The 72,089-nt window shown below is 39.9% G+C and overlaps 3 protein-coding genes across 10 annotated transcripts; 1 reads left to right on the top strand and 2 right to left on the bottom strand.

Annotated features, from left to right (window-relative positions):
• Nucleotides 1–38,545: 38,545 nt before the first annotated feature.
• On the top strand, nucleotides 38,546–42,500 carry LOC107783723 (protein trichome berefringence-like 7). Its single transcript, XM_016604738.2, has 4 exons — nucleotides 38,546–40,194; nucleotides 40,934–41,092; nucleotides 41,323–41,631; nucleotides 42,222–42,500. The coding sequence occupies exons 1-4, from the start codon at nucleotides 39,365–39,367 to the stop codon at nucleotides 42,238–42,240; spliced, it is 1,317 nt and encodes a 438-aa protein (XP_016460224.1). The 5' UTR covers nucleotides 38,546–39,364; the 3' UTR covers nucleotides 42,241–42,500.
• Nucleotides 42,501–43,059: 559 nt separating this feature from the next.
• Nucleotides 43,060–51,808, bottom strand: LOC107783724 (chromatin assembly factor 1 subunit FAS2-like). The gene is made up of 12 exons (XM_075224953.1): nucleotides 51,567–51,808; nucleotides 47,533–47,644; nucleotides 46,408–46,434; nucleotides 46,200–46,272; nucleotides 45,701–45,804; nucleotides 45,402–45,613; nucleotides 45,216–45,312; nucleotides 44,308–44,380; nucleotides 44,097–44,185; nucleotides 43,787–43,925; nucleotides 43,543–43,643; nucleotides 43,060–43,446 (listed from the first exon to the last, which is right to left on the bottom strand). The coding sequence occupies exons 1-12, from the start codon at nucleotides 51,678–51,680 to the stop codon at nucleotides 43,241–43,243; spliced, it is 1,347 nt and encodes a 448-aa protein (XP_075081054.1). The 5' UTR covers nucleotides 51,681–51,808; the 3' UTR covers nucleotides 43,060–43,240.
• Nucleotides 51,809–52,390: 582 nt separating this feature from the next.
• LOC107776508 (uncharacterized) lies at nucleotides 52,391–57,886 on the bottom strand. 8 transcript variants are annotated; one of them, XM_016596422.2, is made up of 6 exons: nucleotides 57,484–57,886; nucleotides 56,386–56,464; nucleotides 54,932–55,140; nucleotides 54,156–54,392; nucleotides 53,969–54,073; nucleotides 52,391–53,460 (listed from the first exon to the last, which is right to left on the bottom strand). In XM_016596422.2, exons 4-6 carry the CDS (start codon nucleotides 54,337–54,339, stop codon nucleotides 52,712–52,714), a joined length of 1,038 nt encoding a protein of 345 aa, XP_016451908.1. In that variant the 5' UTR covers nucleotides 54,340–54,392; nucleotides 54,932–55,140; nucleotides 56,386–56,464; nucleotides 57,484–57,886; the 3' UTR covers nucleotides 52,391–52,711. The 8 variants fall into 8 exon arrangements, with proteins under 8 accessions (XP_016451908.1, XP_016451905.1, XP_016451903.1 ...); XM_016596419.2 differs by lacking the exon at nucleotides 56,386–56,464 and having other exon boundaries at nucleotides 54,156–54,355; nucleotides 55,056–55,140; nucleotides 57,484–57,718; XM_016596417.2 differs by lacking the exon at nucleotides 56,386–56,464 and having other exon boundaries at nucleotides 55,056–55,140; nucleotides 57,484–57,630.
• Between the last annotated feature and the right edge of the window lie 14,203 nt (nucleotides 57,887–72,089).

Below are 72,089 nucleotides of genomic sequence, written 5' to 3'. Positions count from 1 at the left end.
GGGATTTTCCCGATGTGTTTCCTACAGACCTGCCAGGCATACCGCCAGATAGGGATGTTGATTTTGGTATTGACTTGGTGCCGGGCATGTAGCCCATTTCTATTCGTCGTATCGTATGGCACCAGCGGAGTTGAAGGAATTGAAATAACATCTTTAGGAACTCCTTGATAAAGGGTTCATTCGGCCTAGTGTGTCACCTTGGGATGCGCCGGTTCTGTTTGTGAAGAAGAAGGATGTCACAATGAGAATGTGCATTGATTATAGGCAATTGAACAAGGTAACAATTAAGAACAAGTATCCTTTTCCCCGCATTGATGATTTATTTGACCAGCTTCAGGGAGCGAGCGTGTTCTCCAAGATTGATCTCCGTTCGGGTTATCACCAGTTGAGGATCAGGGATTTAGATATTCTTAAGACTACTTTCAGGACCAGATATGGTCATTATAAGCACCTTGTGATGTCTTTCGGGCTAACCAATGCCCTAGCAGCGTTCATGCATTTGATAAACAATGTGTTCCGGCCTTATCTCGATTCGTTTGTCATAGTATTCATTGATGATATTCTGGTGTAATCGCGTAGTCAGGAGGAGCACGCGGAGCATTTAAGATTTGTATTACAGGGATTGATGGAGGAGAAGCTTTATGCAAAATTCTCCAAGTGTGAGTTTTGGCTCGGTTCAGTGGCTTTTTTGGGGCACGTGGTGTCCAGCAAGGGTATTTAGGTTGATCTGAAGAAGATAGTGGCGGTTCAGAGTTGGCCCAGTCATCCTCAGCCACGGAGATTCACAGATTTCTTGGTTTGGTAGGCTATTATCGCCAGTTTGTTCAGGGATTCTCATCTATCACATCGCACTTGACCAAGTTGACTCAGAAGGGTGCTACATTTGTATGGTCGGACGAGTGTGAGGAGAGCTTTCAGAAGCTTAAGACAGCTTTGACCACAGCTCCAGTGTTGGTTTTTCCATCAGCTTCGGGTTCATATACCATGTATTGTGATGCTTTGAGAGTTGGGATTGGTTGTGTGTTGATGCAGGAGGGTAGAGTTATAGCTTATGCTTCTCATCAGCTGAAGCCCTATGAGAAGAACTACCTCGTTCATGATTTGGAGTTGGCTGCCATAGTTCATGCATTGAAGATTTGGAGGCATTACTTGTATGGCGTATCTTGTGAGGTATTCACGGATCATCGCAGTCTTCAGCACCTGTTCAAACAGAAGGATCTCAATTTGAGGCAGCGAAGATGGTTGGAGTTGCTTAAGGATTATGATATCACTATATTGTACCATTCGGGAAAGGCCAATGTGGTGGCCGATGCGTTGAGCTGAAAGGTAGTGAGTATGGGGAGTTTGGCATATATTCCAGTTGAGGAGAGACCTCTTTCAGTTGATGTTTAGGCCTTGGCCAATCGGTTTGTGAGATTAGATATTTCGGAGCCCAGTTGGGTATTGGCGTGTGTGGTTTCTCGGTCTTCATTATATGATCGCATCAGAGAGCGCCAGTATGATGATCCGCATTTGCTTGTCCTTAAGGACAGAGTTCAACATGATGATGCCAGAGATGTGACCATCGATGATGATGGGGTGTTGAGGATGCAGGGCCGGATTTGCGTGCCCAATGTGGATGGGCTTTGGGAGTTGATTATGGAGGAGGCACATAGCTCGCGGTATTCCATTCATCTGGGTGCCGCGAAGATGTATCAGAATTTGAGGCAGCACTATTGGTGGAGAAGAATGAAGAAAGATATTGTGGGATTTGTAGCACGGTGTCTCAATTGTCAGCAGGTGAAATATGAGCATCAGAGACCGGGTGGCTTGCTACAACAGATGGATATTCCTGAGTGGAAGTGGGAGAGAATCACTGTGGACTTTGTTGTTGGACTTCCACAGACTTTAAGGAAGTTCGATGCTATTTGGGTGATTGTGGATCGGCTGACCATGTCCGCGCACTTCATTCGTGTATGTAATACCTATTCTTCAGGAGATTGTTTGTTTGCATGGTGCTCCGGTTTCCATCATTTCAAATAGAGGTACTCAGTTTACTTTGCAGTTTTGGAGAGCCGTGCAGAGAGAGTTGGGTACTCAGGTGGAGCTGAGCACAGCTTTTCATCCTCAGACGGACGGGCAGTCCGAGCGTACTATTCAGATACTGGAGGACATGTTGCGTGCTTATGTCATTGATTTCGGAGGATCATGGTCTGAATTTCTACCGTTTGCAGAGTTTGCCTACAACAATAGTTACCAGTCGAGTATTCAAATGGCTACATATAAGGCTTTGTATGGGAGGCGGTGTAGATCTCCAGTTGGTTGGTTCGAGCCCGGTAAGGCTAGGCTATTGGGGACTGATTTGGTACAAGATGCTTTGGAGAAGGTGAAGGTGATTCAGGAGAGGCTTCGTACGGCGCAGTCAAGGCAAAAGATTTATGTTGATAGGAAGGTTCGAGATGTGTCCTACATGGTTGACGAGAAGGTTCTGTTGAAGGTCTCACCCATGAAGGGTGTTATGAGATTTGGGAAGAAAGGGAAATTGAGTCCTCGGTTCATTGGGCCTTTTGAGGTGCTTCGGAGGATTGGGGAGGTGGCTTATGAGCTTGTTTTCCACCCAGCTTGTCGAGTGTGCATTCGGTATTTCATGTTTCTATGCTCCGAAAGTATATTGGGGATCCGTCTCATGTTTTGGACTTCATCACGGTTCAGTTGGATGATGATTGACCTTTGATGTGGAGCCAGTAGCTATTTTGGGTCGTCAGGTTCGGAAGTTGAGTTCAAAGGATATAGCTTCAGTGAAAGTTCAGTGGAGAGGTCGGCATGTGGAGGAGGCTACCTAGGAGACCGAGCGGGAGATACGGAGCAGATATCCTCACCTATTTGAGACTTCAGGTATGTTTCTTGACTCGTTCGAGGACGAATGTTTGTTTAAGTTGTGGAGGATGTGACGACCCGACCAGTCGTCTCATGAGCTACCACTCCGTTTCCCCCATTTCTGCTTCTTTATGCTTCGTTATCCGTGTTTTATGTGATCGGATTGATCAGTTTGAGTTCGGAGAGGATTTGGTAAGAAATGAGACACTTAGTCTCTTTTAAGACGGCTTAAATTGGAAAATTCAACCGGATGTTGACTTATGTGTTAGAAGGCTTGGAAGTGAGTTCTGATGGTTCGGTTAGCTTCGGGAGGTGATTTGTTACTTAGGAGTGCGATCGAAATGGGTTTTGGAGTTGTAGAGAAGATTTAGGCTTAAATTGGCGAAGTTGATATGTTGGCGATTTCCAATTGATAGGCGAGATTTTGATATAGGGGTCGGAAAGGAATTCTGAGAGTTGCATTAGCTTCGTAGTGTCATTTGGGATGTGTCTGCAAAATTTCAGGTCATTTGGACGAGATTTGATAGACTTTTTGATCGAAAGCATAATTTAAGAGTTCTTGGAGTTCTTAGGCTTGAATCCTATGTTAAATTGCTGATTTGATGTTGTTGTGAGCATTCCGAAGTGTTGAACAAGTTTGAACGATGTCATGGGATGTGTTGGTACAATTGGTTTGAAGTTCCGGGGGTTCCGGGTAAGTTCCGGGATGTTTTAGGTCGAAAATCATAGCTGTAGCAGGTCCAGAAGGGTTGCAGGCCTCGGAACACACTAGCTCGGTCCGCACAAAATGAAGTGCGGCCGCGGTAGGTGTTGTGCGGACCGCACAAAATGTAGTGCGGCTGCGGTGGGGAGCATTTCACTAGTCCTATTTCGGAAGCTCATATCTTTTGATCTACAAGGAATTTGAGATGATTTAAAACAGAAAGTTGTAGCCCTTCGTGTCTAGTTTCCAGAAAGGTAAAGATGTCACAATTTGGACATCTGTAGTGAAAGTTATGGCCAAAATACTAAAGCTTGTCACTGCAGAGAAAAGCCTGTGCGGCCGTGGTCGTTTTTGTGCGGACCGCACTGGTTTTGTGCGGACCGCGGTCGATTTTGTGTGGTCTGTGGAGGTGGAAATCTGTGGGGTACTCTATAAATACGAGGTTTTGGGTTTTATTTGATATTTTGACCTAGAGAGCTTGGATTTTGGCAATTTTTCGAAGGTTTTTCAAGAAATTCATCGGGGTAAGTGATTCTAACTCAGATTTGGCTAGAGTACATGAATCTATCATTGAATTCAACATTTAATTCGCGATTTGGGATGGAATTTGGGAAGAAAATTGTGAAATCTTTCAAAATATAAAATGATGATTTGAAGGACCAAATAGTATCGGAATTGGATACTTTTCGTATGGTTAGACTCATGAGAGTATAAGAATTCTAGTTTTGTGAATTTGTCAAATTTCGAGATGTGGTCCCGGGGCTCTGGAATTTTGTGGTAATTTGATTGTTTTCGCTTGGGCTTTGTTCCATTAGCATATTGTGACATATTCGTTCTAATTTTGGATAGATTTGACATGTGTGGAGGCAGATTCGAGGGGCAAAGGCATCGCGAGTTAGAGATTTAGCCTGTTCGAGGTGAGTAATGATTGTAAATGATGCCCTGAGGGTTTGCAACCCCGGATTTGCACATCGTAGTGCTATATTGAGGTGAGACACGCATTTAATGATGAGCGTGGGGTTGTATACTATTGGGGATTGTGACTTGGTCCGTCCCGATTGATGATTTTACCACGTATTTGACTGAAACTTATTTGCTATCATCATGATTTGGGTTGATTGCCATATTTGGGCTTCGTGCCAACTATTTGAACCCTTCGGGGATGTTTATTACTATTTCCTCACTATTTTGACTTATTACTTAAACCCAGTCCTGTTATTTTCCACTGTTTTACTACTCATCCATTTTTACTCAGTTTTGAGACTTAAATGATATTTTAAATGATGTTTTGGGCTGAGAAATACTGTTTTACTATTGCCCGAGGAGCTTGTGATAATTTTTGGACTGAGTAAGTCCGAGGGCCTAGTGGTGAGGATACACTGATACTGATATGAGGCCGAGGGCCTGAGATGCATATATATGCCACGAGGTGGCTTGATTGATATGAGGCCGAGGGCCTAGATTTGATGCCACGAGATGGATTGATATTGTGCTTTGGCCGTAAGGGGCCCCTCCCGGAGTCTGCACACCCCCAGTGAGCGCGGGTACCAATTGTGATGTGAGATTTAGCCCGAGGGGCAGAAATTGTTGATATTGTGCCCGAGGGGCGAACTTCTATGTGTTTACTTTATCATAATTGTCTGTCAATTACCTGTTTATTTGTTGTATAAGTACTTTATTTTGCTTTTCATTGGTTTACTGCTTACAAATTATCTATTTAATTGCTTCATTATAGAATACCCGTGTATACATGTTTTCTTACTTTCAGTCATTATTTATCTTTATTACTCACTGGGTTGGAGTACTCACATTACTCCCTGCACCTTGCGTGCTAATCCAGGTGCCCCAGAGGCTGAGTGAGAGCTTTCCAGTCGTTCAGCAATTGTCGGGGATTTCAAGGTAGCTGCATGGAGTCCGCAACCCTGATTTCTCCATTCTATCTTATTACTTTTGTGTATTCCTAGACTATCTATGTAGTAGGTTGTTCAGACTTGTATTAGAGGCTCTAGACTTGTGACACCAGATCAGTGTGGGCTGTGTAGTTTCTATGTCTTGTTGACTTCCGCATATCTATCTTGTTGTTTTAAACACTTATTATAATAATTGGTAATTAAACCGTGTTAGCAAATGATTTATTTAAAATGAAAATGGGTTGTGGTTTATAATTGATCCGGCTTGCCTAGTAATGTGATAAGCGCCATCATTGGCTGCATCCTAGAAAGAAATTTTGCTCCATGTCTCCTTAGCCAACTGCAATCTGATAGGCTGAGCAAGTCCCTCAATAAACCTCTTCACCCTCTCTCTCTCTCTCTCTCTCTCTCTCTCTCTCTCTCTCTCTCTCTCTATGGGAAGTAGAATAAGAGCATGATGGGCCAAATCAACAAACCTAGTCTCGTACTGAGTGACAGTCATAGAACCCTGCTGAAGATGCTCGAACCGCCTGCGATAGTCTTCTCTCTGAGTAACAGGAAGGAATTTCTCGAGAAATAGCTGAGAGAACTGGTCCAAGTCAAGGCAGGCGACCCAGCTGGTCTAGTCAACACAAAATCATTCCACCATCTCTTGGCGGACCCTATCATTTAGAATACAGCAGAGTCGACCCCATTAGTCTCTACTATCCCTATGTTCCACAACACCTCATGGCAGCGGTCAAGATAATCCTGTGGGTCCTCAGAAGCTGCCCCACTATAATGAATCAGAAAAAACTTGGTGAATTTATCCAACCTCAACAAAGACTCAGAAGACATAGATGATCCACCAGCGACCTGAGCCGCAACAATTGGTTGAGCTACTCCCACTAGCTGAACTGTTGGAGTCTGAAACTGAGGAGCCATCTGCTCCGGAGTGTGGGTAGTGGGAGTCCGGGCTCCTCCCCCAGCTTGAGAGATGGCGGGTGCTACAGGAAATATGTCAGTCTAAGCTACGCTCTCCATAAGGCCCACTAGACGGACCAAAGCATCCTGAAGTACTTGGGTAGCGATGAACCCCTCGGGAACCTGAGCTGGCCCTATCAGAACGATCTAAGCCGGAACCTCATCATCAAACTCCACCTGAGGCTCCGCTGTTGGCGTTGCTGCTCGAGCTCTAGGCTGAGCCCTGCCCCTGCCTCGGCCTCTAGGCACGGCCTCGGTCTTGTCCTCTACCCTTCGTAGGAGCTGCCACTGGGGGCTCAGGCTGCTAATCAGTTGATGAAGCGGTACGTGTTCTCGCCATCTGCGAAATAACAAGAGTAGAAGTTCATGTTATGCCCTACAATATTAAGTCGATATTACGTCCCGCAGTGTTATAATGTTACGCCTTGCAGCACTACATTACGATGATGTTATGCTTCACAGTATTAAATTACGACGATGTTGCACCCTATAGTATTGTACGTTGAATTTGTCTTAAGGTAATTAACATCAGTCTAAGGAAAAGATTATTTGAAAATTATAAGGATTATACTATTTCAAACAGGTGATGAGAAAATTTGTGAAGGTGAGAGGGGAAGCAAGTCAAAGAAAATGAATTTTCGTCCAAGTTTGGCATGTTGGGATATAATTCAGGCCGAGCGTTAATACCCGATATTTATGAACTAGTACCATACAAGCTACCATATGACCATGATAGTAAGGTGTATAAAGTTTGTTAAAAGTGAGTAGTATTTTAAGTAATTTGAGATAATTCTTAATTATGTGGATAATTGGTTAATTATGGAATAGTGGGAGATTAATTAAGATCTTGGGATAATTTTAAGGACCCCCAAACGTGGCAGCAATATTGAGTCTTAATCAAGCCAAAATTGTGACTCTTTGGTTTAGATTGCAAGGTGGAAAAACATGAAAAAGTCTTTGGCCAACTAAGAAGCAAAATGGGGCCTACAAGCTTACAAATTCAAGAGATCTTTTATCTTATCAAGGTTGGATACTAAAATTTATAAAGTAACAGATGAGGGCTCAAATAGGTGGTTTGAAACTTCATAGCATGATAAGAACGAGAGATTTGGCATTCTTTTGACATATATCCATAACAGAGAGATTTGGCATTCTTAAGACATGTATCCATTAAAGAGAGATTTGAAATCTTAAGAGAGATACATATATCAATTTCAAAAAAAAATTCTTGGCATCGTAAGAACGTGAGATTTTTCAATTATAAGGGAATTCGATGTAATCTTTCTCAAGAATTTCATACGGATTATTCCCAATTTTGATCACGCCGTCACGTGTTTCGTCGCGATTGACGTGTGTTAGAGGGATTGTCAAGAGAATTGGTCCAGGTATGTTAAGGCTATTCCTTCTTTCTTTTGGCATGATCTATACGACACAAACGACACGAGTAAATGCACAATTTCCATAAATGACTCTATTCCTAGAAATACTAGAGATGCTTATGTTCTTGATTCCCCATGTGTCATATTATTATATCATCTGTTCATGGGTCTCAAAAATACGTAAGTTGGTAAAGTTTATTTCATGATATTAATTAGAGGCAGAATGGTCTTATAACATACCGTGAGATTTTAGTAATGTATTCTATATGCATTTCATGCATTTATACATGCACATTGACCCATGACCAGATGGCATTATATACGCATATATATATATGTATATATATGTATATGGGATATGGAAAAGGTTACGGCATTATACACGCACAACCACCTGATCAGCTGGTATATGTTGATGATTTTTCCCACAGTGGCGGAGATGATATGATGCCCTCAGAGACCTAATGATGTTATGAAATATGTACCTATGCACGACATGACATTCATACGCATATGCATGACACTATAAATATTTCATGATTTACGGAATTATCAAGACTTACAGGTTGAGTCAGTTACTCAATATTCCTTACATGCCTGTTATGTACTTATTTATGTGCCTTACATACTCGGTACATTATTCGTACTGACGTCCCTTTTGCTTGGGGACGCTGCATTCATGCCCACAGGTCTCGATAGACAAGTCGAGAGTCCTCCAAGTAGGCAATCAGCTCAGCGGATTATGTTGGTGCTTTCCATTTTCTCTAAAGTTGCTCATTTGGTCAGTATGATTTAGATGTGCATTGTTTGGTATGGCGGGGCTCTATGCCGGCCTTTATGACAATTATGTATCCTTAGAGGCTTGTAGACAGATGTCATGTACGTAAACGATTGTATGGCCTTGTCAGCCTATGTTCAGTATACGAGTGGTTATTTTGGCCTTATAGGCTCGTACGTCATATATATAAGTTTGGATTACATGTTGGATCGTCCAATGTCGAGTATTTCTCCATATTTTATTGTACTTATCTCATGACAGCCTCTCTGACTCATTTACCTATGATAGTATGAAACGAAAGATAAGTTACGTAGGTACTCGGTTGAGTAAGGTACCGGGTGCCCATTGCGGCCCATCGGTTTGGGTCGTCACAAAAGTGGTACCAAAGCAGTTCTGTCCTAGGGATGTCTACAAGCTGTGTCTAGTAGAATCTTGTTTATGGGTGTGTCGTGCACCACACTTATAAGCAGGAGGCTACTGGGCATTTAGGATTGTCACTCTTTCTTGTTGCTCTAGATCGTGTGGTAGAGCTCAATTGTAAGAACTCAATTTCCTAAACTCTATCATATTCATAATATGATGGTTTCTACATACAGAAAGATAGGTGGTAAGAGATTGAATGTGACTATGGAAGAGTTGAGTCGGAAGAACTCAATTTTTCATAATACTTATGATAAGTAAATGTAAGGTCTTTAGTAGATCATGTGTGTACTGAGACGTATAAGCCTCTTGATAAGGAGCCTTAAGGCAAGAATATCTATACACCTTTATAGGGAAAGACAATGAGAGATTCATAAGATAAATACAAGTTTCAACAAGCAAAAGAAGTAAGATGAAGGAGGGTACGAGGCGCCCAGTTAATGAAGGTTAACAGTATTTACAACTCAAGTAGAAGAATATAAGCCTTTTGAGTTACCTTCAACAATAATAGAGGTATGTACAATTGGCCACACCAATCTCATTTATGCCCTATAGGAGCAAATATATATGGTTTAAGAGAAGGACGGGATATCAAAATCCGGCTGGGGTAAGAGTAACCTAAAATGGTGGATGGATTGTTTGTATTAGTTGATGTTTCCGAAGGATATTGCAAAAATGCTAATAAAAATCCTTGTGAGACATCCAGATGGTGCACTCTAAAATAGTACAGTTAGATATGAGCACTACAAATATAGGCACTGGAAGCCTTGAAGGGATAAATATTACCTAAGTGTGGCTCATGTCCCTTGTAAAGCGAGATCGTTAAGCAATCCGAAGAGCCAGTGGATGGAGAAAGGGGGGCAAAAAGCAAAAGAACGTCTTGTTAAAGTTTTCAGAATAAAGTGATAGACAGAAATGTTAGTAGGGTAATGAGAAGAGAGATAAGGAATAATTATGAGTAAGATATGATACATGTATGACAACGGTAGATCAAAAAGATGATGGTATTACCAGGTCCATAATCAGGTGAAAAAAAATAAAAGGTGACAGGCCTTGAGACAACAAAAGAATATAGGCTATAAAGTCATATCCTCATTTCGAGAAATAAGTTCGTGACTCTAACGTAATTGCCAATAAGAAGAAGCTAGACCCCAGAACAATGGAAATCAGTACGGGCTGGTGAGCAAAATAAACTAAACACCAATTAGGGATTTAGTGATTTGATAATAGCCGGTATCATGACAATTTCAGATTTTGTTCTGGCGGTAGTAGAATGACAGTGTGATTGTGATAGATAAAGGATGACGTTTGGCCCTTCGAGTGAGTAATGACTTAAAGAGGATTTCATGAATTGTAAGGAACTAAAATACTCATATAAGGTGAGTCACATTGGGATGCTATAAAGTATAATTATGGAAGTACTATATCACCCCTAGGTGTATCAATCTAATTACTTCAGATGTCCCTGATGAGACGCAAGCCCTAGCGGCGGTGTTACATAAAAGATCAAGTTATCAATGGTAGAAGATAGATCAACATTAAGGTAAATCAACAATAGATGGATAAAAGTTCAACAGTATGAGATGATAATAGACCATCAGTCTTAAGGATAAGCAACGAGAGTAACCTGGAGTTGGTTGCAGACCTCAGTAACAATAAATCAAAGTAAGAGTTATGGTATAGTATGACCTACGTAGATGCAGTAAAGTCATACGAATAGATAACCAGGTCTATAAGATATAGCAATATTCGTAAGTTCTACAAAGTATCGAGCGAAGAACTCCAGTACACCTATAGATGCCCAAAGAGGCATCCTATTAAGCCTTATATATGTTGACAAAGTAAGGCCTAGAAATTGGCTAAAAGTTGGAGGAAAAGGGAGAGGACAGTCGCATAGGTACACTTACAAGATCAGCATCATAGAGGCTGCATGATAGAAGGTAGCAACAGTTACAAGATTGAAAGAAATTCGATCACAAGTCATGGCATGGGAAAGAGGCCTAAATGGGGGAATGCCCTGGCCTTTGAATTTATTCATAGAACAACTGCCTAAATGGCAAGGAGAGTATTAAGGTATTCGCAAGAGCTATAAGTTATGAAAATGATAAGAGCATCAGTCAATATTCGAGGACGAATGTTCCAAAGGGGGGAATGATGTTATGCCCTGCAATATTATGTCGATATTACGTCTCACAATGTTATAATGTTACGCCTTGTGGTAGTACATTACGATGATGTTACGCTTCACAGTATTAAATTACGACGATGTTGCACCCTGTAGTATTGTACGTTGAATTTGTCGTGCGGTAATTGACATCAGTCTAAGGAAAAGATTATTTGGAGATTATGAAGATTATACTATTTCAAACAAGTGATGAGAAAATTTGTGAAGGTGAGAGGGGAAGCAAGTCAAAGAAAATAAATTTCCGTCCAAGTTTGGCATGTTGGGATATAATTCGGGTCGAGCGTTAATACCCGATATTTATGGACTAGTACCATACAAGGTACCATATGACCATGATAGTACGGTGTATAAAATATGTTAAAAGTGAGTAGTATTTTAGGTAATTTGAGATAATTCTTAATTATGTGGATAATTGGTTAATTATGAAATAGTGGGAGATTAATTAAGATCTTGGGATAATTTTAAGGACCCCCAAATGTGGCAGCAATGTTGAGTCTTAATCAAGCCAAAATTGTGACTCTTTGGCTTAGATTGTAAGGTGGCAAAACATGAAAAAGTCTTTGGCCAACTAAGCCACAAAATGGGGCCCACAAGCTTACAAATTCAAGAGATCTCTTATCTTATCAAGGTTGGATACTAAAATTTATAAAGTAACGGATGAGGGCTCAAATAGGTGGTTTGAAACTTCATAACATGATAAGAATGAGAGATTTGGCATTTTTTTGACATATATCCATAACAAAGAGATTTGGAATTCTTAAGACATGTATCCATTAAAGAGAGATTTGGAATCTTAAGAGAGATACATATATCAATTTCAAAAAAGAAATCATGGCATCGTAAGAACGTGAGATTTGGCAATTATAAGGGAATCCGGTGTAATCTTTCTCAAGAATATCATATGGATTATTCCCTATTTTGATCTCGCTGTCATGTGTTTCGTCGCAATTGATGTGTGTTATAGGGATTGTCAAGAGAATCAGTCCAGGTATGTTAAGGCTATCTCTTCTTTCTTTTGGCATGATCTATACGACACAAACGACACGAGCAAATGCACAATATCCATAAATGACTCTATTCCTAGAAATACTAGAGATGCTTATGTTCTTGATTCCCCATGTGTCATATTGTTCTATCAACTGTTCATAGGTCTCAAAAATACGTAAGTTGAAAAAGTTTAATTCATGATATTAATCAGAGACATGATGGTCTTATGATATACCAAGAGATTTTATTAATGTATTTCATGCATTTATACATGCACATTGACTCATGACCAGATGGCGTTATATACGCGTATATATATATATATATATGAGGGGAAGGTTATGTGTATATGGGATATGGAAAAAGGTCATGGCGTTATATACGCACCACCACCTGATCAGCTGGTATACGTTGATGATTTTGCCCACAGTGGCCAAGATGATATGATGGGATGCCCTCAGAGGCTTGATGATGTTATGAATACATGTACCTATGCACGACATGACATTCATACGCATATGCTTGACACTATAATTATTTCATGATTTACGGAATTATCAAGACTTACAGGTTGAGTCAGTTACTCAATATTCCTTACATGCATTGTATGTACTTATTTATGTTCCTTACATACTTGGTACATTATTCGTACTAACGTCCTTTTGCCTGGGGAAGCTGCGTTCATGCCCGCAGGTCTTGATAGACTGGTCGAGAGTCCTCCAAGTAGGCAATCAGCTCAACGGATTATGTTGGTGCACTCCATTTGCTCTGGAGTTGCTTATTTGGTCAGTATGATTTAGATGTGTATTGTTTGGTATGGCGGGGCTCTATGCCGGCCTTTATGACAATTAAGTATCCTTAGAGGCTTGTAGACAGATATAATGTACGTAAAAGATTGTATGGCCTTGTCGGTCTATGTTCAGTATAGAGTGGTTATTTTAGCCTTATAGGCTCGTACGTCATATGTATAAGTTTGGATTACATGTCGGATCATCCAATGTCGAGTATTTCTCCATATTTTATTGTACTTATCTTATGACAGCCTCTCTAGCTCATTTACCTATGATAGTATGAAACGAAAGATAAGTTACGTAGGTACTCGGTTGAGTAAGGTACCGGGTGCCCGTTGCGGCCCATCGGTTTGGGTCGTCTTAGTTCAATTAGCATTGGGAAATCAAATCGCACGACATAGAATTGATGTGAAGTTATTCCTAGACTTTGTAGCCTCTAGGGAAGCACAAATGTCTCCGTACCAATCTTTCAGACTCTACTAAGCTTGCTCGTGAATCGTGAGACCTACGCAACCTAGTGCTCTGATACCAATTTATCACGACCCGGATTTTCCACTGTCGGGATTGTATTGGCGCCTAACTTTTCAAAATGCTAGGCAAGCCAACAGACAAAGACCTAATATGCTAACTACTATCCGAAATAACAAATAACAATAATTAAACTGAAACAAAGTAAAGAAGTGCGGAAATTTATAATAGTCTAAATACAAATACACGACTACCCAAAATCTGGTGTCACAATCCATGAACTTCGAAGAGTTACTACAAATACTGGTTTAAAAGAAATACAGTTGTTCTCGAAATACAGAAAACAAGGAAACTAGGATATAAGGAAGGGGACTCCAGGGTCTGCGAACGCCGACAGATCTACCTTGAGTCTCCTGTTGACTGAAGGCAGCAACCCAAAACTCTGATCAGTGCGGTCTAGTACCGGGATCTGCATAGAAAGTGCAAAGTGCAGTATCAGTACAACCATCCCCATGTACTGGTAAGTGACGAGGCTAGGACACGACAATAACATGAACCTGTGCAGTTAAGTCACATACGAGAAAATAACAACAACGGAAATTTAACAGATAATAATGGAAAAAGGTGGAAAACATGCTGAGGGGAAATATCAAACCCTGAAATTAGAACAGTATAGGAACACAATAAATATCATGCTTTGAACCGACAGAAATAATAACATAACAAACATGTTCACGGCATCACCCTCCGTGCTTTTACTCTCGTCCTTACCATAAGAACAACAGAAACGGCACGGCATCACCCTTTGTGCACTAACTCTCTCATAACATGCCACGGCATCACCCTTCGCGCATTATTAATACGGCACGGCATCACCCTTCGTGCTTTACTCTCTTCCTCACCCAAACAATAGAAACAATAACAATCCAGCAAGGGAATCATCAATAACCAATCTCGTTTCAAGGTTTAACTTCACAATATAAATCTCAACTTGAGTCAATACTCAACCAATATCCAATACCAGGAAAACATAATAAGACTTGTTTAACATGAGAAATAACCAGTTTAAGCATGAACAATACGTATAAAGAAATACAACAGTCACAAATATAAGACTCACTCGCATGCTATGACCCAACAACAACGTATAGATGCTCGTTACCTCACCTATACGTCATATTCAACAACTAAACAAGTAGCAAATAAGGCGACAACACCTAATCCCTCAAGCTAAGGTTAGCCACAACACTTACCTCGATTCCACGGCCAGAAATCAAGCCCCAACCACCGTTTTTCCTCTAGATTCAACTTCTGAACCACTCGTATCTAATCATAATTAGTTTAACAATATCAGTTATTGCTAAAGAAATCAATTTCAATGCATAATTACAAGTTTCCCAACATTTTCCCCAAAAAGTCAAAAATCGACTACGTGCCCGCTTGGTCAAAACTCGAAGTTCGGACCAAAACCCGATTACCCATTCACCCCCGAGCCCGAATATACAATTAATTTTGGAATCCGACCTCAATTTGAGGTCTAAATTCCCAAATTTCAAAATTCCTAAGTTCTACCCAAAACCACCCAGTTCCACCATGAAAACCCCTAGATTCTAAGATGAAATCTTGTAAAAAGATGAAATAGATTAAAAGAAATGAGTTAAAAATCATTTACCTATGATTTGGGGAAGAAATGGTCTTTGGAAAATCACCTCTTGAGGTTTAGGATTTGAAAGTTTGGGAAATGAATCAAAAGTCCCGTCTAAGTCCCTTTTACACTGCTACAAATGTCGCATTTGCGACCTGAGCTTCGTAATTTCGAAGCTAGCAAATGCGAAGAACTATCGCAAATGCAAAGATCCCCACACTTTTGTTTCCTTCGCAATTGCGAACAGGGACCTTCGTAAATGCGACAAATGGATCGCATTTGCGATCACTGCTCCTCCCCCCTTTCTTTGCAATTGTGAAGAGTCCTTCGCAAATGCGATCACTGCTAGCCCAGCCTTCCTTCTCAAATGCGATGAAGGCCTCGCAAATGCGGGACCTGTGAGGCTCACAATTACAATATTTGATCTCGCAATTGCGAGATCAGAGGCCTGCAACATGTATTACAGCACCAGTTGTGTTCTAAGTCCAAATTCTACTCCGTAGCCTATTCAAAACTCACCCGAGCCCTCGAGGCTCCAAACCAAACGTGCACACAAGCCTTAAAACATCATACGAACTTGCTCATGCGATCAAATTGCCCAAAATAACACTAGAACTATGAATTTAGCACCAAATTGCATGAAATTTCAAGATAGTTTTGAAACTTCTATTTTCTCAACCAAAGGTCTGAATCACGTCAAATCAATTTCGTTTTTCACCAAATTTCATATATAAGGTTTAAATATCATAATGGACCTATACCAAGCTCCAAAACCAAAATACGGGTCTGATACCAACAAGATCAAATCTTTTAAATTATTAAATTTTCAATCTTATTAATTTCCTTCAAAAATTCATTTCTCGGGATAGGGACCTCGGAATTCGATTCTGGGCATATGCCCAGGTCCCATATTTTACTGCGGACCCTTCGGGACTGTCGGAATACGGATCCGGGTTCGTTTACCTAAAACGTTGACCGAAGTCAATAAAAATCAACTTTTTAAGCCAAAAATCATCACTTCTTAAATCTTTCACGTAAGGCTTTCCGGATACACGCCTAGACTCTGTACGCAAATCAAGGAGAGATAGAATGTGGTTTTTAAGGCCTCGGTACATGGATTCGAGTTTTAAAACAGAAGATGACCCTTTGGGTCATCACAATAGCTCAGAGGATCGAGGGTATCCGTTAGTAGGGCCGAAAGCATACACTGAGGGACAAGCGGCCTCGATATTCGAAAGGGTTCAGTGATGCTCCATATGGGGGCAGAGGGCGGTTTGTGAGGTTACTTTCTAGCATGCCCGCGTATTCAGCACCACTGCCTTCTCGGGGTACTCTAGTGCGGCCCTATTTCAGTGTCATTCCAAAGAGCTCCTACCGTCCACCAACCATTCAAGGTTCTTCTAGTGGGTGTTTAGGTCTCCAAGCTCAGACCAAAGGCCAATCATCTTTCGCACCGAGAGGTTGCTGTGAGTACGGGGAGCTTGATCATATGAGGAGATTCTGCCCCAGGCTTCGGGGCAAAGGAGTACAGCAGGGCCATCAGCCCATGATCACTGCACCACCCGTCCAGCCGACCAGAGGCCGAGGGATGGTGGGTAGGGGTATCCCTAGAGGTGGAGGCCAGCCAGGTAGCGCTCCAACTAGGTCATATGCTCGTTGTAAGCACGTGATTTTTGCTTCACGGACAATCACTCCAAAAGAAATCAAAAAATAATGATAAATGGCCTCGTTGTACAATTTTTTAATTTTACGTGACATGTGCTAGTAGTCATTTGTGGTTCTGTCCATTTTTCATTTAATCTTACCGAACAAAATACAAAATATGTATGTCATGTGTAATTGAACCGTAATTCGGTCATTAAAAGAAAATTAAAAGAAAATTCACAAAAAATATATTCTAGAGTGTGATTTAACCTATTTAAATATTTTAATATGTGTGTGATAATGGTGTTAAGTGTTAAATTAATGGTTATTTTAATTTCATTTTTTATTTTATTTATTTAATTGTGTTTTAAAATTAGAAAAAAAAAGTGCAAATTGTTAAGACATCGGATTTGGGCCTATTTTCATTTTTAAAATTGAGGCCCAAAAGCAGCCCAAGTCAGCCAGCCCAAACAACCCGTCCCCATGCCATCAAAACGACGTAGTTCAACACCAAGACTACGTCGTTTCAGGGACGGTTCATCTCAGCCGTTCCAACCAGTCCAATCCAACGGCCAGGATCACACCCCAGATCCGTTTAACATGACCCGGTCCATCCCCCCTACCCGGTCTCACCCACCATCACCCTCAAACGACGTCGTCCCCCTTTAATGAATAGATCCTGGCCCTTGATCTCACATGATCCGACGGCCAGGATCTAAACCCCTAGATCATATATAAGCCTCCCATCACACCCCACGCCCCCTATCCAAGCACCCCTTCAGTCGTCTTCTTCACCAGACCCTGAACCCCATGAAACCCTAACGCCGCCCCCTTTTCCCTCGCCATTAAAACCGGCGGCAAGAACGCTGGTGACCACCCCCTTAACACCCCTGATGCACTTCAACCCCCTGAATCCAAATCCACCAACAGCTTGGCTCGAATCCTCCCCCACCTTCTCGAATATTCATTTGAAGATTCGAGACAAAACTTGATCTACACCAAACCACCCCAGATTCACACTAGACAATCCCCTGACTACCCTCGTGACCAAACCAAGCTTGGTTTGGTCCGAATCTACCCACAAATCCTAAAAAACCAAATCTGAAGATTCGAACCCTAGAACACAAAGAACCTTGGAATCCGACCGGCTTCATAGGGGGTTTGGGGTCTAATAGACTTTAATCAAGGTGTTCTCGGTTGAGAACACCCCGATTAAAGTTTGTTCGGCCTCAAATGGTCAAATCTAATTCAGACCTGGGTTGGCTTTTGTTAAACATTTTCAGTAAGTTTTCCTTTTTCTTTTTAGTTTTGTTCGAATATTGATTGAGTTTGTTAGCATGTTTTGTTGTGATTATTTGGTATTTCTGGTCTTTTCATTCCAATTTCTTCCATCTTGGTAAGGCTTTTTATTTGGTCGATTGTCTTCTGTGTATGTTTGAATACGTTCTGTAATATACATGCTCGATTAGATTAGTCGTCGCATAGATAACTCATATAGCCTCCCAGTGTCGTGCAAAGTTGTCTGAAGCCCTTTGGGACCCTGTTCGTGCTGTTTATTTAATCGACTGATTATTCCTTGTTATAATTAGTATAGTCGACTTGATAAACATCGTCGATTAGTTTCCTATGACTGAATGTTCAAATATTCTAATTCATACAACTTCACATGAGTGAACGAAGCTGTTGTTGTTAATTGATTGCTTGACATTGTTTGAAAGTAGTTTGTAACTGCATTATAAACAACTAAAAGATTCAGGCTAGGGCAGCTGGAAATTGAACTTTCAGAAGTTCAAATTTCCTGCTATAGAAGCAGGGCAAGACAGTGATAACCAGGGGTTAACAAGGGTAATTTGGGTGTAAGAAAGAACAGAAATGATTAGTTTAAATGAGCTGACAAATAGGGTATTGGATTAGGATTAAACTAATGTAATAGTGGGGAACCAAACTGGGTAGCATGGGGCTGATTGAATAAAAAAGGGTTGCCCATGCTTTTGGGCAGAAAATACAGGCTAGAGGCCTGTCGAATAGATGGGCATGGGGGATACTTTTGATTAGTTTTTAAAGAAGTTATGGGCATGAAAGAGGAGAAGGGTTCGAGGCAGCTTAGTGCTTGCCATTTCTGCTTATAAATAAGTTGTTTCAGAACATAAAAAGGGGGGACATTTTTTAGTCTTGAGAGAGGTTTTAAGTTGGAAAAACTGAAAGAAAGAAACATAAAGAAAATTTCAGAATTTTGTAACCAAACATTGACCGAAACTGCATAAGAGTTTAAGTTAGTCAAGCTGTCTTTGCCAATTGTTGTTGGTTATTTGCTGAGTTGTTTGTGATCATTGGATTGTTGTTGCTATTGCATTGAAAATTCTGGTTTTCTCGGCTATTCTACTACTCTGTTTTTCTGGGATTGTTTGCTTGGTGCTCGACTACTTGTGAGCTTCATCTTTGTGGCTGGTTGTTGTTGCTGTGTTGTTGCTGTTTGGTTGCCTGATGCTGATACTTTTCTTCTTCTCCTTCTTATTGTCCAAACATCCAGGTACACATTCTAAATTCATTGATGTAATGATGAGTTTGGAGCTGAATGAGAGCATAAGAAATATTGCAGTCCAAACATTAGCATAGTTACCATTTTTCTGCTGCTTGTAGTTTAGAATACTTATGTGTTCAACATGTAAAGTTTGGCTTTCAAACTATGTAACGAAACAGTTTTCAGTCCTATTGAGTTTGGTCTGGTAATCTATTGTTGTATGTAAATCAGAAAGAAGCTAGCTGGATAGTAGTGATACTCGGCCAACAATGGTTTCACATAGGGTCTGTTAAAATGAATGCAGTGATCACATTTGTGTCACCTTAACTCATCAGTAGATAATGTGTATTTCGAAGGCATACTAGGCAATCTGGGTTACAGCAAAAAGATAAAAAATCGTGCAGCTAAACACGTGGTAATACCACTTAAGTTAGATAGGGTCAGTTTCAGTTGTTTCGTTTTGAAGCGTCAAGCATGTAAGGAATAATTAACTGAACCTCATACGTATGCCCGTCAATGAATAAGGTCAAATACGTCTAATTTCTTCGCCTAAAAATAATCTGCTTCGATATTATTGTGCGTCAATCTCATGTTTCAGTTTTCTTGAATAATAGAATATAGAACGAAAGCAATCCCTCTTTATACAAACTCTGCTGCAATTTCTCGTTTGTGTTAGCCGTAAACCAATAACTAATAAGTTACGCCTTTTCAGCATGTAATTAATTGAGGTATTTTCTTTTGTTTTTTTTAGAGACAAACTTAATAGAAAAATGTAGTTGCTGTAGGTTTATCTTTTAAAGTAAAAATGAGATGAGCCTCGCCAAAAATACAAAAATCGCGGGGCCCTCAGTAAATATTTGTTTTAAAATGGCTTAGACTTCGAGATGGACCGTTTAGTAAAATTCCACGGCCTTCCCAAAAAAATGATACGCTAGACACTTTAGGCGCGTATTTAATAATGTTATCTCCTTAAACTCGGGTGCACATTTATGTGACCCAAATCCAAATCTCAACGAAATCGAAATGTGTCTCTAATCACGGGTACATTGATTGTGACGTGGTCTGAGATGCACTTCCATGACGTTGCAAATTCTCTTTTAAAATGATGAACGAGACGAGCCTCGACAAACAAAATGCACAAGCTGCGGGGCCCTCTAAATGTATATATTAAAACACTTAGAATTCGGGACAGGCCGTTTAGCGAATTTTACGGCTTTCCCCAAAATAACAATACACTAGTAGCCTTAGGCACGCCTTTAATAATTTATCTTCCTAAACTCGGGTGCACATTTATGTGACTCAAATCCCAATCTCAACAGAGTTGAAACGTAGCTCTAACCACGGGTACATTGATTGTAACGTGGTTCGAGGTACGTTTTCCACGATGTTGCAATTCTTGATAAAAATAACAGTACATGATAAAAGCGGTTAAAAGATAAAACTTCCACATAAGTTCATATTTGTATAAAATCAGATAATTAAGCTGAATATAACAGTTGAGCGACCGTGCTAGAACCACGGAACTCGGGAATGCCTAACACCTTCTCCCGGGTTAACAGAATTCCTTATCCGGATTTTTGGAATGCAGACTGTAATATGGAGTCATTCTTTTCCTCGATTCGGGATTAAAATTGGTGACTTGGGACACCCTAAATCTCCCAAGTGGCGACTCTGAAATAAATAAACCAATCCCGTTTTGATTGTCCTTTAATTGGAAAAAACTCCCTTGTACCCTCTCGGGTACAGAAAAAGGAGGTGTGACAGCACTGGCCACTCTGTTGGGGATAAATAGACCCAGAACCACTGGTTCAGGGTTAAGAATTCAAGCTTAGAATAATTGTTATTATTTGGCTTTATGTATTATCTGATTTTATTATATATTCTAGCCTAAATGTGCAAAATGTTGCTCTTACCGCTTTGATATTATATGGACTGTATATATAAACTGTGCCGAAACCCTTCTCTTCTCTCTCTTGAGGAGTGCACGCTGGTCGTGACTTCTTTCTGTTAGTGTCATATGCCAAAATAGAACGAGGATTCGGAGGAGTTGCAAAACCGGATGGCCTTTTGGTTACCGGTACACAGCTCCCATCCTCGGCTCGAGTTGTCCGCTCGGGTAAGACAGGTTTAGAACAAACACCTAGGTTTAAAACTCAGCATAACAAAGCCTCATGTTGGATCCCTAGTAGGAACGCTTATTTGCATCATATGCATTTGACTTAGGGGACTCAACACAGGGGTTGGGTCCGTCTAGGACTAGCAACCTCAAATGAAAGACCATCCTGCTACATCCTATTTGCTTTATGCATTTACTTGTTTCAGACTTGCATGCTGACCGGCTTTGGAATATCGGGAATGTTGTGAAAAAAAAAATAACGGTTAGAGAATTAATTATTTATTTTTGGAAAAACCAATACCCAAAAAACGGTTAAAACTCTGCCGGAATTTTGAGGAAATAAAAAATGTGTCTTATTAATTTGTTTTATTAAAAGCAAAAGAAAATAGAAAGGTTTATGTCTCCAAATAGTGTGTCATGAGAAATATTGTTTCCAAAATTTGGTTTATGCAGAACTACGCCTAGTCTGATTCGCGCGGGGACGTGATACGTAGGCAATCCCCATAAGATTCGACCGCCTTTAATAAAGAATGAAAGAAAGAGAAAAAAGGAGAGAAAGAAAATACAAAAATAAAATAAAATACAGGGTTTCCCAAAGTACTTTAAAAAGGACAAATGAGCAAGCCGGGATGATGCATGTTGTTTGAAGTAAAGCATGTAGAAATGGTTAACTGCCTAGGAGCATTGCATCATCTATGTGTTGTGATCAAATCTGTTAAACTCTAACGCTAACAAAGTTTGTTGTTGTCTGAATCCAGACAGTTAGTTGTTAAAGAATTCTAGCAACACACCCTTACCAAACCAGATCCAAAGGACCGATAGCAACAAGCATGACTACTTCAGAGAATAGTACCGAGGAAGAAAGGCCGATGAGCCAGTTGTTAAAGGAAGCGATGGAAAAGATTGAAAGGATGGGACTAGAGATGAATGCAATGCAGCTAGCCCTAGCCAAAGCACAAAAGAGCCCTGAGCCGCTGGGGCACATGCCGGAATACCCTCACTCCGGCCCTTCAACAAGCCTCCTGAATCCCCATTATCATCATGAGAGAAGCCCTCATGATTCCCAAGCTCCACCACCCCATCAACCTCTCCCAACACCAAATATTCCCACTTTTATGGGACCCACATCAGCCACCCTGCAAAGAACGACCAGCGAGCCATTGTTTCAAGCTCACGATACGCAATACTATCCCCCTGAGCCTACATTCCATGCCCCCGAACCACAGGACTACAATCCGCACTTGGAGGTACCGGCAGAAATTGAAAAGTCGGTTAAAGCCCCAGAACAAGACGAGGTATTGAGGAAGTTCAAAAGCCTGGAGCAGTCCTTCAGGAACTTGCACGGATTAGGCAACTAGGTCAGTGTGGCCTACAAGGATCTATGCCCTTTCCCGGACGTCCAACTCCCGGCTGGGTTCAAGATGCCTAAGTTTGACTTATATGAAGAGCACGGTGATCCTATGGCACATTTGCGGGGATTCTGTAGTAAAATGAGAGGGGCAGGCGGCAAAGATGAGCTGCTGATAGCCTATTTCGGCCAAAGTCTAAGCGGATCGGCACTAGAATGGTATACCAGGCAGGATTCCAGCAGGTGGTACACTTGGGATGATCTGGCGCAGGCTTTCGCAGGTCATTTCCAATACAATCTCGAGATAGTCCCTGACCGTCTCACGTTATTGAGGACCGGGAAGAAGCCCAGGGAAAGTTTTCGCGAGTATGGGTTCCGCTGGAGAGAGCAAGCGGCCAGAGTTGATCCTCCCATGAGAGAGGGAGAGATGGTGGATTACTTCTTTCAAACATTGGATCCAACCTACTTTGGTCACTTGGTGACGACGGTTGGAAAATTCTTCAACGAGGTAGTGAAGATAGGGGTCATGATAGAAGAAGGTCTGAGGTCTGACAAAATCCTGAATTACTCGGCACTCAAGGCCACGACCCAGGCTATTCAGAGCGGCACGGGAGGTGCGCGGGAAGAAGGAAGAAAGAAGAAATTGCCACGATTGAGGCAGGCAGTTGGTCCAGGTCTGGCAAACCCCACTACAACCAACCCAGACCTCACAGGCCAAACTACCCATACAACCCACCACAGCACTGTTATCCGCCTCGAGAACCACATTGCTCCGTACACCAGGCCCAGACATACACTCAGCCTCCGGTTCGCCCGCAATGGCGCGCGCTGGTTCCCCAGAACACATATGCACCACCAAAAAACACCTATCCTCCACCAGGGGCATATAGAAACCCTCCAGGGGCAGACTTTCGGGGAAATCCAGCTGCCAGGAATGACAGGCTGCGGAAACATAGAACTTTCACTGAGTTAGGAGAAACCTACACCGCTTTGTTCCACAAATTGAGGCAATTGGGTTTGGTTAGTCCGATCGAGACTCGAGGACCAAATCCCCCACCCCAAAACTTGGACCAATCAATAAGCTGTGAGTACTGCTCAGGGATGCTGGGGCATGATACCGAAAAGTGTTGGAAGTTGAGGCATGCCATACAGGATCTTATTGATACCAATAAGATCGAGGTCTAGACACCGGAGGCTCCTAACATCAACTAGAACCCACTGCCAGCGCACCACGATACTCACATGATTGAGTTGGTGTATGAGGGAGGAGAGTTGAGAAAACCCTCACAGACAGTGATGATGATCCAGGCCGCCCCGAAAGAAGGATCGACCAGTGGAGGAACGGGGGTACAGTCGCAGGGAGAAGGCATCAAGCCAGTAATGATATTGGGAAAGAGCCCATCCGCCATAACAAGCAAACCCGAGCCAAACAAGTTCGTAATATCAGGGACTCTACCTACACCTGCAGTTGTGTTGAAAGGGGTATACAGGGAACTGGTCACCATAAAGCCGGTAGTTCAGCTGCCGATGATTGATAGCAAGGCTGTGCCTTGGAAATACGAGAAGACGGTGGTGATGTACAAAGGAAAACAAGTGGAGGAAGTTAGTTGTGAAGCGCAAGGGCTGACTCAATCAGGACGGTGTTTTGCTCCGGTGGAGCTGAGAAGAACCAACCCAGCTGCAACCAAGAAACCTGTGTCCGAAGAAGAGGCTGAGGAATTCTAGAGGAAGATGAAAGTACAGGACTACTTTGTGGTCGAACAGCTGAGGAAAACACCGACCCAGATCTCGCTGTTGTCATTACTAATCCATTCTGAGGAGCATCATCGGGCCCTGATGAAGATATTAAACGAAGCTCATGTGCCCAACGAGATTTCTGTAAACCACTTGGAAACCATTGCCAACAAGATTTTCGATGTGAACAGGGTAACATTCTCAAATGATGATCTGCCGATGGAAGGTACGGAGCATAATAAAGCTCTCTACCTAACTGTCAAATGTGAAAACTCGGTAGTCACTCGGGTATTGGTGGATAACGGTTCAAGTGCCAATATTTGTCCATTATCCACCCTGAACCAGTTAAAGATCGACCACGGAAGAATCCGCAAGAATAGCATCTGCGTCCGAGGGTTTGACGGAAATGGAACAGCCACTGTGGGGGATGTTGTACTTGAATTGACCATCGGTCCAGTCCTGTTCACCATGGAGTTCCAGGTGTTAGATGCCACAGTATCTTATAACCTTCTGTTAGGACGACCGTGGATTCATGCAGCCAAAGTAGTGCCCTCCACCCTACATCAGATGGTCAAATTCGAGTGGGATAGGCAGGAGGTCGTACTACACGGTGAGGACACGGCGTGCATCATGGGTGGCGCCATTGTGCCCTTCATAGAGACCGATGATGACAAAGGTCCTTGGGTCTACCAGATTTTCGATACAATGTCGGCAAACAAGATTTCTGAGGGGGAGATCCTCCAGTACCCTAGGGTAGCTTCCGCAACAATAATGATGGTCTCGGAAATGCTGGGCAACGGGTTTGTGCCGGGAAAAGGCCTGGGAGTCGAGCTTCAGGGGATTGTCCAACCTGTCTCCCTGCCCAAGAACTTGGAAAACTTCGGTTTGGAATTCAAACCAATCGCGGCAGATAGGAAGCAAGCATGGAAAATGAAGAAGAGAGTTTGGTTTCTGCCCAAACCGGTGCCACGTCTCTCAAGATCTTTTGTCAGAGCAAGTGCCAAGGGGCCGCCAGTCCCAAAGATTCTAGGACCATTGATTGGTATGGATGGGGACCTGAATCAGAGTTTCGAGAGGCTATTCGCTGATGTCAGTATGGTAGAAGCTGGAGAGAGTTCCAGCAGAGCGGAGATACAATTTGTGGGGCCTGAGGCCAAGACCAACAATTGGACGGTTACTCCTCTTCCTGTCCGGGGGGAGTCTTGGTAGTAGGCTTTGATTTATGTTTTTTGTTTTGTTCGGATTATTCCAGGGTGTAATCCAAATTTTACTTTTGTTTTGTAAAAGTGTGAACCCTTTTATCCCGCAAGTTTAATAAAGTTCTCTTCTTTTGTCTCATTTTAATTTTGTTTTGTTCTTTTTCTTTCTGAACAGTTCTCTTTTTACTGGTTCTAATGACATGGCATGCACAGCGGATCTTCGACCTAGTCTAATAAATCAATCTGAGTCCGACTTAATGATACAAGAGGTCGTTTGTGATGATGAATCTGAATATGACGAAGATAAGGCCTTCGAAGAGGTAAACCGAGAACTGTGCCAATTTGAAGAGAAACCCAAGCCTAACCTAAATGACACTGAGGCTGTGAATCTAGGAGACGCTGATAATGTCAGAGAAACCAAAATCAGCATCCACATTGAGCCAAATGTCAGGGAAGAATTGATCAAAACCCTCATGGAATTCAAAGATGTTTTTGCATGGTCATATGATGATATGCCGGGATTAAGCATCAATTTAGTGGTTCACAAATTGCCCACTGACCCGGCATACCCTCCGGTCAAGCAAAAGCTAAGGAAATTTAAAACAGAAATCAAAGAAGAGGTGATTAAGCAGCTGCAGGCGAAGATCATTTGGGTCACTCGATATCCCGAGTGGTTGGCCAATGTGGTACCAGTTCCAAAGAAGGATGGAAAAATCAGGGTGTGCGTCGACTACCGCAACCTCAACAAAGCAAGTCCCAAGGACAATTTTCCATTGCCCAACATCCATATCCTGATCGATAATTGTGCGGGGCACGAGATCGGATCCTTTGTGGATTGCTATGCGGGTTATCATCAGATCCTAATGGACGAGGAAGATGCGGAAAAGACAGCTTTTATTACGCCATGGGGAACTTACTGCTATCGGGTAATGCCGTTCGAATTGAAGAATGTCGGGGCAACGTACATGCGAGCAATGACTATTGTGTTTCACGACATGATACACAAAGAAATTGGGGTGTACGTAGATGATGTGATCATAAAGTCTTGGCATCAGGAAGACCATGTAGCAGACCTAAGGAGATTTTTCCAAAGACTTCGAAGGTATGATATCAAGCTCAACCCGGCCAAATGCGTGTTCGGGGTTCCATCAGGAAAGCTGTTAGGATTCATCGTCAGTCGACGGGGTATTGAGTTAGACCCATCCAAGATCGAGTCCATCCGAGATTTGCCACCGCCAAAGAACAAAACAGAGGTAATGAGTCTGTTGGGTAGACTCAATTACATCAACAGGTTCATCGCTCAACTCACAGCAACTTGTGAGCCCATATTTCGGCTGCTGAAAAAAGATGCTGCGGTAAGTTGGACGGTAGAGTGTCAAGAGGCTTTCGACCAAATCAAAGGGTATTTGTCAAATCCACCCGTGTTGGTTCCACCTAAGCCAGGGAAGCCCTTAATTCTTTATCTGACGGTCCTGGAAAATTCATTTGGTTGTGTACTAGGGAAACATGATGACACAGGAAGGAAGGAGCAGGCCATTTATTATCTTAGCAAGAAATTCATAGTATATGAGGTCAAGTACACTCAACTCGAGAAAACATGTTGCGCCCTAACTTGGATAGCTCAGAAGTTGAAGCACTACCTGTCCTCGTATACTACTTATCTCATATCCCGTTTGGACCCATTGAAGTATATCTTTCAGAAACCTATGCCCACGGGGAGGTTGGCAAAATGGCAAATTCTGCTCACAGAGTTTGATATCGTCCATGTGACGAGGACAGCCATGAAAGCCCAAGCGCTGGCCGACCATTTGGCAGAGAATCCCGTTGATGAAAAATACGAGCCTTTAAGAACGTATTTTCCCGACGAAGAAGTGATGCATACAAGTGAGCTGGAGTTACCCGAGGAACCGGGTTGGAAGCTTTTCTTCGATGGAGCCGCGAACGCGAAAGGGGTTGGAATAGGAGTAGTACTCATTTCTGAAACAGGACGCCATTATCCTGTTACGGCTCAACTGCGCTTCTATTGCACCAATAATATGGCTGAGTATGAGGCTTGCATTTTGGGTCTGCAATTAGTTGCGGACATGGATGTCCAAGACGTTTTGGTCTTGGGAGACTCGGACCTCTTGGTACATCAGATTCAGGGTGAATGGGAAACAGGGGATTTGAAACTTATACCATATCAACAATGCTTGCACGATCTGAGCAAGCAATTTCGATCGGTGAAATTCAAACATATCCCGAGAGTTCATAACGAGGTTGCGGATGCATTGGCCACCTTAGCATCAATGTTGCACCACCCTGACAAAATGTATGTAGACCCTCTGCACATCCAGGTTCGTGATCAGCACGTTTGTTGCAACGCGGTGGAAGAGGAAGTAGATGGCAGGCCATGGTTTCATGATATCAAGGAATACCTCAAAATGGGGATATATCCAGAACATGCCATTGGAGACCAGAAAAGAGCCCTTCGGCGTTTGTCGAATGGTTTCTTCCTCAACGGTGGAGTGTTATACAGAAGAACCCCGGACTTGGGATTGTTAAGATGTATAGACGCCGGTCAAGCCACGACGGTTATGGCAGAGGTACATGCTGGAGTTTGCGGGCCGCATATGAGCGGATATGTATTGGCAAGGAAGATCCTTCGAGCAGGGTATTACTGGCTCACCATGGAGCATGACTGTATCACTTTCGTGAGGAAATGTCATCAGTGTCAGATACATGGAGATCTGATTCATTCGCTGCCAACAGAGTTACATACGATGTCAGCACCCTGGCCGTTTGTTGCATGGGGCATGGATGTCATTGAGCCTATCGAGCCGGCAGCATCCAACGGCCATAGGTTCATTCTGGTGACCATTGACTACTTCACCAAATGGGTCGAGGCTAAAACCTTCAAGTCGGTAACTAAAAAGTCAGTGGTAGATTTTGTTCACTCCCATATCATCTGCAGATTTGGGATCCCAAAAGTGATCATCACGGACAATGGTGCAAATCTTAACAGCAGCCTGATGAGAGAGGTATGCCAGCAATTCAAGATTACACACCGCAATTCCACCCCATATCGCCCCAAGGCGAATGGAGCGGTCGAAGCAGCTAACAAAAACATCAAGAAGATACTGCGAAAGATGGTGGAAGGATCTAGACAATGGCACGAGAGATTACCCTTTGCCTTGATGGGTTATCGCACTACCATCCGGACTTCCATAGGTGCAACTCCTTATCTGTTGGTGTACGGAACTGAGGCCATAATACCAGCGGAGGTCGAAATTCCGTCCCTCCGGATTGTTGTTGAAGCCGAGATTGATGATAATGAATGGGTCAAAGCTCGATTGGAACAGTTGAGCTTGATAGACGAGAAACGATTGGCAGCAGTGTGCCATGGTCAGCTGTATCAGAAGAGAATGGCAAAGGCATACAATAAGAAGGTACGCCCCAGGAAATTTGAAGTAGGGCAGCAGGTACTGAAGCGGATCCTCCTGCATCAAGTCGAAGCAAAAGGCAAGTTCGCCCCAAATTGGCAAGGGCCTTATATCGTGACCAGAGTGTTGTCCAACGGTGCTTTGTGTCTGACGGATATCGAGGGAAGATGTGTCGACATGGCTATCAATTCGGATGCAATCAAGAGATATTATGCGTAATTTCTTTGATTATGGCAATTATCGGTTCATTTGTTTGTATTTGGTACTTATTGGATAATGAAATGACGGAGGCAATTCTTTCTTCTATCCAAACACGTTTAACCCTTGTTTCCCCCTTTTGAGCCTTAAGTTATTCTTTCATACCCCTCTTTTGGAATCACTAATGGAAAAGATATGAAAAAGAGAAAGCAAAAGAAAAGAAAAATTTTAAAGAGAAAATGAAAAAAAAAGAAAAAAAAAGAGATAAAAATCACAAGAAATACAAAACCGTTGGGAACTACGTTTGACCTGATTCCTCAAAGAGGATACGTAGGTGCCTCACGGCTCGGTCATAGTGTGCATAGTGTACATAAGTGTGCATAGTAGGCACAGTGTGTGTAACGCACATAGCTCAACATAGTGTAAAAATAAAAATCCCCCAAGCGAGAAAACTGGGGCAGAGGATATGTCTTAAAGTTTCAATAAAGGTTTGATTCCGAGAGTTGTAGTGGCTCACCCGTCAAAGTTATTTCAAATTCTTGATAGCCTTTCTTTTTACCCCACACCAAAAACCAACATCGATGTCCAAAAAAGACCTCCCGATCAACCTCCAAGAGGTGCCAAGTCAGGCAAATAAAGCCGAGAATAATACGCTGATCCCCGACAAAGAAGAGGATCATAAAACTGGAAATGAATTGATAGTCCAAAGGAATCAGAGGGTCATATCGACAACACTCCAATTCTCCGTTGAAGAAATAAAATGAGAGAGTCTTGGCGGTGAAAACCTTCGCAGGCACCACAAGGCGACGAAAGATGAGAGATATGAAACGAGAGAGTCTTATCGGTGAAAACCTTCACAGGCACCATAAGGCGCCGGGAGCTGAGAGAAAAGAGAGAGTCTCATTAGTGAAAACCCTTCGAAGGGCACTATGAGGCGACAAGACAGATCAACAAAGGGGTCCACGTTCGCAAATAAATGGACACCCATTTATCCCCAGCAAGTAAGGTCATCAGGCAAGTTGATTGATACAAATAGACTGGGTCGGGAATCTATGGTGCACGTCATGATCACAAGGACCAGTCATGTTATCCAGATAAGTTCTTCTCTTTTCCTTTTTTTTCCACCAAGTATTGGTTCAGAAAGATTTTTCTCCTTTTCTATCTTTTTCATTTTTTCTTTCTAAAAAATTCGTTTTGAAAAGGGTTTTTCAAAGTTTACTACCAGAGGCCGAGGGAGTACAAAAGCAAAATACGAAGGGGATAGGCCAAAGGCCGAGGCAATAAGACAAAAGGCGTCGGTTGCAAAACCAAATGACGAATTGTGCAGAAAGTTAAGGGTGACGTAAAGAGAGCGGAAAAAGACAGGTGAAGGACTTGTGGACCAAATTCTGAGAAGGTTTCCCCGCAGAATGTCGATAAATCACGGACCCAAGTCCGAAATGGTCAAACGCCACAAAAAAGGGAAATTAATCCGATGCGAGATAACCCTAACAATCCTAAAGGTTATCCCCAGGCGATGCAATTCTATGCCTTGCAGATCTGGGAGGAAGTAAACTCCCAAAGGGAGTGGCTGCGGGATGGAAGCAGACTCCCACAGTTTGTTCTGTAAAGAGAAAGGCAGAAAAGGGGGATAAATGGAAAACCATCCCCTTCAGACAGGTCACCCCCAGAAAGCAACTTTGTCCCCCAACCAGTGGTGGGGGCACAGAGCAAGAAAAGAAAACCGGAAAATTAACACTAGGATTAAAACTAACTAAATACTTTTTGTCTGCTGCAGGAAAATAAAGGTTGATGATGGCAGCAGAACGCGATGCCAGAAAGGTCACCAAAACCGGGGCAGAAAATTTTCTGTCGTTGTCAAAAATTTTCTCGGAAGAACGAGGAAACAAATTCGCACACCATTCATGTTCTAGGTCGCCCACCAGTATAATGCGGGAATACATTCATGTTCTAGGTCGCCCACCAGTATAATGCGGGAATACATTCATGTTCTAGGTCGCCCACCAGTATAATGCGGGAATACATTCATGTTCTAGGTCGCCCACCAGTATAATGCGGGAATACATTCATGTTCTAGGTCGCCCACCAGTATAATGCGGGAATACATTCATGTTCTAGGTCGCCCACCAGTATAATGCGGGAATACATTCATGTTCTAGGTCGCCCACCAGTATAATGCGGGAATACATTCATGTTCTAGGTCGCCCACCAGTATAATGCGGGAATACATTCATGTTCTAGGTCGCCCACCAGTATAATGCGGGAATACATTCATGTTCTAGGTCGCCCACCAGTATAATGCGGGAATACATTCATGTTCTAGGTCGCCCACCAGTATAATGCGGGAATACATTCATGTTCTAGGTCGCCCACCAGTATAATGCGGGAATACATTCATGTTCTAGGTCGCCCACCAGTATAATGCGGGCATACATTTCATATCTTCACACTCAGGCGCCCACCTGTATAACAAGAGGAATACTTTTAGTCCTATACTGCAGATTTTGAAATCAGTAACCCCACCGGAAAGTAGAAGGTTACAACAGGAATCCCCAGCAGGAAACAATAAAAATCCCCAGCACCGGGAAGCAGAAGGTTGCAAACTCAGGCGCATGAGTCAAAATGAAGAAAGACGCATCCTGGAAGAAACGGCTGGTGAACATTAAATCATGCCCAGCATAGCAAATCTGATGAAGAGAGCCGTACCACCAGGGGAACCATTGAAAAGCTTAATAAAGAAAGCCGTGTCCCCAGCGGACCAAGCAAAATGATGAAAACTGGTACTCAGAAAAGCGAAGGGCCAGTATCATCCCTCAAGTTCACAAAATAAAAGCATCAGAGGAAAACGCAAGCCGACAAGAAAGCAAGGCGACAAGAACAAGTTGAGGATAGATGAGATCTTATGACCCATAGTCTAGCCTAGCTTCTTGTTTTTCCTTTTCAGCACAATATAACAAAGGTGATCGGTAAGCAATAACGGCATACAGCAGCATGTAGCAGCACACAACAACAGCAGACATGACAGTCACACGGTAGTCCCAGCTACCAAAACTTCCCGAACTACATTGACCTGATTCCTGTTCAGCCCAGGATATGTAGGAAACCCCTGAAGCAAAGGTTCGGTCAAATCTTTTTCAAAAAATACTTCACACGGAGTACTCGGACGAGCAAAAATCGCCCGCTTTGTCTTTGCGCGAAAACCCTTCGTGTCTTCGGGCAAAGAGGGGCAGCTGTAAGCACGTGATTTTTGCTTCACGGACAATCACTCCAAAAGAAATCAAAAAATAATGATAAATGGCTTCGCTGTACAATTTTTCGATTTTACGTGACATGTGCTGGTAGTCATTTGTGGTTCTGTCCATTTTTCATTTAATCTTACCGAACAAAATACAAAATATGTATGTCATGTGTAATTGAACCGTAATTCGGTCATTAAAAGAAAATTAAAAGAAAATTCACAAAAAATATATTCTAGAGTGTGATTTAACCTATTTAAATATTTTAATATGTGTGTGATAATGGTGTTAAGTGTTAAATTAATGGTTGTTTTAATTTCATTTTTTATTTTATTTATTTAATTGTGTTTTAAAATTAGAAAGAAAAAAAAAGTGCAAATTGTTAAGACATCGGATTTGGGCCTATTTTCATTTTTAAAATTGAGGCCCAAAAGCAACCCAAGTCAGCCAGCCCAAACAACCCGTCCCCAGGCCATCAAAACGACGTAGTTCAACACCAAGACTACGTCGTTTCAGGGACGGTTCATCTCAGCCGTTCCAACCAGTCCAATCCAACGGCCAGGATCACACCCCAGATCCGTTTAACATAACCCGGTCCATCCCCCCTACCCGGTCTCACCCACCATCACCCTCAAACGACGTCGTCCCCCTTTAATGAATAGATCCTGGCCCTTGATCTCACATGATCCGACGGCCAGGATCTAAACCCCTAGATCATATTATAAGCCTCCCATCACACCCCACGCCCCCTATCCTAGCACCCCTTCAGTCGTCTTCTTCACCAGACCCCGAACCCCATGAAACCCTAACGCCACCCCCTTTTCCCTCACCATTAAACCCGGCAGCAAGGACACTGGTGACCACCCCCTTAACACCCCTGATGCACCTCAACCCCCTGAATCCAAATCCACCAACAGCTTGGCTCGAATCCTCCCCCACCTTCTCGAATCTTCATTTGAAGATTCGAGACAAAATTCGATCTACACCAAACCACCCCAGATTCACACTAGACAATCCCCTGACTACCCTCGTGACCAAACCAAGCTTGGTTTGGTCCGAATCTACCCACAAATCCTAAAAAACCAAATCTGAAGATTCGAACCCTAGAACACAAAGAACCTTGGAATCCGACCGGCTTCATAGGGGGTTTGGGGTCTAATAGACTTTAATCAAGGTGTTCTCGGTTGAGAACACCCCGATTAAAGTTTGTTCGGCCTCAAATGGTCAAATCTAATTCAGACCTGGGTCGGCTTTTGTTAAACATTTTCAGTAAGTTTTCCTTTTTCTTTTTAGTTTTGTTCGAATATTGATTGAGTTTGTTAGCATGTTTTAATGTGATTATTTGGTATTTCTGGTCTTTTCATTCCAATTTCTTCCATCTTGGTAAGGCTTTTTATTTGGTCGATTGTCTTCTGTGTATGTTTGAATACGTTCTGTAATATACATGCTCGATTAGATTAGTCGTCGCATAGATAACTCATATAGCCTCCCAGTGTCGTGCAAAGTTGTCTGAAGCCCTTTGGGACCATGTTCGTGCTGTTTATTTAATCGACTGATTAGTCCTTGTTATAATTAGTATAGTCGACTGATAAACGTCGTCGATTAGTTTCCTATGACTTAATGTTCAAATATTCTAATTCATACAACTTCACATGAGTGAACGAACCTGTTGTTGTTAATTGATTGCTTGACATTGTATGAAAGTAGTTTGTAACTGCATTATAAACAACTAAAAGATTCAGGCTAGGGCAGCTGGAAATTGAACTTTCAGAAGTTCAAATTTCCTGCTATAGAAGCAGGGCAAGACAGTGATAACCAGGGGTTAACAAGGGTAATTTGGGTGTAAAAAAGAACAAAAATGATTAGTTTAAATGAGCTGACAAATAGGGTACTGGATTAGGATTAAACTAATGTAATAGTGGGGAACCAAACTGGGTAGCATGGGGCTGATTGAATAAAAAAGGGCTGCCCATGCTTTTGGGCAGAAAATACAGGCTAGAGGCCTGTCGAATGGATGGGCATGGTGGATACTTTTGATTAGTTTTTAAAGAAGTTATGGGCAGGAAAGAGGAGAAGGGTTCGAGGCAGCTTAGTGCTTGCCATTTCTGCTTATAAATAAGTTGTTTCAGAACATAAAAAGGGGGGACATTTTTTAGTCTTGAGAGAGGTTTTAAGTTGGAAAAACTAAAAGAAAGAAACATAAAAGAAAATTTCAGAATATTGTAACCAAACACTGACCGAAACTGCATATTTAAGTTAGTCAAGCTGTCTTTGCCAATTGTTGTTCGTTGTTTGCCGAGCTATTTATGATCATTGGATTGATGTTGCTATTGCATTGAACATTCTGGTTTTCTCGGTTGTTCTACTACTCTGTTTTTCTGGGATTGTTTGCTTGGTGCTCGACCACTTGTGAGCTTCATCTTTGTGGCTGGTTGTTGTTGTTGTTTGGTTGCCTGCTGCTGATACTTTTCTTCTTCTCCTTCTTATTGTTCAAACATTCAGATACACATTCTAAATTCATTGATGTAATGATGAGTTTGGAGCTAAATGAGAGCATAAGAAGTATTGCAGTCCAAACATTAGCATAGTTACCATTTTTCTGCTGCTTGTAGTTTAGAATACTTGTGTGTTCAACATGTAAAGTTTGGCTTTCAAACTATGTAACGAAACAGTTTTCAGTCCTATTGAGTTTGGTCTGGTAATCTATTGTTGTATGTAAATCAGAAAGAAGCTAGCTGGATAGTAGTGATACTCGGCCAACAATGGTTTCACATAGGGTCTGTTAAAATGAATGCAGTGATCACATTTGTGTCACCTTAACTCATCAGTAGATAATGTGTATTTCGAAGGCATACTAGGCAATCTGGGTTACAGTAAAAATATAAAAAATCGTGCAGCTAAACACGTGGTAATACCACTTAAGTTAGATAGGGTCAGTTTCAGTTGTTTCGTTTTTAAGCGTCAAGCATGTAAGGAATAATTAACTGAATTTCATACGTATGCCCGTCAATGAATAAGGTCGAATACGTCTAATTTCTTCGCCTAAAAATAATATGCTTCGATATTATTGTGTGCCAATCTCATGTTTCAGTTTTCTTGAATAATAGAATATAGAATGAAAGCAATCCCTCTTTGTACAAACTCTGCTGCAATTTCTCGTTCGTGTCAGCCGTAAACTAACAACTAATAAGTCACGTTTTTCAGCATGTAATTAATTAAGAGTTTTTTCTTTTGTTTTTTTTTAGAGACAAACTTAATAGAAAAATGTAGTTGTTGTAGGTTTATCTTTTAAAGTAAAAATGAGATGAGCCTCGCCAAAAATACAAAAATCGCGGGGCCCTCAGTAAATATTTGTTTTAAAATGGCTTAGACTTCGAGATGGACCATTTAGTAAAATTCCACGGCCTTCCCAAAAATAATGATACGCTAGACACTTTAGGCGCGTATTTAATAATGTTATCTCCTTAAACTCGGGTGCACATTTATGTGACCCAAATCCAAATCTTAACGAAATCGAAATGTGTCCCTAATCACGGGTACATTGATTGTGACGTGGTCTGAGATGCACTTCCATGACGTTGCAAATTCTCTTTTAAAATGATGAACGAGACGAGCCTCGACAAACAAAATGCACAAGTTGCGGGGCCCTCTAAATGTATATATTAAAACACTTAGAATTCGGGATAGGCCGTTTAGCAAATTTTACGGCTTTCCCCAAAATAACAATATGCTAGTTGCCTTAGGCACGCCTTTAATAATTTATCTTCCTAAACTCGGGTGCACATTTATGTGACTCAAATCCCAATCTCAACAGAGTTGAAACGTAGCTCTAACCACGGGTACATTGATCGTAACGTGGTTCGAGGTGCGTTTTCCACGATGTTGCAGTTCTTAATAAAAATAACAGTACATGATAAAAGCGGTTAAAAGATAAAACTTCCACATAAGTTCATATTTGTATAAAATCAGATAATTAAGCTGAATATAACAGTTGAGCGACCGTGCTAGAACCACGGAACTCGGGAATGCCTAACACCTTCTCCCGGGTTAACAGAATTCCTTATCCGGATTTTTGGAACGCAAACTGTAATATGGAGTCATTCTTTTCCTTGATTCGGGATTAAAATTGGTGACTTGGGACACCCTAAATCTCCCAAGTGGCGACTCTGAAATATATAAACCAATCCCGTTTCGATTGTCCTTTAATTGGAAAACTCCCTTGTACCCTCTCGGGTACGGAAAAAGGAGGTGTGACACTCGTCTAGCCAGACCAGATGTAATAGCCTCAAACGTCGTGATCATATGTATTATTTCTGTCTGCAGTATGGATGCTTCGGTACTATTCGATCCAGAGTCTACATATTCATATGTTTCTTCTCTATTTACTCATTATCTAGATGTCTCTCGTGAGTCCTTGGGTGCTCCTATATATGTGTCCATACAAATGGGTGATTCTGTTGGTGTGGATCGAGTTTACCGGTTCTACATTGCGACTTTTTGTAGTTATGAGACCACAGCAGATCTTCTGTTCCTCGACATGACTGACTTTGAGGTCATCTTGGACATGGACTGGTTGTCTCTGTACCATCCCTTTCTTGATTTCCATGCCAAGATTGTTAACTTAGCGATGTCGGAGTTGCCTAGATTGGAGTGGAGGGGTTCATCTATCAGCACATCTAGTCGGGTTATATCTTTCTTGAAGGCTCAACATATGGTCGAGAAGGGTTGTTTGGATTATCTGGCTTATGTTCGAGATACTGCTGCAAAGACTCCCACAATTGATTCAGTGTCGGTGGTGCGGTATTCTCTGATGTGTTTCCTTCTGATCTATCAGGCATGCCACCATATCGTGATATCGATTTCAGTATTGATTTGGCGCCAAGTACCTAGTCTATCTCTATTCCAACGTACCGCATGGCTCCGAAAGAGTTGAAGGAGTTGAAGGAACAGTTTGAGGAGTTGTTAGCGAAGGAGTTCGTTAGGCCGAGTATGTCTCCTTGAGGTGCACCGATATTGCTTATGAAAAAAGAAGGATGGGAGTATTCAGATGTGCACTGATTACCGCCATTTAAACAAAGTTACCATTAAGAACAAGTACTCATTGCCGCACATTGATGATTTTTTTGACCAGTTACAAGGTGCCAGTGTGTTCTCCAAATGCACATATATTGCTTACAGAATAATATTAAAAGTTCTTGTAACAGTTGCCTCAGCGGAAAGAAGTTTTCAAAATTAAAATTGATAAAATCATATTTAAGATCAACAATTTCTCAAGAGAGGTTGAATGGATTAGCTATATTATCAGTTGAAAATGAATTGTTAGAAGAAATTGATTATAAAACAGTTATCCATAATTTTGCATCTCAAAAGGCAAGAAAAATAGACTTCAAATAAAAATATATATGAAAGCTTCTTTTCTTTTCTTTTTCTTTTTTTTTTCTGGAAAAAAAAATTAAGGTCTCCGGTTGAAGTTTGACTTTAGGCCCCCAATAGTATTGAATCGCCGGGTTGTTAAAGTAATAAAAAGATTGACTTCCACAAAGTTTCAGCTTTTAAGCACACCAGCAAATTCAATCTTTTAACTGCTATAAGGCTCTAAAAAGGAAAAAACGTTACACCCTCTTGGTTTTTCTATCAAATCAATATTACCAAAAAAGAGTATATAACAAGTGTCTTTTATATAAGAGTATATATCACACGCTTAAATAATACAAACTATACCAGGGACAAAATTGCTAAAAGAAGTAGAAGGTAAAGAAAAAGAATTACAATTCAATTATTAATCAAAGAATTCATTAACAATTAACATTTGAGATTTTACTTCACATACATTTGCTAGTGTATACGTTTTTAATTTTTTTTCTTAAACAAAATAAACGATCTAAATCTGTTTGTACACGTCCCTAATCAGATAAGAAATTCCCAAATTATAAAACAAAATAAATAATAAGGAAATAGGGGGAAAAATTGAACAATTGGGGAAAGGGGGGGGAGGGGAAAGAAAGGAAAAAAGAAAAGGCCACCCACTCCTGTGTTCTGTTCGATAGTCTGCATCCCACGTACCAAATCAGCAACTAATCTCTCTTTTCTTTATTCATTCAGGTGCTTCTTTCCTAAAATCACAAAAATATTGCAATTCCGATCTATACCAATTCAAGATTTGCATTCCACTATCAAAAAAAACCGCTGTAAGCTGTCTAGATCATTTGCCAAATCTCCTCATTTGGCAAAAATATTTTGAGGGTATATCTTTGTATATGCCTTTTGATACACAATAAACGGTCGTTTGTATGGTTTTTGATAGCATGGTTTATGTAGTATTGAAAAATTTTTAGTTTTTATTGATGGAGTGAATCAAGATAAAAGGGGTTCTACTGGTTTTTGGTAAAATGGTAGTTGGGCTAATTGTTTCTTGGATATTTGCTGATGCAGTATTTTAGGCTTTAAGGGATCAATGGTACTGAGTAAAATGTGTTTTGGAGGTGATTACATTGGTTTATGGAGTATTAAATGTGAAAGTTTGAGTTTTTATTGAAGAAGTGAATCAAGATTCAAAGGGATTCTACTTGTTTTGGTGAAATGGTAGTTGGGTAAATGGTTTCTTGGATTTGAAGGTATCAAAATGGGCTTTGAAGGTGATTACATTGGTTTATGTAGTAGTATCATATGTTAAAGTTTGTATTTTTTTTATCAAGTGAATCAAGATTCAAAGGGGTTCTACTTGTTTTGGTAAAATGGTAGTTGGGCTAATCGTTTCTTGGATATTTGCTGTTCAATTATCTTGGCCTGTGAGGGATCAATGGTACTGACTAGAATGTGTTTTGAAGGTGATTACATTGGTTATTGGAAGTAGTGGAACCAATGTCTGGGACAATAAGTACTTTCGGTAGAAGTCTCTCTCATAAACAGAGGGCATTGACAGTTAGCAGCCCTAGATTGTTCGATAAGTCCGTTAGCAGCCCTAGATTTAGTAGGAAAAGCGAGGTTTCAAGACTTTTTTGTGTACTTATAGCATTAGGATCTGCTGTTTCCTTTTTCCTGGCAATTGGAGGAGGGTATTTATATGTTTTGCCCAATCTTACAAAAGCATCTCATGAGGAGGATGTCGGCCTTAGTTTTAATGGTTCGGATAGTTTTTGTGACATATTTGATGGAAAATGGGTAGTCGATAACAGCTATCCCTTGTACAATGCCTCAGAATGCCCCTTTGTGGAGAAAGGATTCAACTGTTTGGCTAATGGTAGAACCAATGATGATTATCTTAAGTGGAGGTGGAAGCCGAGGAATTGTGAAATCCCGAGGTTTGATGTGCATAATCTGTTGGAAATTCTCCGAAATAAGAGAATTGTTTTTGTTGGAGACTCAATGAGTAGGACTCAGTGGGAGTCCTTGATATGCTTGCTAATGACCGGGGTGCAAGATAAGGGAAGTGTATATGAAGTAAATGGGAATAAGATCACAAAAGTAATTCGCTTTTTGGGAGTGAGGTTTAGTTCCTTCAATTTCACTGTTGAATTTTATCGATCAGTATTCCTTGTCCAGCACAACTGGTCTTCCAAATATGGAATAAAGAGAGTTAGATCAACCCTTAAGTTGGACAAGCTTGATGATATCAGCAACGAATGGATTAATGCAGATGTCCTCATATTCAATTCTGGACAGTGGTGGGTACCCGGGAAGCTTTTTGGAGTGTAAGTGCACTTCGCTCTTTTACTGGCACATGTTCCTTTCCTTTTACTAGTATATATCATATAATTGCGAACTATCATTGAACTAAAATATCCTTAACATATGGATGGGCCTTTCATTTATGGATTCCCCCCTTTTGATTTTCTTTTTTCTTTTCCCCCTGTTCTTTCTCTTTCTTCTCACATGTCTCGATTTTGTTTTGTCACTCCTACATTTGTAAATATATGCTTTTTTTCTTCCTAAAAAGTAGAAAGTCTCTTCTTTGTATGTGCACACGGGGCCGCAGGCAGGGTTTTCTGCAAGTGGTGTTGATATGTAAAGAAGTAAACAAAGAACATATCATAATAACGGCATCATATTAGATGAACATTATGATGTTGAACTTGTTTTGATGGTTTGTGTCCTTCAAGAAAAAAATCCATTCATTTCATAAAAAATAGGAGGTAGAAGTGTAGAACCAATAAAGATTTCCTTTACAATTCATCCTTGACTTATTCAAATATTGTTTTTAATCCAATGTGCAACAAAATTCTATGGAAAGATAGTGGTTCAATTTGATATTGCTTAAAGAGTTGATATGGAAAAAAAAAATTCAAATTGCTACCCTAGAAAACAAAAATCCAGGAACTTTCATGAGCTGGATATTGTGATTGTGATTCCTTCTTAGTTTTCATCCAGAAGTAGCTGTTTTTTTTTGTGGGTCGGTTGTTCTCACGATGTTCCTAAATCGTTCTTTTACAGGGGATGCTATTTCCAACTAAATAATACACTCAAGCTTGGAATGTCAATTCCCACAGCATTCAGAACTGCCCTTGAGACTTGGGCATCCTGGATAGATACCAAAATTAACCCTAACAGGACACGTGTTTTTTTCAGAACGTTTGAACCATCTCACTGGAGGTACTTGTTGTTGATAGCTATGCATTCTATGCAGCTGGATGCTTTTAGCTCTGCATTAATAATATCAGCAAATGTCTTTTCTTTCACCGTCAAACAAACATCGTTTGTTAGTCATAGAGCTTGCTGATTCTTCTGTTGTCCAGTTTCTCAGAGTGCATTAATATTGTTGATTTTAGATCGAACATAGTATGTCTTTGCAACTAATGAAATGCATATTGGTTTTGCATCAGCAATCTAACTCTGCGGTTGTGCAATGTGACAAATCAACCTCTTTCAGAGACTAAGGGTCAGGAGAGTAACACATTTTCAGACGCAGCACTAGAGGTGGCGCGCGGAATGAAAGTTCCAGTTACTGTGCTACGCATAACTCCCATGTCCGCGTTCAGGAAAGATTCACATGTCGGTATTTGGAGTGATAATCCATCTCTCTCTGATTGCAGCCACTGGTGTCTACCTGGAGTTCCTGATCTTTGGAACGAAATGGTCTTTTCATACCTTCATCGTAGCTATCGCCATATGCCTTTGCATCAACAAAGAGAGTAAGTTTTGTACACTTGCATATGAAAATTGGTCAATTCAATAATATTTCTCTTTTCCCACTGTGTGATGTGTTATGATAATCTAAATTCTTAGTGGACTCAAACAGCCAGTATGTACTGAGAAGTCAAGACGTCACCAAGATAGAGCAAAATAGACCCATGTTTGCTAAATCCATAAAAAGTAGTGTATAGCATCAGTTTTGCTCCAATATTTCTCATTCATTATCCACATTTTACATGACATTTTTCAAGATAGATGCTTGGGGTTCTATCTTCCTTGACACCTTGCTTATATTTTTGCAAATACACCTTTCTATAAGTTCATTCATAACTTTGTGGACGTAGTTGCCTTAGTGAAACCAAAAGTCGCCATAAGTTGACTAGTGTATTTGCAACCAAATGACCTCAGTTTCAACTCCGAATTATGTTTGCTTCTTCAACCCTGGCTGAGTTTGGCAAAGTTTTGTCGAGTTGAGACTTGAGAGCAAACTGTCTTTTCTAGATACCTGGATTGGCGCTTACGTTCTTCTTTAGCCACATTTCTTCAACATTCAACCTAGTCTTGTTTACAGGTCATTTGTTTGGTGCAGGTTCAACAGCATGGACTGATGTACGATAAACAGGAATTCATACCAGCTTATGTTTTTCTATGAAGGTCAATCAATTTTGCAATTCCAGCAAAAAAAAAAAAAACAATTTTGAACAGAAATGTATAGTTACATGGTGAGAAGAAACTCTTGTACCGGGAAATTTATTTCTTTTTCATCATTTTTTTTCGTTCACTAAATTCATTTTGTAAGAGGGAAGGAGAAAAAATGTATATCATTCCCAGAATGTTTGTCTTGTATTGTGTAATATTTGAAAATTAATATCTAGTGTTCAAAATTTATTACACTGATGAGAAGTGTTGCATATTAAGTTTGGCATCTCTTGAGTTTTATTTTGTTCATTCTATTCTTGTTGCAGCAGAAAAGAGGAAAATGTAACACTTCCCCTTCCAATCTTGTCCAGTTTGATGTGGTTCTAAGTTATTTTTGAATCGTAAGGTCTGAATTTTGTAAACTCTTAAAACGATAGTACTATTTTTTATTCTTTATTTCATTTTATTTTCCATATACTAATCATTCAGAGATAAAAGTTACGCAAATTCAACATTTAGCTTGGGAATGCTTATCCATTTGTTTCGGAAAAGCTGTACGTAATATCAAATTTCCACTCTAATAGAATAGTCTCTAACTAAATTATGTTTATGGCGCAAAGACTACTGTCATTTTTCATTCTTTGGCCATTAATATATTTTAATAGATTTGTTACACCAAAAATTAGTCAGTATCCGTAATATTTGAAACGTTCTGAGATTATTCAACTTGCTAAGTATATAATCTTCTAGCTTATAGAAGACAAACTTGTCTAATTTAACTTAAAAAATAGGTCAAAGTGACTATATTTATATAACGGGTAGTAAACAATAGGCAAATGATTCGGCTGACAATATTACTGGTGTACATATATACATGAGAAGTTGTCCAAATTTTCCCCCAACACTTCCGAGCCCCTTAAAAAAAATGGAACAAAAAGAGCAAACTAGACTTTCAGAGAACTACCAAAATTAATCAATGGCCATTGGTGTGATCCTTTTTCTGGTAGGTTTATTAGGAATTTGTGGAGTTGATATTATTGGTTCTTGTTTCAGCTCTGTTTTCTCTTCTGCTTTTCCATTATCCATATCCATGGACTTATCACTGCTAATAGTTTCCGGAACATTTTCCGCCTGTTTCTGCTCAATATTTCTATCACCTCCAGCAATTTCTTTCTCTGCAAAAAATTTCCAACAGACACAAAATCGTTAGTCAGGATGAGGAAGATAACATGGATAAAACTTTAACTATTAGTTGGAGAAACATAGCAAACCTGGGCTACATAAAGTGGATCCTAGTTCATCATTCTCAAATTCTAGCAGAGTGCAGTAACCATCTTGGGAGGACAAAGCCAGATATTTCCCAGTAGCCGACCTTGACAGAGTCAAAGAAATACATCATTGCATTGTTATTTAGGTCATAAGAAAGAACGAATTAAATAATTTCTACAATGCTGCATGGGAGAGAATGGGAGTGCTGACTGCATTTGGAAAAGAATACGGAAGCTAGGAATATACCATGCTATGTCTGTTACAGCAGCGTAATGAAGACCGGCTACGATTGCTATTGGTTGTACGCTTTCCGTGTCATAGACGTACAAAGAATTCAATGTAGCCACAGCAAAAATAAGACGATAAGGGAGCTTGAAGAATGAGGCTGCAGTCATTAAAAAGGATCGTGGTGGTATCAGAAAATAACACAGCACAATCAACTAAAAAAGGAATCCAGTAGGAGAACCTACAATTGCTTGATCCTCTCAAACTAAAAGTCATGGGGCAAAAGCGTACAGCAACAACAGGTTTGCTGGCATCCAGCAGGAGAACTTACAATTGCTTGATCCTCTCAAGCTAAAAGTCATGGGGCAAAAGCGTACTGCAACAACAGGTTTGCTGGCACCTGGGAGCATTAAAGCTGGCCTGTGAACATCCAAGGAAGTTGAGACGACTGTATCAGACTGTTGTGATCTAGCTTCTAGAGCGAATATAACGGAGTCACCCTAATGTAAATAATATAGTACCAAAGAGAGAAGAATCCTTGCCTTGAGAGATCTTTTCTGGAAAACACATAAGCAGTGTTCGATGGTTCTGAAGCAGGTGTAAACTTGTAAGAACCTGAAATAGCAGAACACGTCTATATCCTCAAATTTTCAATGCAGTGTTTTTAAAAGCGCAAAAAGAGATGAGGCCCATGTGGCTTGAAACGAAAAGTGAGAAGTAGTGTTCTCGTCCACCCCCCAAAAATGATAATCATAACGATAAAAATATACAAAAAGGGAATACAGGTAGAACACCTTTGATCTACCACACTAGCACTATCACATGAAAAAACAGATCCGAAGAAGTCCAAGTTTCTATCTCTAGAAGCTCTATCTCAAGTATAGTTCTACCTTCCATAGGCAGTAAATTGCAAGAAATGCAAATGAAGAGTCAAAAGATATGTAGCTTAAATGGGAATTACAACAGCTGTAATGTGGAGATTAAACACTACAAAAATGTCAAGACAGTCATAGAGAGCTATGGGATGATTTTAGTCTGAATATTTGGGTGTACTGTATCATATTTTGACCACAAAAGGAGGTCCCAATGCTGCATTTATTGGCTCACTCTGAAAGCGTAGAAATTTTGAAAAATTCATTAGGTGAAAAAAGAAGGAACTGTTTGGAGATATATATCAGAATATGATATTGCACAACGGTGACTGAACAGACACCAATGTCATGTCATTCTAAGGACGAAGAAGCATGTTCAAGACAAAAAGAACAGAAGAAGGCTTGATAGATCTTTTTCTTTTTGTCTCTGAGGATGGTTTTCTTTTTCTTTTTCTTTTTCTTTTTCTTTCTCTTTATTTTTTTGGAGGGGCAGTGAGAGCAGGGGAGAAGATGTAGAAAGAGATGAGATAAATTTCAGGAAACAAGTCAAAAGAATGATCAAAATGTCAAGGTTGTACCTGCAGGTACAAGCAGAAAGGAACCATCAGGGGACCAAGATAATCTTCTGAAGAAAGATGGTAGTGTCTCATCAAGAAAGAGATGATTTTTAGTAGACTGCACACATTTGCATGAGCAAAAGTTATTATGTATGTAACATTAACTTATACTGAAGAAGGCAATAAGGAATTGATATGATATTTGACCTTGGACTCATCCGGCTGTTGTGGTTCAACCTTCATAATGACATGTTGACACACAAAATTCAACTTCTCAACTCCTTTTGTTTTAGATGGTCTGTTGATATAAATCCGGCAAGATCTATCTGAACTAAGTGAGGCAGCATACTTGGACAATGGATCCCATGCCACACCCTGCACATAGTGCAAATGAGCATCCAATATCTGATGAACTGAACCTGATGAGGAAATGGCAGACTGTCAGTATAAAGATTATTTATCTTGACTTACAAAATCTTTCAGTTAGATCCTCATTTATTTCTTACCTTTGTTGACATCCCATATGATGCATGAATTATCAACAGAACCAGATATTAGAAAAGAACCATCAGTAGACCACTCCAAGTCCAATACATCCTTACGGTGAAATCTGAGAAAGGTTGTGTCATGAGTACTAGTATCAAATTAGAAATAATTTCATTAAATCAATGGATTATGCTCCTTCTGTTATTGCAACTCGAAGGCATTAGGTGAAATATCTTATCCATGAGTATTGCAGTTGACAGTTTCAAAGCACTTCCTTGCAGAAAAACTAAGCTGAAAAGTTATGACCAACATTCAGGAAGTCTGTTTAATACGGGATAATTAGAATATTATGGAATAACAAAAAATTGACTATATATCTTGACAAATGCTGAGCTGAAGCCATCTTTACAGCTTTAAAAAAAAAAAGCAAAAAAACCCAAGAGTGAATCTTTGTTCTTCTTAAGAGTGCTTAGTAATTCAGAATTCAGAAATGACAATTGGACCAAATGAAAGGCTTACGATAATGTCTTTAGGACTTTCCACGTTTTGCTGCCATCTGAAGAATGATGCTTCCAGATGATGAGCTCACCACCTACATCAGGAGTAGTTGCTCTTAAAAATACAAAGAGACTTAAATTAAAAAGTGGAAGAAAAAAAATGCAGCAGAATAGATCGTTAAATTATCTGATCTATGCTAAATGAGGGATTTATAGGGACAAGTCTATACCATCTGCACCAGAAGCCAAATGTTCTCCTGCATATTACAGAAAATGGTAATTCAGTCTTCTGGCTAACTAGATAGTACAAGTATATTATCCAACAGACTAATAAATCAGACGGAGACACGCATCAGAAGGTCAGTTATAGGAAAACTTTTGGTAACTGCAAACGTTACTAAAAATGAAGTACCCACAGTCAGCAGAAACTATAACTTTCTCATCGTTATGATCAATCCAAAGAGGAAAGAGAAGCTTGTAATATGACATTGACTTTGAAGTAAGTCAAATAAAACTCCAAAAGATTGTCACTTTAACCCTCCATCACACTGTTACATGTCGAATCAAATGCTGCAAAATACTTGCAGAAACATCTCTTTCTACTGTTTTCATTTGTAGCAAGAGCAACCTTCTCTACACAGTCCAAGGTAATTGATGATTTCGTGAACTTCATCACAACTCAGTATCCAACACATCTGACTGCAAAAGAAGTTCCACACTCTGCTCTGTATTTCCAGTTCTCAAATTAACGAGTGCTCAAATGCATATCCAGCAAAAAGATTCTGACTACAGGAATTTCTGAATCTATAGCAAAAATTCCAGAAAAATCATATAATCTAATAGGATATCTAACAACTGATAATCGAACTTTCTAATGTTAATCTTCTAAGCACCACAGAGGTCATCTGGATAAAAGCACATCTCACAGGAATTATTAGTTCAAGAAACTGGCTAACAAGCCATCAGCTTTCTGAAAGGAGGTGAAAACCTACAAGTCTATTTCAACGATAGCAATATTTGAAAGAAAAAAAGGAACTAAAAGAAGAAAGAACCAAGTTCACAGCCCAATGCAGCTTAAGTAGGATCAGCAGATAAGTATATCAAATGCCGACCCTCTAAAAAACCACTATTACATTTTGATTCCCAAAAGTATAGAGAAACACAGAGAAGAAAACCAGGTCATTCAAACACCAACCTTACACATAAATTGCATGAAACAACTTGCAGCTTCAGAGGAAATTCCAACACCCCTATAACCATGTATGTATTCTTGCCTCATAAAATTAATGTTTTAATTAATGTAAAATTAAAAAATAGCTACCACAATCTTTTACAGAGCAAATGACCAACTTTACCTGAAGGAGAGAACCGGAGCGCATTCACAGCAGAACTATGGTAAGAAAGGCTAGTCTGGTATGAAACCGAAGGTGCTTTCTTCTCATTTTCTCCAGAATCAATCACCCACATCTGTTGAAAATTTTTAACCCAATGTTGTCATATTTCATCCCACATAAAAATGGTATCAATAAAGTTAATATGGAAGTCCTTTAAATATCAGCTAATTTTGAAACTATTGGTTAATATTTTTTGATTGGTGAAACTAGTGGTTAATATGTCAACATGGTACAAGAGGTACAAGAAATGTGTCCTTAATACTCCTTGTGGTATGATTGAAGGTGCTAATTGTGCCTTTAGGAATTAAGGAACGTGGAATGCAGTATTGATTTTTGGTGCTCAACATAAGCACATTAGGGAACCAGGAGATCATAATTATGCTTCTCTAGTGGAATTCCTCGAGCAAGCTGGGAAATACAAGACGCAGAGAAAGTTATTGAATAATACGAAAGCAACAAACAGAATTAGCACTGAAATAGAGAAAATAAATTCACAGACTATGTGGGAGATAAGGCTTATGAGTTAGGATCTCTTAGCCCAGCCATTATGCTACTGATTATAAATATCAAGAAGCTATCAAACCTAGGAAAATGCTTAGAAACCAACATGTTGAGGTAAAGATATTTCACAACTAAGACCGGACAGAGGAGAAGCTAAATATAGCAATCTCTATGAGTAGTGGTGGCAAAACGGATAAAAAATAGTTATTCATCCGTATTATCCACTAAAACTGGATTGGATAATAAACTTTTAAAAAAGGATCAAATATAGATAAGATCCATATTATCTACTTAAAAATAGATAACCAATGGGTTTAACTTTAACATTTGCAAAGACGAAAATTGGAGGTTCCTCAAGTTTGGGAGAGTAGGAATTCTCCCAAAAATGATCATATTCAAGAAGCTATGGATATCCATATTATTCGCCGGTTAACCCATTTTCTATAAACATCCCAGTATAATCCCACCAGTGGGGTCTGGGGAGAGTAGTATGTACGCAGACCTTACCCCTACCCCGACGGGCAGAGAGGCTGTTTCCAGGAGACCCTCGGCTCAAGAGAGCAACAAAGAGACAATATATTAGTACTATCAATAGAGTCATAATAAATAACATAAAATACATAATATAAAATAACAGAATAACATCAATATAAGAAATATAGGAAATACGAAAAAGGATGGAGAAAAGGATGTAAGGTATACTAATATCCAACCGACACAAGCCCTACATCCGTAGCCGATCAGTAGCCTCCTAAGACTAACTCCTAAATGGCTAGTGTTACTCTAGTGCGCTGTAGTAATACTCACAGACTTCCCCCTAACCTACAACCTTAATGCTCGACCTCCACAATTCCCCGTCAAGGGCCATGTACTCAGAAATCCTAAGTCGTGCTAGGTCCTGCCTAATCACCTCCCCCAATACTTCTTAGGTCTCCCTCTACCTCTCCTCATGCCCACCACAGCCAGTCGCTCACACCTCCTCACTGGCGCATCAGTGCTCCTCCTCTAAATGTGTCTGAACCATCTGAGTCTTGCTTCCCGCATCTTGTCCTCCATGGGGGTCACGCCCACTTTATCTCGAATAACTTCATTCCTAATCTTGTCCATCCTTGTATGCCCGCACATCCACCTCAGCATCCTCATCTCTACTACTTTCATCTTCTGGATGTGTGAATTTTTAACCGGCCAGCACTCGGTCCCATACAACATAGCAGGCCTAACCACTGCTCTGTAAAACTTACCTTTTAGTAACGGTGGCACTTTCTTGTCACACAAGACTCCCGTTGCTAACCTCCACTTCATCCACCCTACCCCTATACGATGTGTGACATCCTCGTCGATCTCTCCGGTCCCCTGAATAACTGACCCAAGGTACTTGAAACTACCCCTCTTAGGGATGACTTGTGAGTCGAGCCTTACTTCCACTCCTGCTTCCGTCGGCTCGGCCCCAAATTTGCACTCGAGGTATTCCGTCTTCGTCCTGCTCAGCCTGAAACCTTTAGACTCAAGGGTATGTCTCCAAACCTCTAGCCTCTCATTGACGCCACGTCGTGTATCGTCAATTAGGACTATGTCATCAGCAAATAACATGCACCATGGCACCTCCCCTTGAATATGATGCGTTATGGCATCCATCACCAGGGCAAATAGGAAAGGGATGAACGCAGACCCTTGATGCAATCCCGTAACAACCGGAAAATGGTCGGAGTCGCCTCCTACTGTCCTAATTCGAGTCTTAGCTCCATCATACATATCTTTAATCACCCTAATGTAGTCCACCGGGACCCCTTTAACCTCTAGGCATCTCCATAGGACCTCCTTAGGAACCCTGTCGTACGCTTTCTCTAGATCAATAAACACCATGTGGAGATCCTTCTTCTTATCCCTGTATTGTTCCATCATCCTCCTAATAAGGTGGATAGCTTCTGTGGTAGATCGCCCTGGCATGAACCCGAACTGGTTATCTGAAATAGATACCGTCCTTCGCACTCTCGTTTCTACCACTCTCTCCCAGACTTTCATGGTGTGACTCAGTAATTTGATACCCCTATAGTTGTTACAGCTCTGAACATCGCCTTTGTTCTTATACAGCGGAACCATTGTACTCCACCTCCACTCTTCAGAAAATGGTTAACCCATTTTCTATCCATATTGAATATGCGTCGGGTCAGATAATTTATCCTTTTTGCATTACACGTTTTTGACCCGTTCATATCTGACCCGACCCGACCCGTTTGTTTGCCACCCCTATCTGTGAGCAATCATTTGCTGCAACAGAAAGATAGCTGGTGGCCTATTCATTCAGGAAGAGTGAAATTTTTACTCTTATAGTTGTTGGAAGTTCCACTACTGTTATATCATTTCTTTCAACTTTTGGTGGCATAAAGGTGGACAAAACTAAGATAAGCAATGATGTAGTAAGGGTAGTTTCTGTCATCCTTTTATTATTTTGTCTACATTATGCAATAAACACATTTGGTTGGACGTTTGCTTAGTTGTGATGCTTTGGTTCCTTTTACTAGTGCGGCTTCAATAAAAGGTCGTTAAGAGACGCATATCCACACTGTGCTTACTTATGGTGAAAGGGGCAGTTACAACTGGGTTCCGTTGTTCCTCCTACTATTATCTATTAAGGATTAGTTCAACAAATTAAAGAACTCTGAGTCTGGTGTAAAGGATCATAAAACTCCTTCAAGAGAAACATTATAGTTGCTTGGTTAACTGGATGAGTAACTCCGGGCCGTTAGACAATACTCGAAACTTCATAAACAAGTTGTGTAATTCGACCAATGTGGACATTCATCAAAATGATGATACTCAATAGGTAAGAAAATCAAGTGCCCCGTTTTCCACGTGATCCTGCAAAGAAGATGATTCTACAATCTGTAGCTGAAGCTCCAATCCTTGGAAATGGTGTTTATTGGATCACTTACATTTCATTTTCTTTCAATATCTTCCACCTTCAGCTGATGTTATCTCGGATACTCACAGCACTAACTTGCATTACCATGTGCCCACAGGACATGGCGTACACTGGAATGCTTAAAACAGGCAAAACTACTTTTATTACTAGTATGATAACTAGGTGTTTGGAGATTTGGATTTGTTGACTCAAATGAATGAAGGGAAATGCAATACCCTTCTCCCTAAATTTCTCTCTCTCTCTCTCTCTCTCTCTCTCTCTCTCTCTCTCTCTCTCTCTCTCTCTCTCTCCTTATTTCCTCTTCTTCTTTCTTCTAACTGCTTCTTTGCTTCTCTTTCCCCTTCTTTTGCTGAATTTCCCCTCTTTGTTCCTTTTTTTCCCACCATTTTTCACCCTCTTTGTTCCTTCATTTCCCTTTACTGTTGTTTTCGTTTCCTTTGAGTAAAGGAGAATTCCGATATTTCCGAGGAACAAACTAAGATAATTAAAAGCAAAATTCACCATGCAAGAGAAATCAAAGTGCGAAACACAATGCAGAGAGAAAATTTAGAAGTAAAATAGGAATTTTAACCTTGATATCATAGTCGGCGCCACCAGTAGCAAGAATGCCGGAGAGATGGTGAAAATCAAGGCACAAAACGGGCTTTGTGTCGTGCCAATTGATCTGAACTGTACCTCCCTTCATTCTTTTTATTCCTTCCCTGTTCTTTTTTCCACTCTTTATTCTGAATTTTTTTTCTTTTTTTGGAATTGAAGTTGCAGAAGAAGGAGGTAGGGTTTAGAAGAGCAGCTGGACGGTGAGTGATTTTGTGGGGGGAACTTTGAGATTTGGCGGGAAATTGAGGGCGCCTTAATTTCCCTTTTTTTCTTTTTCTTTTTTTTTTTAATAAGTTTTCTTTCTCTCTTATCTTTTCCTTTTCTTTTTTTCTTTCTCAAACATCACACACTTGTGTGCATAACAGCTTGTTTGGATAGTTGTTGCCGATGACAATTTGAATCTAATTATTATTTCTTTTTAAATTTGGAAACAATTTAACTTAAACTTACAATTTGAGAAGCTTTTATAACCATACAATACAAATACTCTGAGCCCCTTTTTGATTTGTTTAGGACCACAAATTTGTGCTCAATCAAACAGGTTCACATAAATTGGAACGACGGAAGGGGTAATTTTTAAAAGAAATCGTTTCGCCACTTATTTCATCTTATTATGATCTCTAATTTAGCCGTATAGAGATTTAGGACCACCAATATCTCAAAATATTAGTGTTTCCCATCTTTGGAAATATCATAAAACAAGCTTTTAGTGATATCCTCAGTGTTGCGGTAAGATCCCCTTGACTAGAGAGAGAGAGAGCAGTAACGCTTGCCATTATTGTTTTGGAGGTAAGAATATGATCAAACTGCTGAGCAAATGTCTATTTCATAACTTCAGATAAAACCCCTCCATGCATGGACATGAACCGTTTTTACATGTTCAGCAATACAGGAAGCAATCCTCAAACTCAAATCTACTACTACTACGCACGTTCTCCAAATCGTTTCGTCAAACATTATGAACAGAAAACAAAAGGATTAAATGGAGGTAAGGAAAAAAACATAAAAGGAAAAAAACCGAGAAAAGAGCATTCCCATATCATGAAGCTTAAAACCAATCAAGGGAATGAGAAACATAAGATGGAAGCAAACTAAAGAATACACAACTCTAACGCGTGCCTACAAAATATTTGGGAGCTGAGCATCCAATCTCTGCTGCAGTTCCTTCACCTTGATTGATAACTCAGCAGTTTGCTCCTTGTAGCTCTTGATTAGATAATCCTTCCCTTCAATCACTTCTTTTAACTCATCCTTTTCGCGCTTCAGCATTTCGAACCTTTCCCCATCTCCTCCTCTTCCCTTCTCTGAGGTATCCGAATTTCTATCAATTTCCAGGTGACCATTTGTGTGACCGTTCATATGACCATATCGGACTTCAGCTGGCCATACAGGTACTGTTGGGGACTTATCGCAAGAACCAACTTGTCCAACGCAATGATCTGCAATTGCTTTCCTCAGCCTCTGTATCTCTCTCTCCGAATCAAACAGATCCCTGTTTGCAGCGTCCAGCAACGACTGCAGATGGGCAGAATGCGACAGCTGACTATTGAGAGAACCCTGCAACTCTACAATCTGCTCCTGCATCTCTAATATTGTTTCGTCCCTTCTCTTTAACTGTAGTCTCAGCTTTTGTATCACTTCTCGCTTACTGTATATGTCAGAACCAGATTCTGATACGCATGGCGACTCGGAGCTGTTTGAGTGATGAAATGGTTTCTGTGGCAGTTCAAGACGATCAGGAGAGCTTGACCAAGGCCCACCATTCTCTTTATTGAATTCGATGGCAGGAACAGTCACAAGAGGGAGCACCATTTCAGGCTCAGACCCATTACACTGCTGCTGCTTTATAACCCCCAATCCTCCAGCTCCTGTCTTGTAAAAATAGCAAATGTTCATTAACTGCAGTAGTAATTTGGTAACCTTCTGTTTTTTGAAGAAAACTCAGCATAGAAGGTAAAAACTGATCCTACGTGGTAGCTAGCGCAACATGTATACCAAGAAAAGCATCATATTGATCACAATCCTCCCTCATTATGTTTCAATCCTTCACTTAACATCACCATAAAGCAAGCAAGATAACTGAAAATAGGTCCAACTTGTGAAGAACATCGTGTCTAGTTTTTCCAGTTAGAAAGCAACCACAAGATCAACATTAACATGCATAAGTTGTTTATGAATGAAAGTTTCAATGCATACCACTCTAATTAACTTTAGTAGTTCAAATTATTCTCTCACCAAAATGGGAGTTAGAGAACTGAACAAGAGCATAGGAAGAACATGATGCCAACATCAAATCACTAGCCATGTTCTTTACCCCGAAAATGACAACCTATATTCTAAGATAAAGCTCCAAAGGGATGGCAAGAATTTACATACCTGTATTGCAATTGTAGCAGCCATCATCATCTTGAGCAAAATAATAAGTACTTGACTGCAAATGACCGTTTCCTAACTTCCTTCCTTCAGGAGATTTTTCGTTTCCTGCATTTTAAGCCATTTCTCATATCTAAGAGGGCAGAATAACTTCACAAGACAAACCAAAATGCTTTAAACAATATTGGACCTTTTAAACTGCTGGCAGTCTTGTTCTGTTGTCTCGAGTCAAGCACCTGCTTCAGCTTGTAGCCTAAGCGGACAGATAATGTACTTAATAATGCACTACCTGCAATTATGACCCAGTTTGGCCCCTCATTCTGAACACCTTTGGACCTCTGGGACCTTGGCCCCACATTAGTTCTTGGTTTCATTTTTGGAGTCACTGAACTGTAAGATGGAGAAGCTGCAGACCATCAAAGTAAGCCTATATAGGAAATGCAGCATAACATCAATTTATGCCAGGAGAGGCACAGTTTTCTGATCATTCAAATCAAGAGCGTATAGGCTAATTGAAAAGTATTAACACTTCATAACCACAAGAAATTTGCAGCTAAACAAGTCTAACGCGGATATTTGATAGGGAAAATATCCAGAAAATCCAATGGTAAGGTGTCCAGATAAAGTCAAGTCTGGTATCTTTTGAACTCTGATTGTCGCCAACATGAAGAGATTTCCAGAGTCATGTTCATTTTTGATATTGCAAACACTTTAGTTATTAAAAGGCAGAAAAGCAAAGTGTATAATGGCAAAACTATGTGGAGCTCGATCAGACTTTGAGCCCAGGGTAGAATGAGGGTTTTTTTCCTTTGATAAAGAACAAAAGTTATTTGAAGGGTGATTTGATATTTACTATAAAACATGTAGGTGGAAATAAAATAAAGTTATTCCCATATCCTTGCTAGTGTGGTTCACATTTGTACTTTTATTTCCTTTTTAGCTAAAAGATACCAGAAGAATAAGTACCAGAGTGTAGAACAAGCAACAAGATTCCCAGAAGAAAAAATGCCCGAGTGTAGAACAAGCAACAAATTCCCAGTTCCCAGAAGGAAAGGTAACTGCAATCATGCAATTCCAATAGCATAAATACCTTCACGTCAAGTGCTGGAGCCACACCTTCATGAATCTGACTACAGTGGACGGTACAATTACAGTAGGACTTCACAGGAAATATTCTGAAAGAAAATGCAACAGAAAGCACAGCACTTATTATCCAGAAGAAACAGAATAATAAGGAAAGAAGTAGTTAATTAGAGTACAAATAGAACTAGCTCCTGTAAACATCCATTGACATTGCAATTACAGTAACCTATTGCATGCTTGCTCGTGTAAATAAGTTGTATGTGTGGAACACACTGCTCAATATTTAGCATTCCTCAGAATCTCAAAATGTTACATTCACTTGGTTCATTGAAAATTGGTAACAGCATGAATCTCACACTTCACAACACCACTCATATAAATGGTAACAGCTAAAATTAATAACTGCATCTGTTATTCTCTGAAAGTTTCTAGGGATAAAGCAAAGAAGGCAGAAAACAAGAGCTAAAGATAAGGTTGATGTGTTGTAGAAGAGTAGAAGCTGTAGGCCACTTCCAACCTCTTGGTGGTGGATTGGGATATCCATTACTAATTGAACATTTTGAAAAAGAAGTAACACAGGAAAGAAATCTCAATTCAAGACAATAGTTCTATAAGACGGGACAAGTAAGGTGATTGTGGAGAAAGTATCCCAATGAAAAAGGGAGACTATTCATACAGAGAAATATCTGAAGAAACGAGGAGGGATTTATGTAAAACGAGCATAGAAGGCCTAAAATTCCACGGTATCTTTCTTCCCCCTGAAACTTTGAAGACACACTTTCACTCTCCTGTTCATCCCCCGTGAACTGAGAGAAAAGAGTCCTAGTTTTTATGAAACTTTGCCCCTGATAAAGTATAATGTCAGACTTGGATCCTCTCACTTAAAATGGCTAATCCAAACTAAGACATTTTTAGTGGCAGAGAACAAAATTATTATTTTGAAGGCAGAGTAAAATTCCAACCTTGAATAACATCAGCAATGTATAAGTCGCACAGTATAAACACATTGAAAGATAATATAGGATAGAAGATCTGAATTGCAAAGGACAAAATAATTCCTGAGTTAGCCTTTCCATGTAAAAGAAGCAGTAAGCCTATCAAAACCATCAAACTGAATGTAAAGACTAGAAGACTATAGCAGATTCAGTGTGGCATCAATATAAGGAACTTGGCGACATATCAAAGTCTCCTTGATTCAGAGGAGTAAAGCAAAGATCCTAATGAGGTAAATTGGAAAAGGGTGGCACGAAAAAAGTGAAAGAAATGCCAGCTTTTCTGCACACGGCAGATGAAAAGTTTGGTGTTCATTTGCTATTGAAGTTGATGAATAAACTAACCCTATTATGCAATCATCAATTTACTTGTCCTCCATCACAAGATAGTCTGCTAACTCATAAACTTGAACATGATCCAAAACTGCCAGAAAACCAGAGAAATGCACAACAAGCAGTCTTCAACAGCTAGTGGCTAAGAATTAAAAGCATTAAGGTAGTCAATAGAAAGATAATGTAGAAGTTGCTTCTAGCCTAAGGAAGACTAAGTTAAATACTGGATGATGGCATGCATTCAAAAGTTTTAACAAGCAACACGCTAAACACCAATAATAGCATGTGCTGCCTATTATAACTAATTGAAATTGACATCTGCCCTTCACTTGAGGCAGCAAATAAGACATGCATGACCATCTCTTTTGAACTTCCTCCTTGACTCATTCCAAATATTTTTGACCTCAATGGTCATTTAGGATATCAAATGGCTCATTGAGGTATAGGTGCATTCAGAATCATAATTCAATTATCCACCAACTCTAGCTTTGACTTCCCATAATACAACAAAATGAAACCCGCAGAACTTCTATTTTCACGGAAACAGATCTATCATACAAACCCACTGATTCAATCAAATGGCCAGAAACGGCATAAACAGCTAATAGATGGAGACAGGGAGCAGCCTGATCCTGCTTAATACAATTTCCCCCTTGTTACTTTCCCTTGTTTTTTACTTACATGATCAAACACAAAAATATGCATTGAAATGTATGAACGCCAGTACAATGACACAACATCAACAACAATTGCTACGCTCTGTCCCAAACAAGTTGGGGTCAGCTATATTGTTCAATTTAAATTCATCTCATGCTAATATTATGCAAATACAAATAAAAGTATTAGAAGAAATATTTCTCGTTAAGCTAATCTTGACTGTTAAATGCACAAAAACACACAAGCACACACAAAAACCCCATTTATTTTGCACACACTTAACAGGTCATCCCAAATTTAAGATGAAACTATCCATAGAAATGCAAGACCCAAGTATCAAAAGAACAGACAAAAATTACAAACGGCCAAATGCCACCAAATACACACACAGAGAGAAACCCACTAATTCTACACATTATTCCCCAAAATGAAAAGGGTGATATGAAAAAGTACCTGATTAATGGGGAAGATACATCTATTGACCAAGAACTGAAAAATAAAAGAAGTTTCTGGTGTAGGGTTTTGTGGAATTAACAAACACTAATATTACTGAACCTTCTAATACAGGTGAGGCTGGCTTAGGTAAGCGGGGGCGTGGCCAAAAAGGACCAGCTAAAGCAAAAGCGGGATTTTGCCCCTTTGGGTTATGGGAGGGGTGGGGTGGGTTGGGGATTTTGCTTGTGGATCAAATCAAAATTCAAGAATTGGTGGAATTTTTGGGGAGAAAGTACAAAATATTTTGCATGTCGTACAAGTATCGGAATGCACGTTGTCGTATGACTATATAATTTTGATAATTTTATGTGGACTGCGAAATCTGGGGCCGTTAGAACGGAGCTAACGGATTCAGAGTTGTGTCATGCTCCTCTGTTTTCCTAAATATATGTTAAAGCAATATTTTGACATTTTATAAAGCAATAATTGAGACGGATAAGATCAATTTATCGTTAATCAGAAAATGTGTTCGAGTTTAAAAGTGGAAAAATTGTGTCTGGGAGTGTAGAAATTCAGTAGGGAACGTTTTCCTTAAACGAATCTAAATTTTTAGTATATGGGTGTACTGTTAAGAAAGCAGAAAAATATGCATTAAGTGGGAATTGATCCTTATTATTCTAGGTAAAAAATTTAACCTTCAACCAAGTATGTCATTTAATCTTTTTTGAGGATGGATCCCAACAGTTAATATTATACAAATTTTAAAAAATATATACATAAAATACCTAATTTTACAGAGAGACATGGATTCACGTGCCCAATAATTTCCCTTTAAATTCGCCCCTGCTCACACCCCATGCCTTACTTGCCACGAACAGTGAGACCTCTCTATAATAACATCCATATATAAAAGTTATTCATTATAAAAAACAAGTTTTTCTCAAAATCGATTTTTTAAGTTATATTTTACCTCTCTATAACAGTTTTTTACCTATAACAACAACAATCATTTTTATAACATACGCTCTTTATAAAATTACTCCTCTATAATAGCCATATAGAATCTTTAAGATTACTTATGGTAATTCTAAAAGTATGCACACAATCTTTTTCATTGAATAGAGTTTATATCTTGCATATGATATAAGATTTGACGATTTGCACATGATATCTTTTTCATTGGACAAAGTTCAAAAAATATTTAGATAGAAGATTACCTTTTGCTGAAAATTTAGACGCGCGCTAATTCAAACGCTATATCGCCACTAAGAGAATGAAATTTACGAAACAAGCTACAATTACAAAGTTCTTCCATCAATCTTAAAAAAAATTATTTTTCTAGGTAGCTTTAAAATATGTGCCTTAGAGCCTAAATCTATGTACGTTTAATTACAGATTTATTAATAATGTATTGACTTTCGTCAATATTTAACTAGTGAAATATGCATACTTTTTGAGATTTTAAATTTGAATAATTTCTTATCTTTTATATGTAACATTAAAAAAGGAAAAATTAATTAATTTTTGGATAATTTTTATTTATAACAGCCAAAAAATATTTAAATATCAAATATTGTTATAGGTGTATAACAATCCTTTACTATAAAAGTTAAAAAAATATTGAAATAAACGATGCTTTTATATAAAGGGTTAACTGTATAAATTAATTGATCAATAAGTTACGAACACCTGGTGGTTATACAAAAGAATGATTTTTTTGTAGTCGAAATTTTATAAATCGACAGGTGAAATACTATTAAAAATGTGTGCAAAGTACTAATAAAGAAATAATGGAGCTAAAATGCAAATTAAAAGAGTGGAGTGTATTGAGAGACCAGTTCAAGTTCATTGATAATGAAAATGTGGGGACAATTGATATAACATGTTAGCCTTTTATTAGCAAGCTAAAATAACACAGAATAATACTTCCTGTGTTTACTTTTACTTGTCTATTATGGGCTTTGTACACCTCTTACGAAATAATAAATGAAGTATAAATTTTATCATGATATCCATATTAATTGATGCATATTTTTAATGGATTTGAGATAATAGTTTGAAATGAGTATTTAATATTGTGGGTATAACAGGAAAAAAAGAAATTGTCTTCTCTTGATATGCTAAACGTGACAAGTAAAAGTGAAAATTTATTTTAGAATACTAGATAAGTAAAAGTGAACGAAGGGAGTAGTACTTTATGTTTACAGTTGTAGACAATAAATTTGCGTCGAGAAAATAAAATCAAGACCGAAAATATTGCAACAATCGTAGTATTTGATTTCAAATAATATGAGTGTACAATCTCTATGAATTCTCTGATTTTACTTTTCCAGTATAAATTCAAGGGCCTTTGAGCTTGATCTTGAATTTTAATTTGATTTATCCGTCGCGAACACTTTGATTGTTACCACGAATTTTATCACGAACAAGTAGCCTTGATCTTAAACGTCTTGTATTTGATTTGACTTCGATCTTGATCTTGAATACTTGAATTGTTCTTCGTTCTTGAGCTTGAACTTTATTTGTTCTTCATTCTTGAACTTGAACTTAATTTCTTGAACTTGGTTACTTGAAGCCTGAAACTTGTAGAGAAATTTGCGACGTTTGATCCACGAGCTCTCTCTTGATTCTTGTTATATCTTCTGGTGTTTTTTCTGGGTTATGAAGACCCCTATTTATAGTTGTGGGCGGGAAGAGTTATAATAAGAACAAACTCTTTCCGGCCAATCAAATTGAAGTGTGACATGGCCGCATTTGATTGGCCAGAACATGTCATTTGCGCACATGGCGCAATTTCATTGGCCTTTTAATGTGACTTGGCATGCCTTGTCATTTTGACATGTGGCATGATCCTATTGGCCCTTCTGTTTTGACTTGGCGTGCCACGTCATTTGACACGTGGCACCAAACTGACCTCTAGGAAGATGACATCTTGGGCTTAATGAAGTGGGCTTAATACTTTAGCCCAATTAAAGGGGTTAGCCCAATGGATTAAGACTTATTTATTCAACCTATATAAATTGGACATATAGAATTGATCCAATTATATTAGCCCATAATATTTATTTGGACCAAAATGTATTTATTTAAAGTATAGTCCAAATTATTTGATTAAATTTAAATCCAATTTTTATATGCCTACAAATGCCCCCTACTTTAAGACTTGTCCGGCATATACTTTTGAAAACTAGGCTTGAAGTACCACATCAAATTCAAAAGGGCCAACCACTACCGTTTGACATATATAAATATTGCATGCTTTCACGTCTGTTGAGCATCAATTTGTTGTATTTGCAAGCCACTTGAAGTCTAATTTTTGCGGACTCGGAAGCAAGAAGGATGTGTTCTTGTTTAATGAGATGATCCATGTATGAAGAAGATAATTTTAGGGTGTGAGGGGATGAGTACTCATCCATGCCCGAATATCGGAGAGATTACTCTCATGGCCCGACTACCGGAGAGATTACTCTCAAAATGAACTGACTATCGGAGAGGCCAACTTAAGGTGCAAAGAGACTCATATGCCCACATTAAGATTGGAAAGTTATAGTTCCTTTTACGGACAAACCCATGAAGAGGCCAACTTAAGGTGCAAAGGGACTTATATGTCCACCTTAAGATTGGAAAGCTATAATTCCTTTTAAGGTCAAACCCACGAAGAGGCCAACTTAAGGTGCAAAGGGACTTATATGTCTACCGTAAGATTGGAAAGTTATAGTTTCAACTCGAAGATGACATCGACTTGACGACATCGACTTGGCGGACTTTGCAGACTTCTACTTGAAGAGCGGTTGACTTTCGAAATTCAACTTGAAAAATTAGTAGACTTGAAGACTTCAATTTGAATATTTGGAGGGCTTAAACAATTTTACTTTAAGACCGGCGAATTTGAAGACAGAAACTTGATCGACGGACTTGAAGACTTCAACTCAGAGACTTGGAGGGCTTAAATATTTCAACTTGAAGAGTGGTGAACGTGAAGACTTCAACTTGGAGATTTGGAATGTTTAAATATTTCAACTTCTCTTTTGTTTTACATTGTCAGACTTTTATCTTAGCCGCATAATTTTCAGCTTTACGCACTTGTAACAAAAGATTCATATCTTGTCGTGGGAGATTCCAAATAACGAACCGTTTAATTTTTCGAAAATTAGACTTTAATATATAAAATATATCCAAAAGTTAAAATCAAACACCTTCATAATTGCCCCATATACTACTTTGAAATCAGCTTTAGATTCCATCATGTTGAAAATTTCGAATTTGTGCAGTCTCACTAAAAAATTAATATCTTGGGGTATAAATGTCAAAATTATGAACCGTTTGATTTCATGAAAACTGGACTTCAAAATCTAAGACATATCCAAAATTAGGAATCAAACACTTTGAGAATCGTCCCAGATATTATTTTGAATCTAACTTTAAATTCCGACATATTGATAGTTTTAGATTTGTGCAGTTTCACCAAAAAAGATTGCATCTTGCCGTAGGGACGTCGAAATCACAAACCACTTGATTTTGTGAAAACTAGACTTCAAGATCAAGACATATCCAAAATTCGGAATCAAATACTTTGAGAATCGTCCCAGATATTATTTTGAATCTAACTTTAAATTCCGACACGTTAATAGCTTCAAATTTGTGTAGTTTCACCAAAAATATTGTATCTTGAAGTAGGGACCTTGAAATCACAAACCGCTTGATTTTATGTAAACTAGACTTTAAAATCTAAGACATATCCAAAATTTAAAATTTAATGCCTTAAGGATAGTTTCAGATGATAGTTCGAAATCGACTTTTGTTTTTGATATGTCGACAATCCCAAATTAGCGCGACTTCACCAAAAGTTTGTATCTTTATGTGGAGGCCTCGAGATCACAAGACCTTTTTAATTGCCAACAATTGAATTTCAAGAGTTTCATTTCACCAAATATCTTGGGTTCAAGTCTCACTGAATTTGAAACGTTGTGAAGGCTCACCAAAAAAACTTGAAGGTTTGGCGAACATGAAGGCATAGCAAATCCGCGAACTTCAATGCAAATGCTTGGCGGCCTCCTAAAAGAGATTAATCATTTTATTGAAGGCACCAATTTGCCATAGCAGCTTGCCCCCTTTAAATCTAAAGGGATTTAAATTTTAACAGAAGAATGGTATCTCAGCTCGATTTTCAAGTGCCGATTGAATGGATTACATTCCATCGTACTTTATTCGAACGACGATTGGGGGATTATGTATCTTTTGAACTTATGCGACTGAACTAAGAATGAAACTCTAAGCTGCCTACGTATCTCAGTGAAGAGGATCACGTCATACCATAGTTCAGAATGGGTGATTTTCTTTCTTTCTTTCTTTTTATGTCCTAACTTTTGCCTAGGCTGCCTCTTTCGAGGTTTTCAACCTAGCGGACTTTTTTTTGTCTGGGTTGTACACAGTTTAGACTCATCCGGGCCAGGAGTGTAGGAACATGCAGTTTAGGCTCATGCGTCAAGGAGCGTTGCAACTTCAAGGATAATATTTCTTCAAAAACTTGCCATTTATAGGGTCAATTCTCATGCGGCCATCTGCATCAATCAGCTTGTAAGCCCCACTTGAATAAGCTTCGTGCACGACATATGGCCCATACAATTTTGAAGCAAACTTCTCTACAGGTTTATGGGAAGTAATAATGGGTCTTTTTATGGCAAGGACTTGATCTCCTACTTGAAAGGATCTTCGGCGAACTCTTTTATTAAAGGCGCGAGACAATCGAGCTTGATAATATTCAAGACTCTATTGAGCTTCCAACCTTTTCTCATCAAGAGCCTCCAACTCTACTAATCGAAGTCAAGCATTTTCTTCATCACTGGTGCCTTCTTGAATAACTAATCATAATGAAGGTATTTGACGCTCGAGTGGCAAGACAGCTTCAACTCCATAAACGAGTGCATAAGGGGTCGCTTGTGTTGGCGTGCGATGAGTTGTCCTATATGCCCACAGAGCTTCCTCCATACGGTCATGCCAATCTTGTTTGGATTTGGAGATGACTTTCTTTAAAAAGTTGCATAGAGTCTTGTTGAATTCCTCGGCTAGACCATTGGCGACAACATTGTACATAGAAGAGTTACGTTGCTTGAAGCCAAAGAGTTCACAATTCTTGTTTATCAACCTATTGTCGAACGACTTGCCATTATCCGTTATTATGTAACGAGGAATGCCAAAGCGATAGATAATGTTTACTCAGATGAAACTTGCAATATTTTCCTTCTTTACTTCCTTAAGAGCAACAGCTTCAGCCCATTATGAGAAGTAGTCAATTGCAACCAAGATATACATGTGCCCACCAGAGGACTTTGGCAGTGATCCAACAACATCCAATCCCCAAGCGTCAAACAGCCAGGATGCAACAATTGAGTGCAACACTTCAGGAGGTTAATGAATAAAATTCACATGGAATTGACAAGCCTTGCATCTTCGAGCATAGTCCAAGCAATCGTTTAGCATCGTTGGCCAATAATATCCCATCCTTTTTATATGGAAGTGCAGCTTTGGTCCAGACTGGTGTGACCCACATACTTCAGAATGTGCCTCTTGCAAAGCTTGGAGTGCTTCTTCTTCCCCTAAGCATCACAAAAGTATTCCCTCAAATGCCCTTATGTATAAAGTATCTTTATAGTAAAGGAGGTGAGGTGCACGGTGATAGATTTTAGTCCTTTTCCTTGGATTTTCTGGAAGTATCCCATAGCATAAGTAGTCGATAATGGGTTGTTTCCATTCTTCTTTCTCAACTTTAGAAACATCGACAAGATGTTTGAGTTCATTTTCTTCACCTCCAGCCTCATTTGTCGGCGGTACTACCCATTTTTGGCAGACAGTAACTTGCGCTTGACTAGGCAGTGTTAACGATGAAGGTAGGGCAGCTAAAGCATCAGCCTTCTTATTTTCTTTCCTTGGCATATACTGAATAGTTACATCACCGAGCCACCCCATTAATTTTTAGAGTAATCATGATATGGGCGTAGTTCAGCCTTCTTGACCTCGTAACTACCTAAAAGTTGATTGACCACTAACTGGGAGTCACCAAAGACTTGAAATTGCAATTTCTTCATATCCATGGCCATTTCAAGCCCAAGTATGAATGCTTGATACTCAACAACATTGTTGGAACAAAGTTGTGTCATGGTGAAGGAGTAGGGCAAGACTTCACCTTGAAAAGTGACAAATACTACACCAGTACCACCTCCCCTATGGTGCGCAACACCATCAAAGTACATTTTCCATGGAGGTTGAACTTCAACGACCATTGCGTCCTTATCAGGTAGTTCATCAGTTAGCTCCAGTCATCAGGTATCGGGCGATCCGCCAAGAAGTCTGCCAATGCTTGTCCTTTTACAGCCTTTTGAGGGATGTACAAAATCTCAAATTGTTGAAATTAGAGGTACCATCTCGCTAGTCGATCACTAAGAACAGGTTTTGACATCACGAACTTGATAGGATTTGCTTTAGAAACAAGACAGACAATATGAGCTTGAAAGTAGTTCTTCAACTTTTAAATTGAGAAGACTAACGCCAAACACAACTTTTCAATTGGCGAATAATTTAGCTCGTTTGGTGTCATCATCTTGCTCAAGTAGTAAAGGGAGTTTTCTTTCCCTTCACTGGGCCAACAACGCTCTAACAGACCTTTCTTGTGCTGAAATGTATAGTATCAATGGCTTTCCAAGTATAGGGGCTGCCAAAACTGGAGGCTTCATCAAGTAGGATTTAATACTCTCAAAGCCATTGCTACACGCTTGGTCCCATTTGAAAGGGACACCTTTCTTCATAAGGTTAATGAATGGTTGGCACCTCCCATCTAGGTTTGAGATGAATCTCCTAAGGTACACTAACTTTCCTTGCAGAGTTTTCAATTCGTGAATATCCTGAGGCTCAGGCATTTTCAAGATCGCATCTACTTTGTCTTGATCAATTTCAATCCATCGATGTCGAACAATGAAACCAAGGAACTTTCCGGAAGTAACTCCAAAGGCGCATTTCAATGGATTCATCCTAAGTTGGTACCTCCGGAGCAACTCAAACACCATTCTCAAGTCTTTCAAGTGGTCGCCCTTCTCTCTTGAATTTACCACCAAGTCATCAACATAGCATTCGACATTCTTGTGGAGAAGATCGTCAAAAATATTCTGCGTAGCCCTTTGGTAAGTAGCACCAGTGTTCTTCAAGCCAAAAGGCATTACTTTGTAGCAATAAATACCCTTGGGGGTGCGGAATGCAGTAAGCTCTTCATCTTTTTGGTGCCATGCGATTTTGGTTATAGCCCGACGAACCATCCATGAAAGACATTGCCTCGTAACCAGTAGTAGCATCGATCATCAACTCTGGAATAGGGAGCGGGAATTCATCTTTGGGACACGCATTGTTGAGATCCCTAAAGTCAACACATACTCGAATCTAGCTATTCTTCTTCCTTACAGGGACAATAATTAAAACCCATGTTGGGTATTTAACTTCCCGAATAAATCTAGCTTCAATGAGTTTGTTAACTTTGATTTCGATCGGGGGAACCAAGTCTGGCCTAAAGCGCCTTTGAGATTCCTTAACAGGACGAGCATCATTCTTGACTGCAAGGTGATGAACTGCTACTTTAGGGTCCAAGCCAGGCATTTCTTTGTAACTCCAAGCAAAGACATCCCTAAACTCTTTGAGTAACTCAATATAAGTGCTTTCTTCATCAACTTCTAGTAAAGAACTTAGGTAGGTGGGTCTTGGTTCTTCATCAGTGCCAAGGTTAACTTCTTTTAAGGCATCAATCGTTGCCTTCACCGCTTTTTCAAGTTCTAGCAGAGCATCTTTTGCTTCTTCATCTTCTTGAGGGTCCCCATCGTTGAAGGATATGTGATAACATGGTGAAATATCGTCCAATTTCTCGTCATCCTCCATTAGAGATAAAATACCATGCTCGCCTTGTGTAGTAACATGATACGAAGAACTCACACTTTCTTTGTCTTTATCATGTTCTTTAGTGTAGTTATGGCTTCACCTTCAGTACCCCATCACACGAGACCATGACTTTTTTTGTCGCTTCATTCTAGAAGGATCCAAACTTTGGAAATCCTTAGAGATCTTCTGAATTTTGGGCGAAACGGGTATTCTTGTATTTCGATAATTTCTCTGAAACTTATTTCCCTTCTTTAATGGACCCAATCTCTCAAATACTAAAGTTCTCACAGTTGATATTCCAAGTCGATCAAAGATAGAAGTCTTGTTAGAAGTGGTCGATTCATCTTCTACAATAATATAATTGTTGCTCGCCCTTCTTATGGAGATTCACACTGGTGACGGTTGCTTGTATCCCAAACCTTCACGTAGTTGTCTCGTCGCAGCTTCTGATGGTAGATTCCCTAACTTTGACGGCTCATTAGGATTCTATCCAGCTTTTGCAAATAGCCTGTAAGCGTTAGGATCAAAACCTTCATCTGTTCACTTTGTAGGGAGTGCCACATTCTGCAAATGATTTTGGGCCACAAACCCTACAAGCGGCATTGAGGATGACTTTACTGCCTCAATTTGTTTGACCAGAAGAGTTAAATCCTTTAGCATGTTAGTTTGGAGATTAGATGATTCACCTTCATCTTTCTTCCTTTTAGGAACATATTGGAGTGCAGGACTTACTTTCTTGCCATAAGACGCAATATTCCTTCTATAAGATTTATTCGTGTTGGGTTGTACCTCCTTAGTAACAGCTTTGGCTTCACCAGTAGTCACCTCTTCTCTTTTAGTTATGGGCTCGTTATTCTTACTTTTCATGCCATCATCAGCTTTTAGCTCCTTCACAATGCGGTTCTTCAAGTAGAACTTTGCATCGGTGAAGTGTGACTTAGCCTCAGTGAATGGCTCATCATTAGCAACTATTTTCTTCTCGACTTCACCCTCGTAGTATTTTTAAACATAGATGGTAGAACTACTTTATTCTCATGTATCCAAGGACTTCCAAGCAAGACATTGTATGAAGTCTTCGCATCGATCACATGCAGCCATGCACTTGATTGCATATCTTCAATAGTGATTCCCAGCCTGATCGCGCCTATGGCTCTTTGCCCCCTTGGTTGAATCCTTGGATCATCACATGACTTTCTGAGAGTTCGTTCATGGGATACCAAGTTCCTTCATAGTGTGAATTGGTAAAATGTTCACTGAGGATCCTCCATCAACTAAAATTCAATTTACCCTTTCATCACGCATATAGCCAACCAGGTACAATGGGCGGTTATGAGGAGTGTCACCTAGCAGAAGATCGTCATTTGCGAACGTGACTTTTTCCTCACAAGCATTAACTTCTTGAGGAGTGGACTCAATAAGCTTTTCCGAAGATGGTGCCAGCGGTAGGTCATCACTCTTTTCTTTCCCTTCGTCAGTATGGCAACAAAAGGCATCAATACCCCCATGGGAAATCTTTGTGTGAAACCAACTTGGTAAAAACTCCTCCAAGGTCACTGGATGTCGTGGCTTTTAAGGGTGGTGCACCTCCACTTTCGCTTTCTTTACATGCTTAATTGGATTCCATCTCCTAGGTCATTTCACCATTATTTTCCTTGTTGGTTGTTCCATTGATCCTTTTCGTGGGCTCCTTTTGTGGCGCCTACGACGAGTCACCAATGTCCAACCTTTATCATCCTCGAGTTGACCGTATTCAACTTTGTTATTCTCCAGTAACTCTTCATCTTTACTTTCTTTAAAACTATATAATTCGTCTGGACTGAATGGGCCAAATGTGATAGAGACTTGGTTTGCGCTTGCTTTCTTGTCACGATCCAATTTTCTCTCTGTTTGGGTTTCGTGATGGCACCTAGTCTTAGGGACTAGGTAAGCCTAACTCATACTGGAATACAACAATAATAAATGAAATTTAACAGTCTCTAAGCAGAAATCTCTACAAAATTATAATTTCCAAAATCCGGTGGTACAAGTCATAAGCTCTACAGAGATTCGCTACAACTTTTAAACACAACTGTATGGAAATAAGTACAACAGTGTGAATACAAAATAGGAAGGTGACTCCGAAGCCTGCGAATACAGCAACAGAGCTACCTTGAGTCTCCTCGGCAAGAATCCGCACATCTACTATCGAACAATACATGGATTTGCACAAAAGAATGTGCAGAAGTGTAGTATGAGCACACCACGGCGGTGCCTAGTAAGTATCAAGACTAACTTCGGTGGAGTAGTGACGAGGAACAGTCAAGACACCTACTGGTCCAATAAACAGAACATGATATTTATATAGAGACTATGCGATACAACTAATAATACAGTAATTGCAATAAGGAAAGAAAACAGCAAGTACTCAGCGGAACACCATAAGGAAAACACGGAAAAGTAAACGAGGAGACAACCCACGTCCAAAATCACAAATACGGTAAAGACAAGTCATAACTCAACAACTCCGATAGTTTTCACCTTAAGTCTTAACCAGCAAGCGTCAATCAAATAGTCAAACCTTTCAAGTGATAAAAATGTTTCGAAATATACTCCCTTCAAATAAATGTTCTTTTCAAAAGAGTTCTTTCAAAATAATGTTTCGAATATAATCTTTTCAAACAAATATTCCTCGAATATAAGTCACCCTGTGACATTTCAAAATAGTTAATTAAAATAAGTACCTTCGAATATAATCTTTTCGAATAGATAACCTTCGAATATAAGTCACCCTGTGATACCTCATATCATAATCATACAATACGGGTCTCAATATCTGAACCCTAACACTTGGCATCCTATGCCCTTATCACACCTCCTAATCATACTGAAAACTCACGTGCCCAAAAGAGTCATTCTCACATGGAAGGCAAATAACAAGGGTGTACGTCTATACTCGACAATACCAACAAGCCTCCTATCCGGTTAGGGCGCTTAACCACGTGTATGCTTGTGCAATTGCCCTAACATAGTTCATACCAGCTAGTAAGTATAAGGAATAGAACGGACAACACATATAATGTTTACACATGGATAGGTCAGTGAAAACAATAGCTCAGAACATAGTGATTTTAACAGGGGATCTCCCGGGATATCGTCCCGTAGTCCAAATCGTAAATGTGTAGAGGATCTCCCGGGATATCGTCCTGTAGTCCAAATCGTAAATATGTAAGGGGATCTCCCGGAATACCGATCCGTAGTCCCAAAGTAAATATCCAGTATAGGGGGATCTCCTGGGATATCGTCCCGTAGTCCCAATTATAAATGTGCAGGGGGATCTCCCGGAATACCGATTCATTGTCCCAAAGTAAATATGCAGGGGGATCTCCCGGAATACCGTTCTGTAGTCCCAAAGTAAATACGCAGTGCAACCAACAAAAACAACAGTTACAACACAAAAGGAAACTCGTACATCACCAAAATACGTGTAACAACAATGACAATAATACAAGGTAAGACAAGTAAATCAACTCAAGGACTGTAAATCATAAGGAAACGGTAGAACCAGCTCACAAGGAATAACCACAGAAAAGAATGTTGGCATAAAGGGAACAGTTCAACAACGGAAAAACTAACATGTAGCAACGATCCCACAATATACAAGTCAATAACGAGGAAATCAACACGAGTCAAGTTGTCCCAATTATAGGCGAGTCAATAAAGATATAGGTTATCTAAACTCCTTTTAAGTTTGGACAATTTTGAGGATATTCGAGAATTCAATTAGGGAAAGATGATCTTAACTTCACTTAAGACTAAACAAATCTCAGGATGGATAATAATAATTCTCAAATAAGACAAGCAACTATGAAAAGATAGCATGACAATAGGAGAGGCGAAATTCTTCAAGTAAATCAAATAGGAGTCAATTTGGCAATAAGAGTGAATCATGAAGCAATTAATTCCAATTAAGCATGCAGAGGTGAAACTAGTAAATAAGAAACTCAGTCATGTCAAGAACACATTCATACATAGTGAATATAAAGACCTAAGAACCCTAAAAGGCCAATTTTTCACAAATAAGTCCGAGCACGTACTCGTCACCTCGCGTACACGAACTACAATCAACATAGAAGACTCAAGTCCTAAGGGGAAGTCCCCCACACAAGGTTAGGCAAGATACTTACCTCAAAGACGACAGACTGATACTCTAAAATGCACTCCTCAGATGAAAAGACATTCGGACGGCTGAAATCTAACCAAATTAACTTCAAAGCACAAATAAAACACATAAGAAACCATTCTGAATCATAAAGTCTCAATCTTTAACAAAATTTGAAAATTGGTCCAAAAATCAACCCCCGGGTCCGCACCTCGAAACCCGACAAATTTTTACAAAATCCGAATACCCATTCTATATGAGTTCAACCATTCAAAAATTATCAAATTTCGATACCATTTGGTCCCTCAAATCACGATTTTTCATTTTTGAACTTTTCTTTCAAAACCAACATTTTCCTCAACTCAAAACACAAATTAAGTGATAAAAATGAAGACACAATCATGGAATATGTTAGATTCTACGTGAAGAACACTTACCCAATCGATTTGCTTGAAAACTCCCAAAAGAAGCTCCCAAATCCGAAGTTTAAAACTCAAAATATGAAGGAAATGGCCAAACCCTCGACTTATATGATTCTGCCAGAACATTCGCACCTGCGACCAACTTCACCACATCTGCGCAACCGCAGGTGCGCCTGACCAATCGCACATGCGCTCCACTCCGCTTCTGCGCCTAGGGATCCGCTCCTGCGGCACCACACGTGCGTTCCAATTCTCCGCATCTGCGGAGACTGCCCAGACCAACTCCTCTCGCACCTGCGCTTCCTCCTTCGCACCTGCGACCATCACACTTGCGCCCAGGGTCCGCAGGTGCGATTACACCAGAACTCAGCCTCCCCCAAACCATGGAAAATCATCCGCGACTCATCCAAAACGCATCCGGGACCCTCGAGACCCCGTTCAAGCATACCAACAAGTCATATAACCTAACACGGACTCGCCCCAGGTCTCAAATCACATTAAACAACGCCAAAACGACGAATCACACCATGAATCGAACTTAGGAACTTTCAAATCTTCCAACTTCGAAAACTTGTGCCGAAACCAAACAAATCAGCCCGGAATGACGCTAGATTTTGCAGACAAGTCCAAAATAATTTAACAGATCTGCTCAAACTCTCGGAATCGTATTCTGACCTCGATATCACAAAAGTCAACTATGGGTCAAACTTCTCCATTTTCCAAACTTCAACTTTTCCAATTTTCGCCGAAACACTTCAAATTACCCTACGGACCTCCAAATCTGAATTCGAACGCACGCCTAAGTCCAAAATCACCATACGAAGCTGTTGAGATCACCCAAAACCCATTCTGTGATCGTTTACTCAAAATTCAAATTCCAGTCAAATTCTCAACGCTTAAACTCCCAAAACTAGATTCCTTCTTCCAATTTGACTCTAAATCATCCATTAACTAAATTCAACCATGCATGCAAGTCGATACTCATATTATGAAGCTGTTCCAGACCTTACGCCACCAAACAGAGCTTAATTTCTCAAAATGACCGGTCGGGTAATTACATTTCTCATCTTCAAGCACGACCTTCTTTTTGCGAGCCAAGTCCATAGCTTTGTCCTTGAAGACAAAGCACTTATTCATAGGGTAGCTCA

Source organism: Nicotiana tabacum, chromosome 11 (assembly GCF_000715075.1).
Source record: "Nicotiana tabacum cultivar K326 chromosome 11, ASM71507v2, whole genome shotgun sequence".
NCBI classification, from domain to species: domain Eukaryota; kingdom Viridiplantae; phylum Streptophyta; class Magnoliopsida; order Solanales; family Solanaceae; genus Nicotiana; species Nicotiana tabacum.
This window is presented reverse-complemented; position numbering and strand designations above follow the sequence as displayed.

Excerpts from the sequence above, each read along its gene's own strand:
- LOC107783723 (XM_016604738.2), top strand. The coding sequence starts at position 39,365 with ATGTCTGGGACAATAAGTACTTTCGGTAGAAGTCTCTCTCATAAACAG. Across the intron at positions 40,195-40,933 it reads CCCGGGAAGCTTTTTGGAGT|GGGATGCTATTTCCAACTAA; the intron begins GTAAGTGCACTT and ends GTTCTTTTACAG. Across the intron at positions 41,093-41,322 it reads TTTGAACCATCTCACTGGAG|CAATCTAACTCTGCGGTTGT; the intron begins GTACTTGTTGTT and ends GTTTTGCATCAG.
- LOC107783724 (XM_075224953.1), bottom strand. The coding sequence starts at position 51,680 with ATGAAGGGAGGTACAGTTCAGATCAATTGGCACGACACAAAGCCCGTT. Across the intron at positions 46,435-47,532 it reads GCTCCGGTTCTCTCCTTCAG|GAGAACATTTGGCTTCTGGT; the intron begins GTAAAGTTGGTC and ends TGTAATATGCAG. Across the intron at positions 45,805-46,199 it reads AAAGTCCTAAAGACATTATC|ATTTCACCGTAAGGATGTAT; the intron begins GTAAGCCTTTCA and ends AACCTTTCTCAG.
- LOC107776508 (XM_016596422.2), bottom strand. The coding sequence starts at position 54,339 with ATGAAACCAAGAACTAATGTGGGGCCAAGGTCCCAGAGGTCCAAAGGT. Across the intron at positions 54,074-54,155 it reads GACTGCCAGCAGTTTAAAAG|GAAACGAAAAATCTCCTGAA; the intron begins GTCCAATATTGT and ends CTTAAAATGCAG. Across the intron at positions 53,461-53,968 it reads CTGCTACAATTGCAATACAG|GAGCTGGAGGATTGGGGGTT; the intron begins GTATGTAAATTC and ends TTTACAAGACAG.